This window comes from Culex pipiens, chromosome 1 (genome assembly GCF_016801865.2).
Source record: "Culex pipiens pallens isolate TS chromosome 1, TS_CPP_V2, whole genome shotgun sequence".
Classification (NCBI taxonomy): domain Eukaryota; kingdom Metazoa; phylum Arthropoda; class Insecta; order Diptera; family Culicidae; genus Culex; species Culex pipiens.
The window spans coordinates 25195963-25266683 of record NC_068937.1 but is presented as its reverse complement, the minus strand read 5'-3'; the positions used below and the strand labels follow the sequence as shown (position 1 = coordinate 25266683).

Genomic DNA, 70721 nt, shown 5'->3' with positions numbered 1-70721 from the left:
CGTGGTTTATGTGGCCCATAAGGACTTATATCAATTTCAACATACAACATTGAAAAGCATGGCAGAAAACTATGTTTAACATTTTTTTTATTTTGATGTGAATAAATTAAATCGACGTGTCGACATTTTGGATCAACCATATTATTTCAAAATGGATTTAAAAATTTATGTTGAACATATTGTTATGGTAAAAAAGTGCATGATGTCGATTCAAATCCCAATAAAAAATCGCTGACTTTTCCTAAACCATTCCAGATTACCAAACTTATTGTATCAATTTATTAAAAAAAAACATATTCATGGTAAAATTTTGTTTATGGTATTCAAATACTCATTTTGGAATATACATATTTATGATATTGGAAAGCTTTCAAGATTTGTTTTTAATCTGACAAAAAAATAAAGGAGAAAAAAAATGGAAACGAAATTTGAAAAGAATACCGTAATCTGGGGTGAATCGGGACTACAGTCTGAATAGGGACAGCAGTTTTTAGAGCACTTAAAGCTTTTAAATTTGGAAATGGATGTACACATTTTGTTGGCCTGAGTCTGTTCTAACCGAAACCAACCAGAAAAATCTAAATATTGTGCTCTAACATGGTTAAAACTGCTGTCCCAATTTGCCCCATGTGTCCCGATTGACCCCAGTTTACGGTACGTTTTTAAAAGATAAAAATTGGAAATAAACACCACATTTTGTTAGAATTTGATTAAACTTGAAATTTTTTTTTATTTAGTTTAACGATTGAGGATGGTGGGGCAGCGCGCTTGCCTTGCGGAACTATTCATGTTTCGCGCATCCATTTTTGAGTGATTGTTGTTTTTTGTACTTTAATTACGATTACATTAATTCTTTTGTGATTTTGAAAGCCCTTCCTTTATCATCATCAAAAGGCACGACTTCGGATATATTGTGCATTAATTTTTCGAATATTGTGTAAAATTTTCACGGTGAAAAAGTCATTTTTATAGAATTCGTTTATCAAAAGACACACGGACATTTTGGATCGTCGAAATAATAATGGAGCAAAATTTTCATTTATTTAACTGTGTGTGAGTGTTCTTGTGTGTTAACCAGAAAGACCTTCCAATAGCATCGTTGCTCGGAAGACTCGACGACGGGTCTATTTTGAAAGTCCTCCCCATAGCATCGATTTTTTGAAAAGAAAAGTGTTTTATGACAGTTGATTGAATCGCACCAATAAAATGTATGACAGATTTTTTGCAAGAAAAATAATATGAAAAGTAATTTTTTTAAGTTTTATCGATTTCAAGTTATACGCATATCAATTCAATTTCGAGAAGTGAATTTATGAATTTTTCGATTTTCAAAAAAGTACCAATGACTGATTATTTCTTAAAACATTTTTGTTTTTCAAAAACAAAATTTTCCTTTGCTTGCTAATTTTAATAATCTTCATTTGAGTAATTCTCTACGATTTCGCAAATCGACTTTTCTATGAGGTTAATTTTTTTATGTGCTTTTGTATCGCTATTCGTATGGAGTGAGTGATTGTGGTAATCGAATAATAGCATCATTGGTGCGCTGGAAGTGGGGACGCGAAGTCGTGATTATTCAGGTTAATTTTTTGGTGTGCTTTTGTGTCGCTATTCGTATGGAGTGAGTGATTGTGGTAATCGAATAATAGCATCATTGGTGAGCTGGAAGTGGGGACGCGAAGTCGTGATTATTCAGGTTAATTTTTTTTATGTGCTTTTGTGTCGCTATTCGTATGGAGTGAGTGATTGTGGTAATCTAATAATAGCATCATTGGTGCGCTGGAAGTGAGGACGCGAAGTCGTGTTTATTCAGGTTAATTTTTTTTTATGTGCCTTTGTGTCGCTATTCGTATGGAGTGAGTGATTGTGGTAATCGAACAATAGCATCATTGGTGCGCTGGAAGTGGGGACGCGAAGTCGTGATTATTCAGGTTAATTTTTTTATGTGCTTTTGTGTCGCTATTCGTATGGAGTGAGTGATTGTGGTAATCGAACAATAGCATCATTGGTGCGCTGGAAGTGAGGACGCGAAGTCGTGTTTATTCAGGTTAATTTTTTTTATGTGCTTTTGTGTCGCTATTCGTATGGAGTGAGTGATTGTGGTAATCGAACAATAGCATCATTGGTGCGCTGGAAGTGAGGACGCGAAGTCGTGTTTATTCAGGTTAATTTTTTTTTATGTGCTTTTGTGTCGCTATTCGTATGGAGTGAGTGATTGTGGTAATCGAATAATAGCATCATTGGTGCGCTGGAAGTGGGGACGCGAAGTCGTGATTATTCAGGTTAATTTTTTGGTGTGCTTTTGTGTCGCTATTCGTATGGAGTGAGTGATTGTGGTAATCGAATAATAGCATCATTGGTGCGCTGGAAGTGGGGACGCGAAGTCGTGATTATTCAGGTTAATTTTTTTTTATGTGCTTTTGTGTCGCTATTCGTATGGAGTGAGTGATTGTGGTAATCTAATAATAGCATCATTGGTGCGCTGGAAGTGAGGACGCGAAGTCGTGTTTATTCAGGTTAATTTTTTTTATGTGCTTTTGTGTCGCTATTCGTATGGAGTGAGTGATTGTGGTAATCGAACAATAGCATCATTGGTGCGCTGGAAGTGAGGACGCGAAGTCGTGTTTATTCAGGTGACTTTTTTTTTTTAGCTTTTGTGTCGCTATTCGTATGGAGTGAGTGATTGTGGTAATCGAATAATAGCATCATTGGTGCGCTGGAAGTGGGGACGCGAAGTCGTGATTATTCAGGTTAATTTTTTTATGTGCTTTTGTGTCGCTATTCGTATGGAGTGAGTGATTGTGGTAATCGAACAATAGCATCATTGGTGCGCTGGAAGTGAGGACGCGAAGTCGTGTTTATTCAGGTGACTTTTTTTGAGCTTTTGTGTCGCTATTCGTATGGAGTGAGTGATTGTGGTAATCGAATAATAGCATCATTGGTGCGCTGGAAGTGGGGACGCGAAGTCGTGATTATTCAGGTTAATTTTTTGGTGTGCTTTTGTGTCGCTATTCGTATGGAGTGAGTGATTGTGGTAATCGAATAATAGCATCATTGGTGCGCTGGAAGTGGGGACGCGAAGTCGTGATTATTCAGGTTAATTTTTTTTATGTGCTTTTGTGTCGCTATTCGTATGGAGTGAGTGATTGTGGTAATCTAATAATAGCATCATTGGTGCGCTGGAAGTGGGGACGCGAAGTCGTGATTATTCAGGTTAATTTTTTTTATGTGCTTTTGTGTCGCTATTCGTATGGAGTGAGTGATTGTGGTAATCGAATAATAGCATCATTGGTGCGCTGGAAGTGGGGACGCGAAGTCGTGATTATTCAGGTTAATTTTTTTTTATGTGCTTTTGTGTCGCTATTCGTATGGAGTGAGTGATTGTGGTAATCGAACAATAGCATCATTGGTGCGCTGGAAGTGAGGACGCGAAGTCGTGTTTATTCAGGTGACTTTTTTTTTGAGCTTTTGTGTCGCTATTCGTATGGAGTGAGTGATTGTGGTAATCGAATAATAGCATCATTGGTGCGCTGGAAGTGGGGACGCGAAGTCGTGATTATTCAGGTTAATTTTTTGGTGTGCTTTTGTGTCGCTATTCGTATGGAGTGAGTGATTGTGGTAATCGAATAATAGCATCATTGATGCGCTGGAAGTGAGGACGCGAAGTCGTGTTTATTCAGGTTAATTTTTTTTATGTGCTTTTGTGTCGCTATTCGTATGGAGTGAGTGATTGTGGTAATCGAATAATAGCATCATTGGTGCGCTGGAAGTGGGGACGCGAAGTCGTGATTATTCAGGTTAATTTTTTGGTGTGCTTTTGTGTCGCTATTCGTATGGAGTGAGTGATTGTGGTAATCGAATAATAGCATCATTGGTGCGCTGGAAGTGGGGACGCGAAGTCGTGATTATTCAGGTTAATTTTTTGGTGTGCTTTTGTGTCGCTATTCGTATGGAGTGAGTGATTGTGGTAATCGAATAATAGCATCATTGGTGCGCTGGAAGTGGGGACGCGAAGTCGTGATTATTCAGGTTAATTTTTTTTATGTGCTTTTGTGTCGCTATTCGTATGGAGTGAGTGATTGTGGTAATCGAATAATAGCATCATTGGTGCGCTGGAAGTGGGGACGCGAAGTCGTGATTATTCAGGTTAATTTTTTTTATGTGCTTTTGTGTCGCTATTCGTATGGGGTGAGTGATTGTGGTAATCGAATAATAGCATGACTTACTGAATAGTTTGTGTCTTGAGCGTAATTTTCGTTGAGTAATTGGTGTTTTTTGTGATTTTTTTTGTGATCTTAATTAATTGTTTTGTGATTTTCAAAGCCCTTCCTATATCATCGTTGATCGGAAGGCACGGCGTCGGGTAAATTGTGTATATTTTTTTCGAATAAGGTTTTATTTTTTATGGTGAAAAAGCCATTTCTATATAATGATCGAAAGACGCACTGACATTTTGGATTAATTAATAGTGGAGTGAAATAATTGTGTGTGAGTGACTTTGTTTGTTAACCAGAAAGACCTTCCCATAGCATCGTTGCTCGGAAGGCTCGCCGACGGGTTTGTTATGAAAGTCCTCCCCATAGCATCGTAGCTCGGGAGGCATCGAAAAGCCAATACCTTGTCCTACTAACCCAAAAAAAATAATAATCATGTGATGCTTGAAGGAGATGCTGTGGATTCAACGGTCTCAAGCGGTATCAACAAGTATATAGCGAAAAACTATGTGCTTGATGAGTCTGCAACTTCAACTATCGGACTAACATTCCTCCCTTTCGTTGAACTGCAGGCTTCTTGGGAGGGCGCCGGTATTGACTAATAAAGTAGGGATCTTCAGAGGTTAAACAGTGAACGGATGGTTGGCTCCCACTGATCATTTTTGATTCATTGTTTAACTTCAGCTGATCCGTCAATAACGGAGTAGCAGCTCATTGGCAGTCAACCATGCTCATGCTCATGCTCATGCTCATTTCGCAAATCGACTTTTCTATGTATTAGTGTACCGTCATCTGGGGCGAATTGGGAAAGCAGTTTTAGCAATGTTGCAGCCTAATATTTTGGTTTTGAAGTGGTTTCGTTTAGACCAGATTCAGAGCAACAAAATGTGTTCATTCATTCCCAAATTTGAAGCTTTTAAACATACTGTCCCTATTCAGATTCGCCCCAGTTGATGGAATGAATGTGAAGGTATGAAATTCTGTCTGATCGATTTGGTGTCTTCGGCAAAGTTGTAGATTTTGATTACGACTTTTATTAAAGAATAAGTAGGTATACACGGCATGAAAGAATCCCGATTTTTTATTTAACTTTTTATCACTAAAAATCAGTTTCCCAAAATAAGGCTGATACAAATTTTATTAAAAGTTTTTGTCCCTCCCCCCCTACAAAGTTGGCCTGAAAAATCAGGGGGCCAAAAAAATATTTTTTCAAAAAACTTCAATTTTTTTTTGGATAAATGGAATTTGTATTCCACGGCGTTTAAAATAATTTCTAGCATGTTTGGGTTGATTTAAACAAACATCTTTTGAACTTTTGAAAATCCCCGGCTAGAGCCGAGAGACAAAAACTTTGAAAAATATTTACATCGGCTCAAGTATTTTTAAATTTCAGCTGATTGCATTTTTTTTTTCAAGTATTTTGATTTTTCGATTTTTTTAAGCTTTAAGGAGACCTGAAAAGACATCCTCCAAAAATATGGTTGAAGAGATATGAATTTTTGAAAAAAATAATCGTTTGTTTTTTGAAAATATGGAGAACCTGGACAACAAATATTATAAAAAAACATTTTTCAAAGAAAGATCGAATTGGCAATCGAAAAGAACCTTATTTTTTTAAATTAATCGTTTTTAAGTAATGGCTTCTTTTAGGTATTCGTTTATGATTTCTATTTTTTTTTTGCTTTTCAAAAATACTTCTCGAAGGGAAAGTACCCCTGATAAAACATGTTTGAAAAGTTGAGAAAATTTCCTACACTTTTCTCTCTAGAAATTTTTAAATTAAGCAATTCGTTTCCTCACAAACAATTGAAATCGATGAAAATGTTTTTTTTAAGGTGTCACCTAATTCATTTTCAACTATTGGTCGGATTTCCACTGTTAAAAAGTTTGTGAAATCCTCACATGGCGAAAATTTGAAATTCGCTTCTGGAGACGGTGATTTTATGTAGAACCTTCATTAAATTTGAAACAACTTCCCCGAAGACACTATATTTTAGGATTGTTTTTCTAAAAAGTTATTAGCTTCCAAAATTGACCATTTTTTGCACAAGAAGGTCTACATCCGAGAAATGTTATAGGTACCTTATAAGAATTGGATAACTTTATTGTGCCCTGCACATGTCAATAACTAAAACAGTTGCTTTCCTCCATACATTGACAATTTTTTTCCGTACAAACTTCAAAGTGAGGGGTTCCCGTAGTCAGAATGAGTTCAAATTTGGAATTTAGCCTAGTGATGGGTCAATCTTTGATTACAGGGGTGTAGAACCGGGGGTACCCTTATTTGGACCACCCTAATGATTATCCTGGTTGCCTACGAATTGATAATCAGGAGTAGAATCTATTCAGCTACGACAGCCGTCCATTGCCGGCCGCTTCCATCTCCAGCCCCCATCAGGGACAAGAATTGGGTACTAAAGCCCTATGTCAATTTTTATGTACAACGATAAAAAACACGATTAAAAACCATTTCTGACAACTTTTTTTCATTTTAATGCAATTTTTTTTTTGACAATTCAACATTTTTTCGATGGATCAACTATGGTCCCCTTGGAACGAGCTGTCAAGTAGGAGCTTTTCTGTCAAGAAGGGCCGCGAGGTTAATTTCTCAAAATTGATTTAAAAATCCATTTTAAACTCTTTGTACTCGTACAAAGGGTCATTGTACTCAGAAAAATAAGGTTTATCGCTGCAAACAATAATATCAGCAATCTAAGCTTCATTTTAGGACCCAATTGGGGATTTGGGAGACGGGAATTGTTGATGTTCCACTTTTTCAATAGGCAATCAAACGTCAAAATTACCCCCCACTAGAGGGCGCTGAAACTTGGGGTGATGTTTTCATTATAACCTACAGCGAGTAAGTTGGTTTGAAATTTGAAATTGTTTTATTTCATCATAAAATCGACATTAATAGCAAATTATACCATTTTCAGGTAAGAAATGAATAGCTTAATTGATATAAACAAAAATATTTTTGTGATGGACGATTTAACCTGTTCATTATCTGATTCAAAATAAGGGAATGTTTTAATCAACCAAAACCTAACTAATCAATTGAGAATGTAGATTATTCAAGTGGACAAATATTTTTTAAAGTCACTTCTACCATAAAAGCAAAGCTCTGCTTGAAAAATGGTAATTGGAATGATTTTCAAAATTTGCAATCTAACCTCATTCTCGCGTTTTCAATCCGGATCTCAGAATTTTCAATGAAAAAGGCAACTTAGCAAAACAATCAAAAAGTCAATCGGTAGAACTTTTTATGTCTTACCTCCTGTTAAGTTTATTTTATTCCAAAAGATCAATTTTCTTTTTAAAAACCTTAAAATAGTTTTCACTCGCCTTTTCACTTATCGCGCAAAAACGTAAACGTAACCTTGCACCAAAGTTCTCCTACTCGAATGTAGGTGGCGAATCGAGTTTTTAGCTTTGGTTTTGGGGGCCTATAGGATAAGGGAAAATCTCCACTGTATCCTCAAGTAAGATTCACTGAACTGAACATATGAACTGAACAAATTTTCAATTTTTATATATTCTTAAGGTGAAGCCGTTGACCATTTTCGAAGAAGAAGAATTTTTGGTCTAAATCAAATGTGTTTCAAAATTTATGTAATGTTGTGGTACAATCATTGACGTCCTAGTTGGCAAACATTGATTAATGACTATTTCCATAACTTTAGTTTAGGGCACTATTCTAAACAACTTGTAGAAGGAAGTTTGTCAAAATATTGATAGAGACGCAAAATGTATACCTTTGAACGAAAAGTCAAGGCAGTGATGGAAGTCTTCACGTTAATACTGAGCAGGTGTCGGAGTCGGCTAGAGTTGGTAGGTCGGAGTCGGAGTCGGTTGCAGCTGAAACCCGGAGCCGGAGTCGACTAAATTCAGAAAGCCGGAGTTGGAGTCGTTTGAAATATAACCCAACTCCGCAGTCCACAGAATACAAAACGCGATTGGCAGAACCACTTAAAAAGTATGCCAATCGACAGTCATACCGTAGTTCTCTGAACTATTGGAATTAACAGAGTGAAACAATGTTTGTCAAAATGTAGACATAACCGGATGGCAAAATACAAGAAAATTTTGTCTTTCAGATTTAAATTCTGGACTTTCAGGTTAAGTCAATTCGCTATAATTAAATAAAACAAACTCGAAACTAATTTGAAGATCCATTTATTTGCTCCATAATAAATAGTTTTGTTTAGTTGTGTACGTAGCTAAGATAGTAAATGCATGTATGTAGTAGGTAATATTTATATACTTTCACATTAAAAAACGGATCCTAGACGTAATGAGCCAGGCTTCTCTGACATCACAAACGACTCGTCATACCACATACCATAGTGTGTAGGATGTTGTTATTCTAACTTGTTCGCAAAGTTACAGAGTTCAAACATTTACAGATTTGCGTTCTTCCTTCCTTTTTGCGTGTTTGTGAATTATAGAGTTTTTTAAGGGAATAATCAACCGGATGGTTTGTCTTTTTTGTTGCCTCAATAAAACACAAAAATACTTGGAGAAATGCGGAGTTTGCTAACGGTACAAAACAAACATTTCACAACACACACCTACAGTTAACAGAACAATAGTTGTCTTAAAACAGTCGCTTCTGCACGATGTAGAACACGCAAGCCAGAAAGAACGCAAACGCGAAAAAGAGCAGAATTTTGTCGGTGCATTCGCGCCGGCCGTACTTTTTCAGCAGCTTGCCGGACTGCGAGATAGTGCCGGCCGTGTTGAGCAGCTCGTCCCGCGTGCCCTCGACGGCCGTGCTGGACGTGATGAGCGTGTCGAGCGTGGCCGCACTCTTCTGGGTGGTTTCCGACAGCTGCTGCGATATCGACCGCATCCGGTCGGTGACGCTTTCCTGCTGCGAGAGCAGCGTCGAGCGGTTCGATTTGGTGGCGCCGCCGGAGGAGGTCGACGAGGAGCCACCGCCGGGATGTCGCTGGCGCAGTTCGCTGTCCGGGCTGAGCGCAAACAGTTCGTCCTTTTGCTGCTTTTCGATCTCGAGCATGGTTGATATGTTGGCCTTGCGGAATGCTTGAAGGGTTCTGGAAAATGGTGGAAGATGTGTAGAATGCTGAACATCCCACTGCCGAATGGCAGAATTCTAAGGCAGAAATAGTCGATTGACATTTGACATTTTCTGCCTCTTGAAATTCTTCCAATGAGGCAGCATAGTTTAACTATTGAAACAAAGCAATGTTTTACACTGAATGTTTTAAGAGCGCTTCCCAAACACAGACGTGAACTTCAAGTACCCAGAAACCATTATTTTAATCAGCTTTTCTTGCGTTTCCCAAACACTGACTTCAATTTCAAGTACTTAGCACTTAGAAGCAAATTTTGCGTGGCCAAATTACTTGGAAAACTGCTCCCGGTGCTGGTCCACCTCCTTGTACACGTTCGGATCGCCCTCGTCCCGGGCCCAGTCGTCAAGCCGTTCGATGCACTTCCTGAGCGCGGCCAGCTTCCCTCGGCCGGCCTCGTTTAGCGTGTCCAGTTCCGCAATGGATCCGCGGAACGCGAGAATGTCCTGCCAAAGCATCAAATCAAACAGGTTAGTGTGAATTTAGGCTGAAACACAAATCAGAACTGCTCAAACCTGTATGATGGCTTTGACGTGCAGATTGTTGTCGACAATGTCCTGCCGGATCGAGGACAGCGTGTACTTGTGGGACTCCATCACGGTATCACTGGCGCAAGTGTCCACACGGAAAAACACGGAAAATCCGACCGCTTTTCACATCGGCCTGCGGAAAGGGGTTGGCGAAGCGAAAAAATCTATTTTCCACCGTTGTGGCCGATACAATGACACATCACCGATTTTGTGGCTCTCTGTGTGTGAGGAGCTGCAGGTGTTTTTGTTTACGTTCTCGCGAAGGAACCTCGGCCAGCGTTTCTGTCACGAAAACGTCAAAACAAGGGGGGGCATTCGCGGCACTCGGGAGAGGTTTGAGTGGATATTGGGGTTTGGGAGAGTGAGTGTATGGTTGAGAGATTGTCATAGAGTAGAATTGAGGACAAAGTAAGATTTCCTCAAAGCATTTCATAAGAAAAACATAATCTAGAAATTAAAAGTGCAACATGGAGTTAAAATTTCAAGCTGCTGTGAAGTTTTCCATGACAGATATGAAAGTTTCACTCCATGTTATCGGCTCACATCTCTTTTATTTTAATTTCTCGATACAGTCCAGACGACGTCGTCAATCCAGACTTCGAATATCTGAATCCTCGATGTTTCGATTATCCGATGGTTTGTATGGGACATCGGATAATCAAATCACCAAAAAAACATATTTTTATTTTCTTTTACATTTTTAATTTGAGTTCTGTTCCCTATTAACTCAAATTTGAATCGTAGATTGCCTATTAAATTACCAAATGCATTTTCTCAATATTTCATCACCGCCATTTTAGGCGCCATCTTGGATGTAAAAAATCTAAATCACTTTAGAAAAGTTTAGGAGATGATTCGATTCGAATTTGATTATTCGAAGTGAATTTTTTTCAATGTCCGAAGAATCAAGTCTGTAGACAAACCATCTACTTTGACCTCTTTTAGATATACAGAGCGGATTCGTTTATTGAAAATGGCTTCTTAAATAAATAAACTCAAAAAATTGTACGCGACCTTTCTTCACAGAAATTATCATGGCAAATTTTTCGCCATCGGTTTCTTTCGGAAAATTTGGATTGTTGTTTTCCTATTTGGAAAAAAATTGTAGCGTCTTTCTTATAAACAAAGAAGCTATTTTGTCTTCTTGGTTTTTCCATACAAGTTTCTTTACAATTTTGGTGACTGTCCATGCAGGCCAAGGGTGCATGATACTGATGATACTCGTCGGTTGACACACCTAGGCGAGGAACATCCCGGAAGGAGCCCAACTACATCCGTAGTGCTGTTTGGACAAAACAGCATGGCTCTGGTTCCTCGCAAGTGTCCTATTTTCTTACCTCCACGTTGGCTTGGTTTAGTCATCATGATGACAAGGTGTAACCTAGCTGGTGGCCTGTGGAAACGACTCGTAAACCTTTGACCAGCGAGGGTCAGAGTAGAGACGGCTAGAAGAAAGGGGCGCGACAATGTGGGAAAGGGAAGTAATTTGTGATTGTAGACGGTATTGTTTTGATTCACAGTATGATGAGTCAACTGCTTTGGATGTACCTGAGCATCGCAGAACGGGGTTTCTCTTCTTTCCATTTCAGCTAACAGCTATCTTTTGTTTATTTTGTTTCACTGGTTTTCTACAACGGCTTCTGTTTACTATCCTCCACTTGATTTCGATTTTACTTATTAAATTCTCTTATTTCTCAACGCTTTTCCACTCTATTTTACCAATTGATGCTGCTGTAACAAACTGTCTGCTTTCCCTTAATTTGGCAGCGATGTTAATTTTGTTTATCATGTGCCTTTTCTTTATTTATCTATTTGAATAATTTCTCATCTTCCCTGTAAATTGCCCTCAATACAATCTAAGCTTGTTCGTTACCTCTATTTATTACCTATTGTTAATTTCTTTATCTACTTCATAAATTACTATCTTTCTTTTACTATTGATTCTTTACATAGTATTGTTTTGAAACTTCACCTTTTTCTTAAGCAAGTGAGGTTCGAGCCCTTACTCAATGTATGGAATGATTAAAGGATTAACACAAATATTACTATTGTACTTTTGAAAAACTTTTCTAAAATGCTTAGGACCAAAATATTGTAACAAAACACCGCGACAAAAGAAATAGCGAGATAAACACGACTCAACAATAGGGAAGATTTCAGGAGAAAACAATACACAGTAAATAACAATTAGTTTCTGAATTCAAACTAAAAATAAAACAGTTTTTGCTTTAATGAAAGTTGATAGGCACACTATAGATGGTTAGGCGCTTATACTTACATCAAACCCTATGTAATGTACCACTCCCGGCCGAGTTAAAATGCGTAACCGGAAAAGAAGGTGTGCATGCCTGGCACGAACACTCAAAGCGTGTTCTAGCGTGTTGCTCGTACTGACTCAGAGCAAGGGTAAGATGTAGGTGTAAGGGCAGTGCGTGTTCTTACACTGAAAATTGCGAATTGCGAATTGCGAAAATGAAGAGTACAAATAAATTACATACGGAATGGTTTGTTATCATACTGACCGGGGTAGAGAATTAAGTGTTCAAAGTACCTAAAGAAGAATTTTTCATAACATTTTGAAAAGTTTAAATAGTTAGTTAACTATAACTAAGAAAATGTTGATGAAAGGCTTTATTTAAAACTTCTCAAAGTGTCATGATTTTATCAATGAACATGATTTTGAATCGGAAAACGGAATGCATTTTCGGATTCTTTGGACAATTTTCCACTAGGAGATGGTAAAAAAAGTTTGTAAATAATAAATTATATGTGTTTTTAAAACACATTTCAATAAAATCTCCAAATTTAAAGGCAATTTCAGTTGAACAAATTTCATGTAAAATGTGAAAACTTGTGATTCGTGCTTTGAATTAAGTATAAAATGCAATATAAATCGATAATTTTGTAGACAAAACTAATTTTCACGAATTTAAGGAAAAATTCCAACATTTTAACAATTTTACCTGAAATTTATATGTATTTTGTTAAAAAGAACATAAACTTAGTTAACTAAATATAAACATTGATTTTCTTTCTTTAAAACTGTATCAGCAACCTTAGTGATGGTACATTTGACGTAAAAATAAAGTTTGAACACCTCAAATCTGATTTTAACAAGAAAAACTACGACTATCAAAGTCACCCCGGAATTTAAACTAAGAATTTTTAACGTAACTATTTTTCCAATTACTATTGAAAAAACTTTTTTTTTTAGATAGTGCATGGACTTTGTGTGGCATACCCCAGTACATGTTTTAAAAATAATAATCTTGAGAAAAACCATAACAGTTGGAAAATATTCCAAAAACAAATTGAAATCCTATCAGTCACCCCGGTTTACAGTATCTGAAATCTGGAGTTCTGGAGTTTTTTTTCTGAAAAGGTCCAATAAACCAAATATTTAGTTTTTGCTTTTTGCGTATTTTTTAATACCCCTGACTCAAGGCGGTTTCAAAAACACCCAAAAAGCAAAGACTGGATATTTGGTTTATTGGACCTTTTAAAAAAAAAACGTTACTTAATCCACCTTTAGGTGGTTGGTGCCTTCCTCTCATTTATAGTGATTCCAAGAGGTCCTAATAAAAATAAGTGATGAGTAAAAAACAGACTACCTACTAGGGTGGGTACGGATTTTGAAAAGTTCTCAGATCAAGTTCTGGTGTGGTTCCCCTTGTAGGGCATACCCATAGGGACTCACACGCCAAATTTCAGCTCATTTGGTTGAAAACTGGCTTGTCTCAAGCGGGTTCAAGTTTACATGGAAATTACTATGGGAAATTTTTAATTTGCGTTCATTCGCTCCTACAGCCCTGGGGAAACCATGTAGAAACTTCTAGGATGGCCAGAAATGAGCGGAATCGTCTGGAGAACAACTTTCCCTAAGAGACCAGGTCGATTCGTTCAACCCCCATCGAGCTCAACGGCAATACATCCGGGGTTTTCGGAACCAACGATTTTCCCCAGAAAAGCAACAAATTTTCCTTAGCATGCTATGAATGCTTGATGAACACCGCGACGCCACATGTCAAACAGCTACCACGTGGACTCACATTTCCGATAAAAAATTACTTTTTATTACTTTTTGAACTATAGAATTATCATTTATGGTGATCCTGATACTATTTAGCTGTATTCTGAACCTCCAAATAAGAAAAAAACTGTTATGGTGCAAATTTTACAATCACGTGGTAGCTGTTTGACATGTGGCGTCGCGGTGTTCATCAAGCATTCATAGCATGCTAAGGAAAATTTGATGCTTTTCTGGGGAAAATCGTTGGTTCCGAAAACCCCGGATGTATTGCCGTTGAGCTCGATGGGGGTTGAATGAATCGACCTGGTCTCTTAGGGAAAGTTGTTCTCCAGACGATTCCGCTGTCTTCTGGCCATCCTAGAAGTTTCTACATGGTTTCCCCAGGGCTGTAGGAGCGAATGAACGCAAATTCAAAATTTCCCATAGTAATTTCCATGTAAACTTGAACCCGCTTGAGACAAGCCAGTTTTCAACCATATGAGCTGAAATTTGGCGTGAGAGTCCCTATAGGTATGCCCTACAAGGGGAAACACACCAGAACTTGATCTAAGAACTTTTCAAAATCCGTACCCACCCTACTACCTACAGACTTTTTGTCAAGATTATACAGATACGGCCTTTGAGGAAAATGGCATCCCTCTACACGGCTTTTTCTTGGCATCAGACCCGACCAGTTGAGGTTATGTGAATTCAGACCATTTTTTAAACTGCTTGTAATTTAAGATAGGTAAGTCAGATCTTGAAAATTCTTACTCCATCTAAAAGGTTTTCTCATATGCTTTCTAATAATATATAATGTTAAAAAAACTGTTTCATATTAAATTAAAATTATGGTAAAAAGGGTGGTTTTTTCATGAAAAAACCACCCTTTTTACCATAATTTTAATTTAATATGAAACAGTTTTTTTAACATAACTTTTTAAATACATGTTCAAACTGCATGAATTTAAATAGCAACTTAGGGGATGTTAAGACGGATCGATTAAAACCATTCCGGCCAAAATCGGTTGAGCCTGTGACGAGATATTCCAGTGATATTGATTTGGTACACATGTCTACATACAGCCAAACACACAGACATTTGCTCAGCTGGTGATTCTGAGTCGATATGTACAAATGAAGGTAGGTCTAGGAGGTCTTATTAAAAAGTTCATTTTCCGAGTGATTTTATAGCCTTTCCTCAGTAAGGTGAGGAAGGCAAAACTCCAGATTTTCACCTTTTCAAAAAAAAAAAACTCCAGATATCATTCTCAAAATAATTTCTGCCTATTTTTTTCAAAAAAAAGTGAGAAAATATCGGAATATTTTGTTTACTTTGAACATCGAACAATAAATTAATCAGAAATCTTCAAAGTACTAAATGAATTTATCAATAAAGTTTTTAAAAATTCATCCAGTTCCTTCTAGTTTCAATAGATGGGAACTATCGGTCCAAATTTTATTGATAAAAAATGTAACCTTTATATAATTTCCGATTTTTATCGCACCGAAAAAATATTTAACAATCTTCTTATTAGGAATAGGGTTAAATAACCCCGATTGATCACAGACAACCACCCTGCGTTCAATTCACCACACCTAAACGAACAATTTAAGACACTTAACAAATCCCAGTTTGATATCCATGCAAAACGAGCAAATTGACTTTAATATAAGAATATTATCCATATATCTTTCTCTCACCACTAAGCGACTCGGCATCGCGTGAAAGTAAACGGCCTTGCTCTTTTTGGCTTAGTATTACGGTCTCAAGCGTGAGAGAGAGAATGAGAAAGAGAGTATTTCCTTGTAGGTTTTCTGAGAGATTGCAAATTTTGACTAATTCACTTGTTTCTTTTAGAATACTTTCCTGAACCAAATCAAAAAAGTTGAAATTTATACAAAAATAACATGTTTTTTTTTTTTCATTTTTTTAAATAGACAATTGAATCGTATTATGATTGCGAAATATTGAAAAAGCAATTTCGTTATCAAATCATAGTACACACAGGCTTCTCAGTTGTTTAAAAATCATATTTTTTTCGTTTATTTTTAAATTTCAAATAGGGGAAATAAACCCATTTTAAGCCTAATAAGCGGTCTTGTTTGAATGATGCTGGATAATCTGGAGTTTTCCTTGAAATTCAGTAAAACCAAGTACACCAACGAGTAGAGCAACTTTTTGTGAACATTTCTGTTTATTTTCACTTTTATTGAAAGTTATGCTATTCCTTTTACAAGCATTTTAAAAAAATATTTCAAAAACGTATTCTAATCAGTCGTGTGCATTGGGCCACGCCCATTTTTCTATTTTCAGCTTAGTTCTTTTTTTCTTCCAACGCTCGTTTGGGTCTGCTTCGTGCTGCCAAAATTGATGAAATTTTGAGCGAACACTCACGAAAAGTAGCATTTATAGGGAAAGTTTCCTGGCAACACCACAAGCGCTGCTGGTGGTGTTGGTGGCCACCTTTTGTTCTTTATTTGCCTTCGCTTCGCTTCGATGGTGCTTGCTAATTATTCACATTTTTCGGGATTATTTTTCAAGTGAGTGACTAAGTAATGGTGAAAGGAACATGTTGCCGGTAGATGGAAGCAATTTTATATTTTAAGCGCTTTAAAATCGTTAGCGCAAGTGAAATGATATTGATGGCGACTTTCGTTAAGCAGTCAACCTCTGATCTTGCGTGTGGATGTGTGTGCCACCGAAATGATGAGAAATGGTCTCGCAAAATAGAAATTATGATCAAAAGTGCATTAAATTTGATCTTTTTGGCCAGTGAGTGGCATACATTTGCGTGCTTACTCGAGGCGGTGCTGTTGCTGGTAAGTTTACAGCCTAAATAGTATTTTTGGAGCTTTAATCGAGCATCAAACTCTCCATATGACGAAGATAGGTGTTTGATTAGAAAGGGTATATTTCCCCTATTAGTTATTTATCTATAGTGCAATACTAAATCCACCCAGAAGAAGTAAGAAAATTCGCAAGAGATTTCTCTCAAAACGAGTAAGGAGGAGAGAGAGCACGTGGCACTTGCGCGCACTCACTCACGGAGAGAGTGCCGTCGACGAGTGGCGCGTCACGCGCCTGTTTGTGCCACTCACGAGAGGATTTTGACAGAGTTGGGAATCGCTGTGAGTAGTTCACTTGTCGCTTTTCTTATTTCAAAATGGCAAAAATGTTGCACAGTTGTTTCTCCAACAACTAACTAACTCCGTAGTAACAGTTCAATAGGGCGAATCTGCATTTGTAAATAAGCAGTCTATCCCTTTTTCTCAAGTGACAGTTCACGTCAAGTAAGAGGGGGATAGACTGCTTGTTTACAAACGCAGATTCTGAACTGTTACTATGGAACTAAAAAGGATTAGAAAATGGTTAGTGCAACTTCAGTGAAACAAATTTGCTCTAAAAATGTATTAAAGATATGAAAGTTGCACAGTTGTTACCACGATCGTTTTCTAAATGTTGCTGCAACTTTTGTGAAACCTTTATAAGTTAGTTGAACAACAGTTTCAACCAAACTTTACCGAGATGTCATTCCCAACTCTTCCTCGAAGCTCTCTAATCGAGAGCTTAGTATACTAGTCACTTCTTGGTGTGTATTGCATATACAGTAGTGTAAGAGACAATCGAGTGAATACTCCACTCGAAACGTGGATACTTAGCCGTCACAACCGCTCGGGAGTCGAACAGTGTCGGACGTGTTTTCTGCTGAGCTCTCTCTTTATTTCCATACTGGTTGAGGCAGTCGCAAGAGTGTTCCTGTTGGTGGCCAACAATTCGCCAAAGTGAGAGTGAGTGCAAGTTTTTTAGAAATGTGTTGTTGGTATACATAACAACAGCAAGTGACTAGATGGTGAAGTCTGGAACTAAAACAGGGAATACAGCTAGTTTGCAGTGATTTTATTTGCAAATTACGTCTAATCAGGGAAGTTGTAGTCATACTCAGTTCATTGCGGGAATTTATGGAACTCTTCAAACAAGTCGGGACAGGCTAGCTAGCTGAACGCAATCTCGATGACTTCAAGTGCACTGTGAGCTGCAAATCCCTTCTCCCTCAGTGTTTGTTTAGTTTTCAAAGTTGGCACCGAATGGACAAGGAATTGAATTTCTGTTTGTTTTCGTCGAGTCTGTAGTCTCTCTCGCATGATATTGACGTAGAAATTACGTGAAGATGATGCGGTGGAAGTTGCCAATTGCGCGTGTGTCACCACTTGTTTGCTGATAAGATTTTGAAAGGCTTCCACCGAAAACACTCGGCACAATCTTGAGATATGCAAAAACCTAATTATATTTTTTTCAAAAAATTTCAAACTGCTCTTTGAACAACTTGTTTCTTGACTTGTTCACTGAACATGTTTCGAAATTCTTGAAAAAAAAATCAAAAAAGGATATAATTTAGCTCCAGAAGATTAAACAAGTGCCCAAGTGTTAAGGTCAACCTCTCCCTGCAGATCTTCCTAAAGCCCAGTTGTACGAGCATCTACGCGCAAGGAACCACCCGACAATGACGGAGACCGTGTACATTGGAGGTGTTGAGGGGTGAGTTACAATTACCTACAATTAAGTCACGATTCAAATTTTCAACCTGTGGAATTCTGGCGCGTGGTAAAGGTCTCCGCGTTGCAGACACAGTCAATATAAGCCATGCATTATTCTTCTGGTTTGGCTTTCGGGCGATCGGTCGAAAATGTTGGCGTTCTTGAAACTGGTCCACGGGTGGAGCAAACTTGTTTGAGAGTTGCCGACGCCGTCGTTGGCGTCGCAAACTATGTTGTTCGACATTTCTTGTTTCTTGGCTCGGGTTGATCATTTGCTTATGGCAATCACGAAAACGATGGTTGGATCGATCTCTCCAATATCTCGGAAGTGAAACAGTGGATTATGATGCTGCAATGGTGGTGTAATGAAATGCAGGCAGGTTTTGGATCAAGTGCAATGTTGTGTGAATGAAGATGTTGTTTTTTTTCCTTAGTTGGCAATCGTTCGATTTTTTTTCCATTTTTTAGAGAAACTTTCTAAGCTTCCTTTAAACACAAAAAATGTTTTATTTGAAATGGTCACATAACAATTGGAAATCCCATAGCTAATTAGACCTTTTCTAAAAAAATTAAACTCTAGATTTTATGTTATCTGTTACATTTTGTTATTGTTTGTATTGCTATTGTTTTATCACATTTTCAAACTTGTAAGTTCTTTACTGCCCATATTGAAAAAATAGCTTTGCAGTCCAGACTCGAATATTTGAAATCCACGCAAAAAAATCAGTTCGAATAATCGAATCACAACATTTTTTTTCTTATTTTGTGTCGATGAGCTCAAACATGCTTTGGAATATGCTATTCATGATTGAGTTTTTTTTTTTTTTTGTAACGGGCAATCAACCATTAACCATATTACTTATTTGGGTTAGCTAAACTCAAAATTGATATTAAAAACTAGAAAAAAAATTAAAAAATCCTCGATAGGTTTATTTTTAAAGTTCTAGTCAGAAAAAGCCCATAGGCTGCTGGGAATTTGTTTGCATCAGATTTACTATCTTTTTCTAGCAAAAGATTTTCGTCAGGTGACTTCTAGCTGTTTTTTTCGACTGATCGCCCGATATGTCAGCCAACATATTTCGCAGGGCTGGGACAGCTCGAGCTCGATCATTGTTTGCATTCGGACACTGTGACGAGAAGTTCGTCACTTTTGGGTTAAATTGTATTTTTTTCACTAGGCCTAGAAAGCTAAGCTAGAAAGCCTTATTGTTTTGCTAGACTTGACCTTTGAAGAAATAATTTGGTTGAATTTGAGCGAAACTTCCGTTAATCTTTAAAAATCTCAACAATAGTTGCAAGCTCGGTTGCAAGATATTGTCGGTTGATTATAAATGTTAGAATGTTGGAAATGATCCTTGAATCACCTTTGGTAGACTCATTCCAGTAACCAGTTATACGTTGAACATATGCTTACAATAGATAATTTTAAAATCATCTGTTAGAATCGGTGTTTTTAGAACTCTGGAGTTTTTTTTTTAAATTTTCAGTTTTTGCTTTTTGGGTGTTTTTGAAACCGCCTTGAAATTTGGTTTATTGGACCTTTACAAAAAAAACTGTGGTCATCTTGATAATTGATCAAGAATGGTCGCGAATCGATTTGTTAAAAAATAATTTTATAAATCTGTTTGAATCCATTTTGTTTAAAAGTCAAAAAGAAAATTTCACATGCGTTTTGGATATCATAAGATTACCATTAAGGGCCGAATGGGTAGTATTTAGAAAAACTCATTTTTCGAAATTTAAATGCTTTTCAAGGTTATATCTCAGCAATCAAATGAGGATCAACAGTGTCTAAAAAAGAAAATTGTAAAGAATTTTTTAGCTTTTCAAATACGATTTTTCGTGGATGGGCAATGTCTAAATAAAAAAATGCATAAATTATTTCTGTGTACCTATTTTTTCGAATAGTGACAATCATAACCTACAAATTTGCTGTAGACACTAAACTAAATTCATTAGAAAATGTATTCTAAAGAATCAAGAGTCAAAATGCAGGTTTTCAAATATTAATCGATTTCGATTTACTAGTTTTGTTGTTTTTGTGTCTGTTGCTGTTCTAACTTTTATAAAATGGCTAACAAAACTGGCCCAATTAACCCTAGATAACGATATAAAACACAAATAATGTAAAATGGGTTGTTTGAACTGAAGGAAAAAGTTTCTTCCAATTAAAAAAACAGTGCTCCATAGCGAAATTGCTATTTCTGTCCACGCATTCCAGAAATGATTTTTGGGAAAGCAAAAATGTACATTTCTAAATAATGTCCTACACAAAATCCGCACTTTTTCCAAGAGTTTATCTCGATTAGAAATTCGTCATGTATTTACATGCCCCTTTTTGTATGACCAATCCGAAAAATGTTTAGAGACTTGTATAGAAAAGCATGTGAACCATAAAATCTTCTTTTGGCATTCCTTATGTTTGACCACAAACAAAAATATTAAAAATTGGTTTGAAAAATATTACGTTGAACTGCATGTCACATTTTGTGACTTGTATGAGTTTAATCTAAGAGATTGCTCAAAGAATAATACCCTCGAAAATTATTCAAGTTTAAGGGCCAATACGCACCTCCCAAGAAAAGGGATCAAGAAATGGCCTTACGAACAGCAGAACAAAGGAGAGTGACCGATTTCTTGGGGCTTTTCTTCACCCTCTCTGGTTTGCGTTCGATGCCGCTGCTGCCCATTTGAAATTTTCCTTAACCGGTTCCTAACCAAGTGCGTATAAAAGTTTTGCTAACCATGCAAACCATTTAAAATAATTATGGCTGATTAGTAAAAATAAAAGCCATCATGGAAAAATATGCTTTCAAAAAATTGCATTCTCTGGCCTGAATTTTCAAAAACATATTTATTTAATTAATGAAGAGAAAATTATCCTGAAGATCATACGAAAATTATAGGCTATCTTAGAAAATTTTGAAAGGGTAAGACGAGAATCGATTGCAAAATTACTTATTTTAAACACACTGTTAAAACGTTACTAAATCCACCTTAAGGTGGTTGATGCCTTCCTCACATTAATATACTTTTGATATAGTTGTCAGATTTTCAATATTTTATACTCATTGTTAAGGTCTTTTGAGCACGCATCCAACGATGGTTTGCATGATTGATTTGGACAACGTTTTAATCAAAATATACGAGATCCGGACTCGAAAAAGTGTGTAAATAACACTTAAGTGCTTATAAGTTTTGATACGGTTGTCAGATCTTTAATGTTTTGGGTTCGTTGGAAAGGTATTTTGGTTAACTTTATAAAAATGTGTAACATGACGAATTTTCTTACAAAAAAACACTCTTTTTACAATCTTCTGAACTTTAGCCAAATCGTTTTTTTAGCATAACTTTTGAAGTACTTAACTAAACTTTATAATTTTTAAAAGCGGCTTATGGGACCCCAAGACGGATCGAATGAGCCCAAAACGGACAAAATCGGTTCAGCCAGTGCCGAGATAATCGAGTGACAATTTTTTCATCAACATCCCACCACACAGACAGACAGACATTTGCTCAGATTTTGATCCTGAGTATATATGTATACGTGAAGGTGGGTCTAAGTGGTCTTATTAAATAGTTCATTTTTCAAGTGATTTTATAGCCTTTCCTCAGTAAAGTGAGGAAGGCAAAACAGTTTATTTTCATGTAATTGTAAATGTTAATGTAACTGTCAATAAATGCACAGTTGTCCCAATTTTTTAGTTGATCAGTCCGAAATATTTCTTTTTATAATAAAGTTTCAATATTTTTTTTTTATTTTTTTCAGTGGATTCAGAAATAAAATTTCGAGATCGTCAAGAAAAATCACCCCACGAGAATCAAACAATCGCAAATATGAACCATTGGACGTCATTTTAACTGATGGTACTAGTGGGACAAGTATTCGTTTATGATTATAGTTTGAAAAACAATTCAACGCGTTTTACAAATATATGTTTTTGTGGGCAGTAAAATGATAAAAAAAAACATTCTACAAAAATTCAAACTAGGTATCAAGAAAGTTTCGTTGACTTACAATGAGTCATACAAAAACAAAGTGCTGACATTCAGTTGATCCAATTTCAACTGGTTCGTGCTTTGCTTACACTTTGAGGAACACCGATAGGGTTCACAATAAATAGAATAAAACCATAAAAGGGCGTCAAGCACATCTAAAACCATCGACGTCACCGGTTAAAAACGGTTTGGCTTTGTAACGTTTTGCTGTAACACGAAACAACACACTTGAGTATCGCGTAGATAAGGCTGTAAACACCTGTAAAAGCTGGTAATTGGTGGTGGTAATGGCGTTTGCAAGTGCAAAATCCAATAAAAGCTTATCAGAGCGGGTTTGGATTTACTCTCTTGATAACAACTGCTTTTATGCAATTGGGGAAAAATACTTTTTATGGGTAGAATAAGCGACCATCTTATCTAATCATGTTTGAAATTTTTCCATTGTTAAAACAACTTTCTATCGAAAAAAACAACACAGAGAAAATGACAACATTTTTCAACAATAGGTCTAATAAACCACTTTTTTACCTTTTGGGTGATTTTGAAACTGAAACATATAGTAGAAAGTATTCAAAATCACCCAAAAAGCAAACAAAAATAGTTTTTGTACCTTTAAAAAAAATGCCGATAGGCCAAAAATAGAAATGTGATAAAAATAGAAATAGAATTACCAAAAAAACAAAAAAAAATCCAGCAACTTCTTCACTTTCATGACATTTCCACAGAACGAACGCCGGGTGTCCGTTCCACTTGACTGACTTGCCCAATTTATTGTCGGCCAGGTGGTGACTTTCGCGATCGCAAATCCAATTTTGCCGGCCAATTTTCCACTCAAACAGTATTGACTGCAACACACTTATTTGTGTGCATGGAGTAACCGTTACATTTCGTGTCCAAAAGTGTTTTTTTTTCGCAGGTGCACTTTTTTGCATAACCCATTTGAAGAGTGCATTCGCGGTGATGCACGGTGAAAAATGTTTGAGAATTTTAGGAAAAAATGTGCAGATGAAATGTTAAATCATGAAAATTCAAAATTACAAAGTTGAAGCAAGAATTCTAATTTTCGGCCAGAAGTTCATTTCTATGCAGTTTTAAATAGTGTTTCTAGTCGTTTTACTCACACCTCCTTACCAATGTTAAATCAACGGCTCTAATCGTTGCGATTTTACAAGAAGTTGTCGACGCAAGGTTGGGGGCCGGTCTGCCTCTCACTCTTGTACGACTATTTGTGTGAGTGTATGGGCTTCTTCTTGGGCTGAATCGCTATCGTTTTGATTGTTCTCGCGATTTTACTTCTTTGCTCTAGAATTAAACTGAAAGTGAATCGACTGGAATGAGGAAGTGATTGTTCTTTTTTTGCCAGAGTTGATTTTTGATTACCTTTTCTGCGACTTTTCAAATAAGGAGTATATATTGAGGATTTGGCAACACTGTTTTATGTCATGAGTACTTTCACTTTCAGGTTATCGATCTTCGCTATCTTAATATTTATTGATTCGTCGATGGAGAACTGCATGATTCCTTGCTCTTCTATTCTCTCTATCGCGAAAAAGCCCTTTCTCAATGGTAGCTTGGATTTCATTTTCTCCAATTGAGGTTTTGCAGCGCGACTGTGTTTCAAATGTAGGTGGCGGCAAAATAAGGTTACTTGACTAAAATCGTATGCATTTCTGCCGGATTGATGGACAAAATCGATTATTTCTCATGATTCCCTGCATCAATCTTAATGAAACTGGTTGCAAAAGACGAGAATTTTTTTTTCTTGCTTTAAAATAATGAACATCAATTTTTGGGCGCACACAAATTTAATGTGGGATAGGAGAAAAGGAAGGTGGGAATGGGATAATATGGATATATCATTTGATCAATAGAATATTATATAAAATAAGGGAATAAAATCATCTATCAAATAATGATAGATAAAATGGATGGATCTCACCAAGTCAAGATTCAACAGCTCCAGCAGGGTTTGGACTTATCATCAAATGCCACTTGAATCGTAATTCTTCTAAGACTTCTGGACTTGAACAGGACTACAGTAAAGAAGCGGGCAGCAACAATCAAGGTTTCAGTTCTTCCAGCAGCAATCCTGGTACAGCTCGACCGGCAGCAAAGGCATAATACGCCGTAAGTTGGTACTTCTCACCACACGATGCATTTAGTCAGCTACTGCTGGCCGGATTGGTAGATTGGAACAGGAGCATGATGACTACTTCATAAAGTGCTCCAGCTGTTGCTGATCCTGCCTTCCTATTCGTGTAATCGTCACCCCCATGAAGAGCATCAAGCCAACGAGATGTTGAATTCTGGGTTTTGATATTCCACTGACACTACCGCAACCGCTACCACCATTAAAATTGTACAGGAACTCCGGTTTAAAAATTGAAATCGCACACAAATTTGTGAACTATTTCTTTAAAAAACTTGTTTTGGAACACGAAAAAAATAGTTTCCTCGTTTATATCAATGAAATAACCAGTTATGTAGTTGATAACAGATGTGTTAACGTATATTCAACCATTTTTATTGATTTTTGACAGACTTTCTTGCCAAATAGTCGAAATTACTATCTTTTTCTAAATATACAGTTTTCTCATAGAAAAATTAAACAAATATTGGAAAGTTGTAAACCAAAAAGTTGGACATAATTTTTCTTATCCGAATCCGTCATAAGTTTTATAAAAATTGTTGATTTTGAAGGTGAAAACACATTTTTTCAAAAAATCATAGGTTTATGCTATTTGTTCATAGGTGGCGACATGTGTCTTTTAGCTTTGCTGCAAATTCTCTATTATGCATTCCGTTTGTCAATATATTCTCTTTCTCGTGGCTTGCTTAGATACACTGAGCAAAACTTACACAGCTCAACGAAGTGTTCTACACATGATCTGGCCCTGCTGTACAGAGCACTCAAATATCAATCGCAAAACACTTGAAATTTCGGTGATTGGCCATGAAATAATGTCAATAGCCAAACACTTGAATTTTAAATGGTGTTGAAAAATAAAAGTACGTACAAGCGATTTACAGGTTCTCGCTTGCTAGTCGTGCACGCTACCACTGCGCCGGCTGGCCAGTTGAAGACGGGTGAGTTTTTTGCGCTATTGGTTCTTGCCTCGCTTCTAGCCTTCGATGAACACGCGCAAAAATCAATCAGTGAAACACATTAAATTCATGTGGATAATCACATTGACTATGAATAGTGCCTGTTTTGTGTAGATCTTAAGATCATTATCAAGTGTTTTACTCATCACTTTGAATAGTTCAAGACGGTGGGACAAATTCATGAGCAAAACAATTGAAAATCTTGAGCCACCCGAATGAAAATAACATGTTAAAAAATACCAAAAAGTCAACCGCCCAAACACTCGCATTTGATAGTGGTTTGGATTGATGTAGAAACACAAACCAATTAGATCTACGATGTGACTTTATTCAATCATTCAAGTGTTTGGGCACTTGAATAAAAAGTGTGGCATATTTTCAGTGTATTTTTCTTTGCACAACGGATCTTTGAGTTTGACATTCGTTTGTTTTTGTTTGGTGAGCGTTCTATAAACTGATTTTTCTCTTTTCGATGACCTTTCAAAATTGATAGAAGTAAGACACTAGCTTTATTTGCCGAGCAGCCCTCCAAATGCTAATTACTTTCACTACCAAGGCTTCCCTCTCTCCTTGAGACAGTCAACGCTAGCTTTCTCTGTGTCTGTCTAGACAAATGTGGGCTGATTGTTTATTCAAAGATTAGCATGTCATCAGCCGTCACATCAGCAGATGTTCGTTATCACGCTCAACCCAAAGACAAATGAGTGGCAATATTTCAAAAGCTGGAAAGCCTTTTCTACTATATGAACTTGAACCTTAAGCTGGATGCCATCGCAAGTCAATCTACTTGTCGGAAAAATTTCTCGGTAGCGCACTTTGGCACGTGCTTTGGTGGGTGGTGCATTTTCCAACCAATAAATAATCGACTGACTATATGGAGAACCTTTACTGGCTAGTAGATGTACTAGCCAAGTTAGTACACACAACATGCGATACACAGTAATCCAACACAACTAACACGCTGAGTCTAGTCTGAAAGTACAAGTCATTCGACGACCGAAAGATCGTTATTTCGTTTTTGCGTTGCAGAAATTGGCCGCAATTGCTGTTTATTAGTGCTGTTTGTGTTATCAACTCCTTCAAAGTGAGCTTAGACACCGATGACATAGACTATTGGACAAGAAACTACAATATAAAATTGGCGTTGAAAATTTAACGGTTGTTTTGAAAATATGTCAACACTACACGCTTACTGGAAACAACTCAAATTTGGTTTAAATTCATATTACCTTTTGCAATTACGAAATTTCAAGTCTGAAAAGTCTGTGTCAAAACAACAAAAACGCCATGTGGTCATCAATAACCCAGTTTTGAAGAGCTTTCAGTTCCGGCTTCTTCCCCATTATGCCGAGGTTTGTCCTTGGCCACCGGGGTTAAACTTTCTTCTAATCTGGTTCAAGTGCGGTTCCTGGCTTTTGCACTTGAAATGACGCATCGTCGTCGGCGTACTCCAGATAGATAACGCCGATCGGCTGTCGATCTGGTGTGGTCGTGACAGTGAAAAACGGCCGTTATCTCGCCTTCGGACCGTGTTTAGCATCTGTTTGGCAGTAAACTTTGAAAGCTGGTGATAGCTACGGGCATAGTTTGACGTAATTGAAATTGGACATAATCAAACGCGGTGTTATCGGCGCTAATAGGTTTTGCGATTATTAGTTTGCCTAAATCATTCTTATCGTGTGTACTTTCTACATCGTAAAATTTGCTGGATTGGTACTTGTTATTGTTTGATGGGCTAAAAGGGTGGTTATAGATAGCAACTGTAGAATAATAATGTGGCTTTTGATATCGACGAAAATTTTTAAATTCATTCCTGTTATCAATTTTAACTACCCGAGCAGACGGAAATAACATGGGAATAACATTTTTTGATATTTGAAAAAAAACTAGGCCAATAACATTTTATGTTATTTATAACAAGATTTTTTATTCGTCGTTTTGATTTTTTGTTATTGGATTGTTATTGAAATAACAGACTAAAAACATTTTTAGTTATTCTTCAAACAAATCTTTGTTATTATTTTTTTGTTTCTTTAACAACTAATCCGATCATCCCAATAACAGTTGGAGGTATTCTTCCATAACAAAAAATGTTATTCCAAAGTTGTTTTGGCTTTCATCCAATATCAGACCAATAACAAATTTTGTTATGATAAAATAAACTGTTATTAAACTCTTATGCAAAAATTGATTTTTCAAGAAGATTCCATAACACTTTCTGTTATTTCAACAGTATTTGTTACACAGCAAAAAAAGTTGAATTTTGGAATGTTGAAAATTTGGTAGGTTGAATATTACCTCTTTTTTTGTGTAATCTTACTTAAAAAATGTGTAAAAATGTGCACTTGATGAATATTCATCAAAAACTGATGAAAATTCATCATTTTCAGGGATAAAATTAATCATTTATTTTGCCACAAAATCTGTCACCATTTCCTGATGAATATTACCATCATTTTTTTCTGTGTATTTCAATGGTATGAATTTTGTGATTACCGTCTGCCCGGGTGGGCCAATGCATTTTTTCAAGTTTATGTATTCAAAATTCACACAACAAAAACTAAATGCGTCCTTATTATTGTTACAAAATTTAATTTTCGCTGAAAAATAAATAGTTTGTAACCTACAGTACTGTGAGCTTTGTTTAAAAAAAAAATAAAAAAAATAAAAAAAAATAAAAAAAAATAAAAAAAACAAAAAAAAAATAAAAAAAAATAAAAAAAAAATAAAAAAAACAAAAAAAAAATAAAAAAAAATAAAAAAAAAATAAAAAAATAAATAAAAAAAAACTGGGTGCTCGGAAACAGTCTCGAAGCTCATCAAAAAGCAGACAAACGTCATAAAACAATAACAAACCGAATAATCGAGGGGTGAGCGGATGAGCTCTGGAAACCAATTTATAACATTTAAAACAAATTATAGAAATTATAGAAAAATATTATGCATGGGTGGTCCCTTCGTAATATAGCGTCCAATTTCCCGGTGTTTAAAATTTCCCGGGAAACGGGAAATTTTTAACCAATCTCCCGGGAAATCCCGGGAATTGCCGGGAAATTTTAAATTTATTGAAAATTGTTCTGATCTAGTCGCTGATTAATATTTTGCAACAAAATTGTATAGTAAAGCGACTTAAATGGTTTAAATATGCGTGAAGATCAATTAATAACTTGACTGCATGTAAAAAATCATACAATTCAAATAAAGGCATATTTTTTTAATTTTAAAAACTCAAATCGTACAAGAAATCTAAAAATGCTCTCAGGTATTTTTTGTTGAGAAATATTTTTTATCAGTGAGCAGGGAAGGAATAATCGCAAAAAAAAAATTTCGCTTGGGAGCTATCTTCACCCGTGAAAGAGAGAGGAGGCAAATCACGCAACAGAAAATTGCTCCCGAACTTCTCCAAGAAAATCAATCTGTTGATGATTTTTTGTGAATTTCCTTGCCAGCACAACTTAAAATTCTTTATTTCGCTTTGTTTACACACATTGCCCATCTACAAAATGTGACAGGTCATATTTCGACATTTAACGTTACACTTGCAAGTGTAGTAGTGAAAAAGATGTTCCGCCGAATAATCAAGGTGCTGATTTTTTTAAGATTCCTTTTACCGATCTTTCGTGCGCGAGAGAGTAGAGCCAGTAAAGTCTGTTTAATAATGATTTGAAATAAAGTAACATAAACAAAATCTCTGGCATCAGCAGTGCCTGTTTATATGGCCCTGTCAACCTTTCAAATAAAAGACCACATGAACCTCGTGACGAAAAAATCATAATGAAAAAGACGCCATGTACATTTGCCGACGAAAAGCGAATCATAACAAAGCAGGGTGAAATAGACGTTGGTGATTTCAAAAGGAGTTATGTTTTTTTTTTTTTCATAAAATTATTTTTATTAGGTCCTTTTCGGTACTGGGACCTGGTTAGGACCGAGTCGGCTTTTGTAATTACATTTGACTTAATAATTACAGAGGATCTTGTGAGGAGTTATGTTTTTTTTTCTTAAATATAATGACGGAAATAGTGTTTTAACCTTCGGGAAGTCGCGTGTTTTCGCCTTTCTTACAAGTGCCCTTACAAACTGTGTACAAAGTACACGTACGCGACCTCCGGTGGGTTAATGAATATGGATGATCAAGTATCAATAAGGCAACGTTTTTCATCGTTTGTTATCATCACAACATCTTCTTTTGCTTTTATTTTAAAATGGGAATTGAAAAATGATGCTCAACATTCAAATTCGTTTTTCTCAAAACGCACGATTTGTACATGATGCTTTTTGAAATGTTGGCGTCGAATTCTTTTACTTTATATTGCATAATTTCTTGAATACCATCAGTGGGGGTGACATTGGGTCTGGGGGTTGTGATTGGGTCAAAGTATTTTTTACGGATTTTACTATTTCTCAGGTACTTCTCAATGAAACTGAATTCTGTTAAAAGGGTTGTGCAAGGGACACCTTAAGATGACTTTGCTGAAAAAATTTCGTTCCTAGAAAAAATCCTGTCATTTTGGCAGCTGTCTAAGATTGAGGTGCGTTTTTAGCCAAAAATGACCTCTCGAAAAATCAACTTTTTAAAATTTTTGTTGGAATTGATCAAAAAGTATCCAAATGTTTGAACATCTCTACTTCAAACATTTTAGCATGTCAATACGATTCCATCGAACAAGAAACACTGTTGGATGACTTGTTTTTACCATATCTTTGTATTTGAGCATCATTTTAGTTTCATTTGACCCAATGTCACCCCCTCTAAGGGGTGAGATTGGGTCAATTTTCAAACTATTGGCATTAAAGGTAGTGTTCATCAATGAGAAAATGTTAGTAAACTTTCTAAGAACAATTCTATAATAAAAGATTTTCGATGATATTTAAATTGTTTTTGTTAATTAGAAATTACGAGAGGTGTATCGTTATTTGACCCATAGTCACCCCCAATAACGGTACCAAGTATTGAACGAACTGAAGTAATTCTTCTTGCACAAACCTATTTGAAATATTTAATGAAACCAATTCACGGCGTGTTTTTTAGAACAAACTTTTCAGGAAAAAATAGTCATCGCTACTTTCAAATGTGTCTTATAAGAAATTTTCTCAGCTTTCCAATGCTTCTAAGAGCGAAATGTTTCATCGGGAAATTTCTGAGATATCTCTATTTTAAGTTTTTTGGTTTTAAATTTCTTTATTATTTATTGGAAACTTAATACTAACAGTTCAGAAAACTTATCAAATGATGTGTTTCATTGGTCATTTAATCATCAAAATGTGCAAAAAAGACAAGAAACAACTTTGTAGAAGGTTGCAATCCAACTGAACATTTTTAAAATGAAGTTTTAACCGATTTTTTGAATATATGGATTTTTTTCAGAAGTTAAAATCATAAAACAATGTTAAAAATATATATTTTTTAGATTATTACATATTTTTTTGTGTACAAATATCACGTGTCTGCTCTGATTTAGCTTGTTCAACCAAAACTTTGGCAGGTTTGTAATTGTTAATAATATTATTGAATTTTAATGAATAAATTTGATATTTTCTTAAGCAAACATTAACCAGGAACAGAAATACAAATATGATTTAAAATCGAAAATGTACTCCATATTACTGTTGCAAGCTTCAAAAGTCATATTTTCATGAGGATAAAATAAATATAAAGTTTTATGAAATGTTTACTGTTGAAAATGCACTTAAAAGTAGCAATTAAACTTAAGTCTTCCAATTCAGAATGCTGGAAACACCGTCACAAACTTTTTTTTGTTTGAACAATATTATTTATTATTTTAACAAAAAAAAAGTCTTTCCAAACTATTTGAACAAAAATCAAGAAATAAAACATTTTTAAAAAAAAATGAAAGTCTTATAAACCTCTAAAATATTGCTAATTCCTTGATCATCTATATATATAAAAAACAAGCCTTACCCGAAAAACTTCGTCTTTTCCTTTTTTTCGTTTGTTGACGTTTCTGGCTTGTTTGCTAAGTCAGCCTCCTTTGATCAAAATTTGATTTTACGTGACTTTTCCCATACAATCTGCAGATTTTCCGGAATCGGTTCCAGAGTGGCCAAAGTTGTCACTTTTTAGCGTAAGAACCTTCCTTGGACTTATACGAACCCAACGCAACAAAGAGCACCTCGATCCGACGCTCCGTATTGAACTGATTCGCGTTCGAACAAAACCATCGAAATTTTTTATATATATAGATAGATTACGACGGTTTTGTTCGAACGCGTATCAGTTGATAACGGAAAGTCGGATCGGAGCGCTCTTTGCTGCGTTAGGTTCGTATAACCCCAAGGAAGGTTCTTACGCCAAAAAGTTACAACTTTGGCAACTCTGGAACCGATTCCGGAAGATCTGCCGATTGTATGGGAAAAGCTGCGTAAAATCAAATTTTGATCACAGGAGGCTAAAAACGTCAAGAAGTGAAAAAATGACAAGACGAAGTTTGTCGGGGTTAGCTTGTTTAATATATAAAAAAAAACGAAAACAATCATTTCATACTAAAAAAGTATTTCTCCTAAAGCTTGCAACAGTAGTTTGCAGTTCAATTTCGAGTATTAAACATGTTTGAATCCATGCAACTGATTAATGTTTGATTAAGGAAATATGTTATTTATTTATAAAGATCTTGTAATACCCTATCAATCTCAAATTTGTAAAAATTTCGGTTGTATCAGCTAATTCCAAGCTGAATCAGAGCAGACCGGTGTTATTTGTACACAACAATTATGTAATAATCTATTTGTTCTTGTAATAATAATTTATGAATGGGGTTTTATGATTTTAATTTCTGAATAAATCCCACATATTCAAAAATTCGGTTAAAACTTCATTTTCAAAATGTTTAGCGGTTTGTAATTTTCTACAAAGTTGTTTCTTGTATTATTTTGCACATTTTGATGAGTAAATGACACATGAAACACATCATTTGACAAGTTTCCTGGAATGTTATTTAATAGTTTCCAATAAATGATTAAGGATTTTAAAACAAAAAACTTAAAATATAGATATCTCAGAAATTACCCGATGAAACATTTCGCTCTTAGAAGCATTGGAAAGCTGAGAAAATTTCCTGTAAGATACTTTTGAGAGTAGCGATGACTATTTTTTCTCCTTAAGGTTGCCCAGAAAACACGCCGTGAATTCAATTTCCATCTCATGGTATACAAAACGTAAAAAAAACGGTTTAAATTATTCTTTATTCTTTTAAAAGCCCTAAATTGGAAAAAGCTTGTTTTCATTAAGCTAGATCTATTTCCAGATGCTTCAAAAATTAATATCATCAGAAATATATCTTGATATAAAATTTTCTGTCCATCTCAATTCTATATGCACTGAACAATAAATTATATTGAACAAAATTATGTTAAGTTTCTTCACTTATAATTTTTTTAGAGCATTTTCAAAAAAAATGTTCCAAGAAGTTGAGAAAATATATACTTTCGCTTGAATTTCGGGAATACCGGGGAATTTATTTTCCCGGGACGGGAAATTGGACACTCTTTTTTTTTTCGTGAAATTGTTTATTTAGGTCCCCTTAGCTGTAAGTAAACTGGTTCGGACCGGGTTTTAGTTGTAATTTACATTTTAACTTAAGGCTATAGTAAATTAACAGTTTAATCAAAAGAGATAATGGCATTAAGCGCCTTATTCTCCCTGAGCATCTTGCCGAGTTCTTTGAAGAAGGGGATCAGAGGTTCCAGCAGGGTTCTTGTTGATCCGCTCACTACCGACAACACCGCTTCCAACAAAAGCGAAAACGGAATTCGGTTGTCTTTACCATAGTTCTTCTGAGGCACGACTGCTGCTGGGTTGGTTGGATCTTTTGGCGATGTTTTTATTGAGCTCACTCCCGGGAACGCTTTGTTGAACTTGTCCGAACCTGGCTGTGGAAGGGTGCTGCTCCGAGATTTGTCACTGTGGCTCGTTTTCTTTGTTTTTCTCTTCCTTTTGGATGTACCGCCTTTGGTGTTGACTATCAGCTCATCTTCAGTTTCGTCCTCAGATGAACCATCCTCTTCCTCAGAAAGGACGGAAAAGGGGTTCTCGCTGCCGGAACTGGTCGTGACCGTCTTCACCATATCTGCGAATGAGCGCTTCGACCGCCTCTGCAGTTCGCGTTTCAACTTGTCCTCGCGCGCCTTGTATTTGGGACAAGAACGAACTTCGTGAGGTTGTCCTCCACAGAGCAGGCACTTCTCCAACTCTTTCTGGCACTGCTCGTCCGGATGTTTCTCGCCGCATTTGCCACAGACCGTCTTGTTGCTGCAGAATGCCTTAGTATGTCCCAGCTTTTTGCAGTTAGAGCAACTCATAACGCGCGGGCGGTACATGCGCACCGGAAGACGGAGCATGTTGTCCACCACCAGGTAGTCCGGTAGAGCTGTCCCCGCAAACGTCACTCGGTACGAGCTCGACGGGACGAAGCGTTTGGACGCGCCCTCGCCTTCGGACGTACCCATCTGTCGAACCTCGATGACTGGGATTGTTGGTAAGTTCCTCCTCTTGAAGTGGCCAACCGCCTTCAACACCTGCTGCTCTGTCAGTCCATTTTCGCTCACTACGCCGTCGATCTCCACGGAACGCGCCGGAATCCAGACCCGGTATTCAATACAGAAACGCGGATCGCAGACGATTGCGTTGGCTTCCTTCGGGTTGTTGACAGTAGCGCGGAGCTTGTTCTGGTGGAGTTTGGTGACATCCGTCACCCCGGGGTAGTGCTTCCACAATTCCTCTGAAATCCGCATTGTTTGCAGTGGCTTGTGCTTCGGCCGAAAGAAAACCTGCCACCTCTCTCCGGGAGCGTCCTGGTACTTACGAACGCGCAGGGTTGGTGAATCCGGTTCTGAGGAATTCTCCACCTTCTTCTCCGTCGCCGGCTGCTTCTCCGCCTGAAACCCGTCCGGTTTCTTCCACACACTTTCATTCGTGATTGTGTTCCAATAGAACGGCTTCCCCTCCTTGGTCTTTTGGAGCGTCCAACCACTTTCCGCTTCCGCGGCCGCCGCCATGGCCGTCAGCGAAGGTAAACAACTCCGTCAAAAACAGAAAAAAACGCGCTAAAACTCGAAAGACGACCGCTCACTGCAAGAGCTGACGAGAGAGTCCGAAATTGGACACTCTACTTCGTAATGTTTCATATAGACAAAATAACAACCAGAATTTGATAACTGGCTTTCATTCACAGCCCAGTTATCGAAAAAGTACAGTACTTTTTATGAAGTTGTGTCTCAAACTAAGATTTCATATCCAAGAATTGTCTTTTCCATATTGTTTTCATAATTCACTATTAGGTATATCTCACAACTTGATATCACACCACCTTTTCTCCGAGGTCAACAAATTGAGCCATATCATTCAACTCTCACTCAAAAAAATAACCTAATCCACGATTCCATTTCGTTCAATTACGGTTAATTGAATAATGTGTCGACCGTTGCCACACAACTATTGTGTGTCTTGGGGGCTTCGCGTTTTGAATTCGACCTGACTGATGAAATTCTCCAAGATTTCCGGGTTTTATCATCTCCCTCCGCTTCCTCTTCTTCTTCTTCCAGTGGCGCAACACACTCCAAGCTGGTGATCTGCGACCGCGACGGAAATGTAGTCGCATCGGCCAAGGGCCCCGGCACCAACCACTGGATGGTCGGCATTCCCGAGGTGGCCAAACGGATCGACACGATGACGCGGGACGCCAAGGCACAAGCGCTGATTCCGGAGACGCACCGGCTGAGCGCGATGGGCCTCTGCCTGAGTGGGGCCGAACAGGACGCCACCAACCGGGAGCTGGAGAACTACCTGAAGACGCACTACCCGGACGTAGCGGAACGGTACATGGTGGGCAGCGATACGGTGGGCAGCATCGCGACGGCCTCGAACGTGGGTGGGATGGTCATCATATCGGGAACCGGCTCGAACACACTGCTCCGGAATCCGGACGGCAGCACCTACGGGTGTGGCGGCTGGGGACACATGATTGGCGACGAGGGAGGAGGTGAGATTATAGTTTTTTTTCTTTTTTCATTTAAACTACACTCAAACCCCGATGGTTTGACACCAATTGTTGACAAACGAATGGGGTCACTTTTTAGTTTGACACCCCTTTTATAACGGAGTTCACACACACTACCAATCGTTTGTTTTGATAGTGTGTGTGAGCGCCGTGTAAAAGGTGACAGTTCGTCCAACCAACGAGGTACAAACTAAAAAGTGTCAAACGAAAAGTGACCAACCACCGGGGGTTTAGTGTATACGTTTAAAATTGTTGATATAATTTCTCTGAGACGACAATACAAATTTATGAAGAATAGCTTTTTAAAAAAATAAATTTACATTGATAACACTCAGGAATGGAATAATCGCATAAAGTACCATTTTCGCTTGCGAATTTTCTTCACCCGCAAAAGAGAGAGGAGGTGAAACACGCAAAAGAAAATCGCTCCCGAACTTCTTGAATAAATCAATCAGTTGAAGATTTTTAGTGAATTTCTTTGTTAGCGCCACTTAAAATATTTTTTTCGTTTTGTTTACACACATAACCAATCTACAAAAGTGACAGGTCATTTTTCGACACCTGCAAGTGTAGTAGTAGTAGTGAAATAGATGTTCCGCCGAATAATCAAGGTGATGATTTTTTGATGTTCTTTCTACCGATCTTTCGTGCGCGAGAGAGTAGAATAATATCCAATGAGTGTCTTTTTTGCCTGATGAGCATCAAATTTGCTATCTCTATCTAGCAAAAGTGTTTTGTCAAGCGACTTCAAGCTGTGTTTTTTTACTGACCGCCCGATACGTCAGCCAACATATTTCGCCGGGATGTGACAGCTCGATCTCGATCTTTGTTTGCATCTGAATACTGCCACGAGGAGTTGTTCATTTTTGGGTTAAATTATATTTTTTTTTTTTCACTGGGCCTTTTTAGCGCCTTTGGCGATTGTTCACGCTCCATATAATTTTTTTTAATGGACCATTTTCCACGAATGAACCCAATGGACCCCGGGCCGCCAGCGCGTACCACGGCACGTACCTCGGCTCGTAACGAGTGAAGCACCTTGGCTCATATACCGGGTTCATGCCATGGGTGAGTGCCAGACACAAAACCGACGTGGCGAACCGAGAGTGTCGTGGTGCGCTGGTACGATGAACCAAAATACCCTCGGTTCGTGTGAGTCAGGTACGGGTGTAAACCGAACAAAGCAGGCGCAAAGCAAACCCGAGGTACAAGTGAACCGCGTGTACCGCACGGTGCAGGGAAGCTTGATTTTTTCAAGTTTTTAGACTTTTTTGGAGTTTTTGAAATTTTTTGAAGACAAGCTTCAAACGTATATCGAGATTTTCTCGATCGTCAGTCGTAATTTCTCGATGGTAGTTAAGATTTTTTTTTTGATTTTTAAGATTCCTTTGAATTTTAAATTTATTGAATTTTTTGATTTTTATTTTTTTTTAAGTTTGTAGAATTTTCTGGAGTTTTTGATTTTTTGAAACCATTTCAGTCGAAAGTTTCATAAATTTCAAATATTTCAAAAGTTCAAAAAAAATATAAATTTCAAAAACCTTATTTAATTTTTTTATGTTTATTTTTTTAAAAAATTTTAGTTTTTTTTAAATGTTTTTATTTATTTAAACTTTTAGATTTTTTTTCAATTTCATAACATTTTAGATTTTTTTTATTTTTTGAAATTTTGTGATTTTATAATTTTTTATTTTTTTTAAGTTTTTGAAATTTCAGAATTTTTTAAATTTTTTGAATATTCTGAATTTTTTCAATCCTGGAATTTTTTATTTTTTTTATTTATTTGAATTTTTTCTAAATTCTTTTAATTTTTTTAGTTTTCTTGAGTTTTTAAAATTTTTTGGATTTTTTTAAATTTTTTGATTTTTTTGAAAACAAGCTTCAAACGCATATCGAGATTTTCTCGATCGTCAAATTACGATCGAAAAATTACGATTGAAAAATCTCGATCGTGAATCGAGAAATTTCTATCGAAATATTACCACAGACAAACAGACGTGACTCTCCATACAAATTATTTTTGAAATCCATCGTCCTTCATCAAACCACCAAATCACGGCGACGCCAGCGCTACCTGGTGAGCTGATGCCGAAGCGCAGCTCAAACATACCAATACAAATCCATTACTGTCATGTGTCATGTCAGTGTATGCGTGAGACAATCAAGCCTTAACGATTGTAAACATCAACAGCTGATCGAAATAATTTTGTTGTTGCTGATCGTCAGTACTCGATGCAAAATATGCAAATCAACGTCGGCGGCCGAAGATGACGGTGGATCAGTTCCGTTTCCAATGGCAGAACCTCATGAGACAAATCATGCGCAGCACCAGCAACGATGCACCACAAACGCAATGACAGAGACCAACGCACTGGTTCTCCCCGTTGCTTCCAAGTTCGGTCGAAGAATCATCCTCCACCGAAACCTCGAACCATCACCATCATCAACAAGCTCCTTCTGGTCACGAAAATACCAGTAGTGGCCGCTGAAATAGAAAAATCCAATTCAAATCTACCTGAATTGACAACCTCCCCCCACCCCCGGGGGGCGTGTGGAAACATCTGCGGGGAACGTGTCCACGGCGCAGTTAAGTTGAATGAGACAAGTAGCGGGCGCCTCAGCAGCAGCCTCGATATCGACATGCAGTTGAGTAGGCCGACCGGGTAAATAGTGGGTCAAAAGGTATGTCCTCGCTAGTCAGCTGCTCATCTGACCCTGGCCGAGACTGCCCCAATCTTGTCCCGCAAAGCATGGATTGTGAATCATCGTTAGAATTCCCGAATTCCATCTTTTTTTTTATTTGTTTTCATTTGCTGTTTCACACGTGCTCACGCTCAACTTAGAAAAACAAAAACACACACACTAAGAAAAGGCGGGCGAACTGTCAATGACAGCAGCGCCATCAGCGCCGGGTGAGTGGATGCCGAAACAAAATTGAATTTCAAATGGCCGTTTTTGGAGGACGATGTTTCGGCACTCGAGTGTCCCGTCTGTTTGTCTGTGATATTACGGTCGGATGCCATAATCACCACGTGAGTTTTTAACGGGAATTTTGAAAAAATGCCATTTTTATTTTACTAAAATGGCATTGAAAAGACAGAAACTAATTGTTATAAGCAAAAATTTTCAAACAATTATTACTTATGAGATGATGGTATTGATTTTGGCGCCATTTTTTTTAAACATGATTTTTGAGAAAAATTTGTTCAAAAATTCAGGCAAAAAAACATTTTTCCAACTTTGACATGCTGCCAATGAAAAATGACGAATTCCTGGATCAATATGAATACAGAACATTATTGGTGGGACTCTTAACTATGGTTTGTGGTGAGGCAAATTGAATGCATTTTTCTATGTTATAGAACAAAATACGATATTTTATATGAAAACAGGTTATTTTTCAGTAAATTGCAAATCGCAAGTTCTAAACGATTTTTGGGAATTTTTCGTTGTATAGAAACATGGTCTCTGAGGCAAAAACCTGTCGAAATTCAGATGAACCCGCCACATCGCCTTTTTTGGGACACACTACCCAACATGCTTCTTTTCATTGGCCAGGCCTACTGCGTTAATTTCACCGCAGAGACAATTCGTTGATTCGATCAATCTAGTTTGACTAAAACCTAATTCACTTCCCCCCTCCCTCATTCCAGCCTGGTGGATCTCGAAGAAAGCCATCAAGACCGTGTTCGACCACCAGGACAACTTTGCGCGCAGCAAGCTGTGCGTGGAGCGCGTCTGGGAGCTGATCCAGGCCCACTTTGGCATCAAAACGCGGCTCGACCTGCTCGACCACTGCTACGCCAAGTTCTGCAAGCCGACGTACTCGGGCCTGTGCTCGAAGCTGGCCAAATGCGCGCTGGAGGAGAACGAACCGCTGTGCCGGAAGTTCTTCGAGGAGGCGGGCCAGATGTTGGCCCGGTCGGTTTGTGCGCTGTCGCCGCGGATCAGCCCGGCGCTGATTAGCCAGTGCGGCGAGGTGGACATTGTGTGCGTCGGGTCGGTTTGGCTGAGCTGGGAGCTGCTGGAGCCGGGCTTTACGCGGGAGCTGGAGAACGCCAAGTTCAAGTACGATCTGAAGCTGCTGAAGCTGACGAACACGATGGCGCTGGGGGCGGCCTATTTGGCGGCGGACACGTTTGACTTGGAGCTGCCGAGGGATTACTCGAAGAACTATGAGGTGTTTTACGGGCATCGAGCGGTGCTGAACGGGAATGGAGCGAATGGAAGTGCCAACGGAGGATCGAACGGAACGGCTAAAACCAACGGAGCGACGAACGGGTCCAGCAATGGAAGCTCGAACGGAACCAACGGCACGTCCACAAACGGAACCAATGGAAAATGAATGATCTGTTCGTTTTCTGCTCTCATTTTGCTGGCAAAGCCACCTTCTCCTCCCATAATCATACCAAGTGTGTACGCTGAGAACTGAGATTTTTATATCAATAGGCACCAATTTTTATTGTTAGATGTTTTACTAAAAGAAAAAAAAACAGAAAAAACAAGCACAAAAAAAAAATCACAAGTATTGATGTAAAAATTTATTCTAGAGGCAGTTTTCGTGCGATCGCGTGTGTGTTTCGTGTCTGTTGCGTTGTAAAACTATACAAACCGTAAATGTATTTACAGGATGGTAAAAAATAAATTAAATAAATGTAAATGTCTGTGAAAGTATTCGTTCGATTTTCATTTCTTTTTCCTTAAATTGCATCCGCGTCCTCCGGCGTGACCTTCACCGTCATGCGATCCACGCCCCGGTAGATGGTGATGTTCAGTTCGCGCTCCTTTGCCGACAGCAGTTCGTACACGTCGCCGGAGTTCTTGACCTCGTGCCCGTTGATGCTGGTGATGATGTCGCCTGGGTAGAGGCCGCCGCTGGAAGTTTCGAAGGATGGGAAATAAATTATTGGTTTTCTCATAATTTTAGTGGATTTGTTAAAAAATTATCTGAGCAATTTTCAGAGATTTTTCGATTTTTTCGGTATTTTTAAATCCAGCTGAAACTTTTTTGGTGCCTTCAGTATGCCCAAAGAAGCCATTTTACATCATTAGTTTGTCCATATAATTTTCCATACAAAGGCAGCTGTCATACAAAAATTATATAGGAAAATTCAAAAATCTGTATCTTTTGAATGAATTTTTTGATCGATTTGATGTCTTCAGCAAAGTTGTAGGTATGGCTAAAGACTACACTGAAAAAAAAGATACACGGTTAAAAAAAATTGGTGATTTTTTATTTCACTTTTTGTCACTTAAACTTGATTTGCAAAAAAAAAACACTATTTTTTTATTTTCATCAAATGCCAACTTCTAGAAAGGGGCAAAAAATGTTTGACCGACTTATGATTTTTTAAATCAATACTGATTAAAAAAAAAACGAAATATTGGTCGCAAAAAATTGTCAACTTCATTTTTCGATGTAAAATCGAATTTGCAATCAAAAAGTACTTCTGTGAAATTTTGATAAAGTGCACAGTTTTCAAGTTATAGCCATTTTTGGGTAACATTTTTAAAAATAGTCGCAGTTATACATTTTTTTAAATAAGTGCCCATGTTTGCACCATTGAAAAATATATTTTTGAAAAGCTGAGAAAATTCTCCATATTTTGCTTTTTTGAACTTTGTTGATAAGACCTTTACTGCCGTTCTTCGCATAATTGGCCCATGTCATTTTTGGACGATTTTGACTTTTTAACATTTTTATGTTTAGTTTGTCGTATAACTTAAGAAAAACACATAATATCTGGTACGTTGTTCGGAAACTCATTGAAAACAACATCAAGTCTGTTTGTCCCATCGTCAAACTTTTACGCATAATTGTCAAACCAAGTATTTTCTCATACGGAATCAATAGTTTTATGAAGCATTATGTCGTTTTTACCTGTTTTTTAGCAAGAGTATCATAAAAAAGAGTGATAAACTGCTAACTGGGGCGATTAGGGACACACAGGGCGGATAGGAACCCACGAGACAATTATGCGTTCAATCGCGTTTTTCCTCAGTTGCACTTTTTCGAACATGGGACAATTATGCGTAGAACGGCAGTTTAGTTACTGAGATATTGCCATGCAAAGATTTGAAAACAGGAAAATTTATGTTTTCTAAGTCTCACCCAAACAACCCACCATTTTCTATTCATGAATTTGTCGATCTATTCGAAAACAATATTTTCAATTATTTTAAATCAAGACAACATTTCAAAATGGCGTAATATTTAATGTTCATTCATTTAATTGACAATTGCCCCATAAGGCCGAATCACAAAATTCTGCGTTTTTTTCTTAAATGCCTAAAAATTAAAGGAAGGATCTAGTTTGTGCTCTGAATGATTAAAACAGAGGGACAAAAACACAACAATAATTATTTAGTTTAGTGTAAAAAAAAGAACATCAAAATTCAAAAATTTTAAAATCGTACAAAATGCAAAAAAAAAATTGTAAAATTCGAAATTTAAATTTTTGAAATTCAGAATAAAATATTCAATGATTAGAAAAAATAATTCAAAACTTACAAAAATAAAATTTCAAGCTAAAAACTTTAAAAATTAAATTAAAAACATGAAATTTTTAAAATTCTAAAATTTGATAAAAAATTAAATTTCCAAAAATTGAAAAGTCCCCAATATGAAAATTCTAAGAAATTGGGATTTGAAGTTTTTCAATATAGTTCGTAGTCAATTATCCGAAGTCCTAGCTGAAATTTCACTCCGGATAATCGAATAACGCAATTTATACTTTTCTTAAAATTTGGGTCTCCAACCTACAATATGATTCCAACAATGTTCCAAAGATATAAGATTTTCTGTTATCTAAGATAACGTCAAAAATTGCGCACTTGTGAATTTTTGGTTTTTTTTTTATTTTAAAATGAAAGATAAATCTTTTTACTATTTTTATCTATATATATAAATTATTTATAAATATATGAAAGAATTTTAGAATTAAATAATCAAAGAACCTAAGATTAAATTACTAAACGAAAAAAAAATAATAACCTTTTAAATTTTCAAACTAAAAAAAAATGTATCATCAATTTTTAGTTTTAACATTTTCAATTTTTGAATATTTCAATATTTTTATGGGTAGGAAAACCAAACAAGTATGACTACAGAAATTGTTAAGATTTTTTCATAGCAAATTAAGTATTGTTGGCAATAAATCAAGCAACTAGTGATTCTTTTCAAAGATTTTTAATTTTGTACCACTTTTAATATCGATATGAGACTCTGTCCATGCATTGTCTGATGTCTGATCGAGTTGGTGTCTTCTGCAAAGTTGTAGGCACTGATTAGGGTTGTTTAAAAAAATATTGATAAGCGGAAAAAACAATCCCATTTTTTATGTTTTTCATGAAAATTAAAGTTTTTTTGATAACGTTGAAAATATGGTCTTAAAAAATTCAAAATCAATGTTTGGATGCAAAATCCGATTTGAAAAGCAAATAACACTTAAATATTGTTTTTAAAAAAGTTCACCTTTTTCAAGTCTAGCCAAAATGAATAATACAAATTAAAAACAAAGAAAATGGTCAGGAATCACACTAAACTTGTTAGAGAAGTGTTCAAAGTACTCAAGAAGTAGTTTACAAGCAAACTTTAAAAAGTTCCAAAAGTTAGTTAACTATAGTTATGAAAACATTGTAACTAAGATGTTTTAAAATACTCTCAATGTGTTGTTTTTCTTAGTGCAAATGAGTTCGAATCGATAAACGCACTGCATTATCGGATTCTTTGGACAACAAAAGCTAGAATAAGTATCTAGGTTAAAAGTTTTAAAAGTGTTATTGAAACAGAAATCAAAAATATCTGCATATTAATAGGCATTTTCATTAGAACAATTTTCTATGTTAATTTGATTTTTTTGTCATTCCACAAAATTTAGTTTGACGGTAAAAAAATTATCAAAAAAAAACAATTTCTAATGAATTTTGATCAAACATTTTGAACAAACGTTCAATTCACTTAACCTCCAATTTATATAAATGTAATGAAAATTTAATAAACATAGTTAAAAAACATTAAAATGTATTTTTTTTTTCAAATTAAACATTAAAATAAACCTTACTAATGATCAACTTGACGTTATTTATTAAATTTTCTCACTTTTAGAGTGAAATTTGGTAGGAAACACGATGACTATCAAAGTCATCCCAGTTTTTAAAATAATAATTTTCAACAAAACTATTTTAAAAGCACTATTAATTGTGGTTGTGAACAAGCAGTATTCTTTGATCATATTATATGTACCCTCACTGGGGCGAATCGGGACAGCTGGTTTAGCCTTGTTGCGGATAGGACCGATGTAAAACAACAACAAAAACGTGTTTCGTTTTCCAAATTTAAAGCTGCTCTAAAAACGGCTGCACTATTCAGACTGTAGTCCCGATTCACCACAGTTGACGTTATTGATAATAGAATTATCAGAAATGAAATAATACTCACACATGCGCCGGCGATCCCTGTATCACCTTCCACACCAGAATCCCGTTCCTCACGCTATCCGGCACGTTGTGACTCCGCTGCCTCAGCTCACGCAAAATCTCCGCCGTCAACGTCAGCATCGTAATTCCCATGTACCTCCTTACCGGTATCTTCTCGGTGCTAAATCCCTTCGCCTTCCTCCGATCGGCCCCCTTCAGCAAAAACTCCCTCGCGTGATCAATTGGGATCGCAAAGCTAATTCCGGGCGTCACCTTCATGCTGTTGATTCCGATGGCCTCTCCGTCCAGGTTGACCAGCGGACCTCCGGAATTTCCAAACGTGATCGCCGCGTCGGTTTGGATGTAGTTGATGTCCTTGCCGCGCAGTCCGAGCTCCTGCGAGGCTCGTTGCGTGGAACTTACGACTCCGGCGGTCACCGTATTGTTCAGCGCGAGAGGACTCCCCAGGGCGACCACCCACTCTCCCGAGCGTAGGTCCGAAGATTTGCCGAGCTTCATGACGGGGAGGCTTTTGCACTTGATGCGTACGGTGGCGAGATCCGAGTTGGGGTCGACGTCCTCGACGGTTCCGGGGAAGGTTCGCCCATCGAGCAGCTTGACCGTCACCATCGCGTTCGGTTTGCTGATGACGACGTGGGCGTTGGTCAGGATGAGGCCGTCCTCCTCGACGATGAACCCGGACCCGTTGGAGATCGTAACCGGTTGGCCGGAGAAGAAGTCGTAGTGGCGGGTGTCTTTGATTTCGATGTAGACCACAGCGGGAGCCGACACGTCTACGACGTCCGCTATGAAATTGTGCATCGCTCGGCGCCCTTTGAGGTCCTTGAAGGTGGTCGCGGCGGATACGCTGGGGAAGAGCGAGAACTTGCGGCGATCTTGACGGTCATGATCTTCTTCGGCTGTACGTAGAAAGAGGCCACTGATCAAACCGGACAGGGCAGCTGTACCGAGCAAAGAACCGGTGGTGCTGTGTTGCCGTTGACGATGGTCCTGACCTTGTCCTCTTCGGTTCCAGCTGATGTAACTCGCACTTGCGCTTGTTTTGATGCTTCTGTCAGCTACTGCAAATCGGTTGATAGTTCTGGCTGGACGGAGATTAATTACGGCACGGCTTATCGCTTGCATTGCACTTGCACTTGATCCGATTTTACGGCCGCCGGATTACAAAACAGAGAAGAATGTTTTGAACGATGCTTGTTTACAACTCTACTGAGTTGGCCGGTCGCAGCTATCCACGTCACCCACCGGCACTCACTTTCACTTCTGTCTCCAAAAAAGGTCGCAACTCACAGGGTGCTGAGATGGTTGTTTCTTTTTAAGTTCAATTCATATCATTTTATTAATAAATAAATAATTTCAGATTTTGTTTTATTTTGGAAAGGTCCAATATACAAAATTTTCATTTTATTTTGAGTGTTTTTGAATACCCCTAACTCAAGGCGGTTTCAAAAAGATCCTAAAAGCAAAAAACCTAAAATTTTTACAGTTTGTTGATTCAACAATCCAATACAATTTGCAATTTATCACTTTTTCAACAAATTATTTTGCAAAACTTTTTTTTGAAACTTGCTGGTTCACTTCCCAATAAGCTATTTATTACTCGATTTCAGTTGAAAACGCACTTTAGAAGCAGTAATGGAACGTCACACTGCTAATATACCAACATCAGGCGCCCGATGGGTAACATGATAACATCACAGAGTTACCTACTCTGTGGCAACATGCTGTTCCCCTACTGAAAAACAACGATTTCAAACGAAAATTGATTTCAAAAGACGCCATTGTCTTTTGCAAGCAGAACATAACCAAACTTTTTGGCACCCTCAGCAAACGTCAAATCAATACAAATTGCTGCCGGATCTTTTTTCCGGATCTCTCCCGGAAAAGACCCGGCAGCAATTTTGTATGGTTTGAAGTTTGCGGAGTGTACCAAAAAAATGTAAACAAATCTTTTCGTCAATCTGTTATTGAGTTGCTTGAGTTACCGTTAGCAACTGTCAAATTGCAATCAGCTGTTTTGAGTTCCCTCTCTCGCTCACGAACCACTACTCTACACCCTTACCAAAAATCATGATTTTTTGAGTTCCAAATCCCACTTTTCATACAATTTTTTGAGTTCAGGTACTACAACCATAAAAATGGTTATATGGGTTGAACTGAAAAATTCGTATGAAAAGTGGGATTTGGAACTCAAAAAATCATGATTTTTGGCAAGGGTGTAGACTCTAGAGTACTTGCTCTCAACCTATCTACAAGGGGTTCCCCATACAGATAAGTAATAAAAAGTACCTACGCGATGAATAACGTAATCAAAACAAACCCGAGCAGTCACGAGCCGTCCCCACAAAACAGGACCGAACATGACCAGATCTTTAAACACTGGTTTTAGAGGGCCCGCGCATCCCAGTAACCGTTTGTAATCGCGGCAACGACACGGCGTCAACAATGTCAAAGGTGGACTGCATTTCGCAGCGGGTTAAATTCAGCGAAATTAGCTCGATTCTGGAAAAGGTCAAAGCTGCCTCCGGCGCCAAGCGGGACGAGCTGCTGCGGAGATACTTTGCTTCGTTTGAGCAGTTCCGGCGCGAGTTTCAACGGGAAAATCCTGGCCAAGCGGTAAGTTGGTGGGAAAGGTTAATTTAAGTTAAAGCCTGATTTACAATGGCAAATCGTAGAATGTTGCGTCTGTCACTTTTGTCCCTGTTTACTTTGTTACTTAGATGTCAGGGAGAGGGATCGCAGCAACCGATGGTCGATACTCGACTGACATCTGAATCAAGTTGATGATTGTTTTCGCAAGAGTTTGCGTAAGTTTGATTCTAAAGTTTTTTTTTCAAAGGGCTATTGCTTTTTATACTCTAGGATAGTAGGTGAGGCAGAAGTCCATTGGAAACAAATTTCTTGAACTCCCTACAAGATCACCATTTGGCTTTGTTAGCTAGTTTGCCGCAAACAAGTTTGCGAGGTTTGCAAACTGTCAAACACAAAAAAGGGCGAGTTTGTTTGCCATAGTCTAATACCTCCTTTAATGTCTCCACGAAAGTTACATGATCTCCAAGTATTTTGAACAACATGGCAAACAAACAAACAAACAAACTCGCACATTTTGACAGTTCCCGTACCGGGAAGATGAATTGGCAGTTTATTAGTAATTTAGTATTTCAGTATGTAGTATTTTTGTAATTCAGCATTTTAGTACAGTAAGGCGCGTTAGTTCAAATAGCTAATTGGAACGACTGAATGCTGTCAAAATCACAACGACGCAGTTTTGACGTTTGAGTGCTTTATTTTCGCTCTGTATTTTCAAATTTTGGTTTTGTTTATTTGCAGTATTTTAGTATTATGGAATTGTACTATTGTAGTATGTAGTTAAGTTTTTAATATACTAGTATTTTAGATTTAATTATTTTAGTATTTTAGAATTTTATTATTTTAGTATTTAAGTTTTTTACTACAGTCGACTATCTTGTTGTCAACATCCAAGGGACCGTCGAGGAAGAGAATCATCAGTTTACAGAACAATGCAAAATGAAGACTAGATTGAAAATATTTTTTTCTTGATACCCAGCTATGGGAGAGAATCATGGCAACGTCCATCAAATAAAAACAAACTAATGTCAAACACCCTTCAAAGCTTCGTTTCGCCAAGAAAAATGTCTATGCAAGCCATGAGAAAGTGAAATTATTGACAACCCGAAGAGATTTTTAAAGCAAACAGAATCCAAGGGACCGTCGAGGAAGAGATCCTTCAAGCAAGGGAAAATATCGAGGAATGAAGATAATTGATGTATGCAGATTGAAGGGACTGAAGAATTCATCGATAGTTAGAGTATTATTGATATCGAGAAGATCGACAGCCAGAGAGTCGACTGTATTTAAGATTTCTATAAGTTTACTATTTCAGTATTTAAGAATTTTATTATTTTAGTATAATTTTGTTTTTTTTATATTAAAGTACTTTATATTTTTGCATTTAAAAATTATATTATTTTTTTATTAGAGTTTTTTACTATTCAAGTATTTGTGAATTTTATTATTTTAGTAAAGTGGTTCTCCTCGACTTCAAAAATCGACTTATCTAAGTGATTTTTTATTTGAATAAAACATTGCACGGCATGGCATTGCCTATGTCATGTCAAATCAAGTCGTTTTGAATCATTAGTTGTTCCATAAAACTCTCCATACAATTTTGGGGGCTGGTCATACATAAAGGGTGTGTAAATGCATAAAGTTCTGTATCTTGAGAATGTTTTTTTTTTCTGATCGAGTTGGTGTCTTCGGCATAGATTTGTAATTTGTTGCTTTATTGGATACGATAACTTGTAGTGTGTACTTTTCGTTAAGTCAAGGAAGGATATAAGTTATGACTTATGATTAGAACTTTTGAGAAAAAATAGTACACGAGAAAAATAATCCCATTTTTATTCAACTTTCGATGATTAAAAGTTAAATTCCCAAAATATGTATTTTTTTATTTTTGATTTATTTTTCAAGACATCTTTGGTACAAAATCTAGTTTAGAGGAAATGGTTTTTTTTAATGTGTTTTTTGCAAGGTTTTTTGGGAAATATCAAAAATCTGGACAAAAAAATATTAAAAACCATTTTTTTATGGCAAAATTAAATTTGCTAAGTTAAGATAAGTTCTTTACAATTTTTGATAAAATTTACCTCTTTACGTAATAGTTACTATTAGGTTACTTTTTATTTTTTTTTGGTTTTTGGAGTTTAAAAAAATATTTGCATCTTCCTAAAATTTCCTATCGTTTTCTCTCTGAATCTTTAAAAATTAGGCAATTTGTTTCTGAAATACAGCCTTAACGAAGATTCTAATCGATGAAAATAAATTTCTCCAAGTGTCACCTAATTAGCCTCAACTGGAATCTCGAAAACTGTTGGTCTGATTTTCAATTTTAAAAATTGAAACTTCTGCAAAATTTCTGGTCTCTTCAATAGAAAAATAAAAAATATAATTTAGTCTAAAATATGAAATAAGAAAAATTATCCATTTTTAAAGAACTTTTCAATAGTATTGATTATAATTTTTTTTTTAAAGATCAGAAAACTTCACAAAAGTTTCAATTGTAAACATTGAAAATCGGATGTCTGAGACTTCAGTTGAAAATTACAGATTTTTTTTTAAATGCCGTGCTTTTAAGAAGTATTTTGCAAAAAAAAAACGTTACTTAATCCACCCTTAGGTGGTTGGTGCCTTCCTCTCATGCAAAGGGTAATGCTATCCAAAATAGACACGCTCGTGGGAAGGTCTTTAAATTACCTATCCAAAGATAGGTCGCATGATATATTTGGAATACGTTTTCATCTAAATATCTGAGAACTAGCCTCCAAAAAGTGTATAAATAACTCTTAAGTGCTTATAACTTTTGATAGGGTTGTCAGATCTTCAATGTTTTGGACGCGTTGGAAAGGTCTTTTGATTATCTGTTCAACGACGGGTTGCATGATAGATCCGGACAACGTTTTCATCGTGATATCTGAGATCCGGCTTCCAAAAAGTGCATAAATAACACTTAATTGCTAATAACTTTAGATAGGGTTGTCAGATCTTCAATGAAGGTCGCGTTGGAAAGGTCTTTTAAATACCTTTCTAAAAATGTATAACATGCTGGGGTTTCTTACAAAAACCACCCTTTTTACAATCTTCCGGACTTTAATCAAAATCGTTTTTTTAGCATAACTTTTGAAGTACTTTACTAAACTTCATAATTTTCAATAGGGACTTATGGGACCCCAAGACGAATCGAATGAGACCAAAACGGTCCAAATCGGTTAAGCCAGTGCTGAGATAATCGAGTGCATATTTTTTGTTGCACAGACCCACATCCCAACACACACACACACACAGACATTTGCTCAGAATTCGATTCTGAGTCGATAGGTATACATGAAGGTGGGTCTAGGAGGTCTAATTGAGAAGTTCAGTTTCGAGTGATTTTATAGCCTTTCCTCAGTAAGGTGAGGAAGGCAAAAAACAGAAATACTCAGAAGTGGCTTAAGACTGTCTGCAGCGCGAAGTTTTATAATTGTTTCAAATTGCGAGCAGTTTTAAATTTCTAGAACTGGCGGAAATGAAACTAGAACACGATGCTCGCAACGCGCTGATCTAAATGTTGTTTCAAAAAATGCTTTTAATTGTGTGCGTATGATTATCAACACAGCATCATAGTGTGTGTGTAAGAAAACGTGGATATCTCTATATATCTGATTTTTTTGAAACTGAGTTCTATTCCAGTTCCAAATCGTCTCACGTTTGAAACAAACTCGTCGAGCAGTTTTATTTCGGTTTCAAAATACTGCTCAAAAAATAAAACTGCAACTCCGGGTTGCGGGTGGTCTGTTTCAGTTCTATTTGAAAAATGAAACAGCTAGAACAAAGTAGAGCCGCGTTGCAAATAGTCTAAGAACGGTACATCTTATAAAAAAAATGTAGGGTTTCGATTGAAAATTCAATTTTGCTTAAAAAATGCTTTTAATATTTTTTTTGTCCACTTTTTAATTATTTCCAAAATAAAACACTTTTAAAAAAATCATATCTTCTACCAGATTTTGCAACACGTATGAAGAAATCAAAAATAAAAAAATATACAACTTTTAGTGAAGTTAAATGAAAACAATCTAAAAATTGTTTTTCCGTGTAACTTTTTTCCACAAAATCCAAATCATAACCTACAACTTTGCCGAAAACTCCAAATCGATAAGGGATTACGTTTTCAATTTACAGAATTTCATACACGCACGTTCAAAATTACTGAGTTTTCGTCAAAACCAAACCTACACAGAAAAAAAGTTGAATTCTAGGGTTTTTTGAAAAAGTCCTATAAACAAAATTTTAATTTTTTGCTTTTTGGGTGTTTTTAGAACCAAGGCGGAGGGTATTCAAAAACACCCAAAAAGCAAAAAGTGAAAATTTTGTTTATAGGACCTTTTCAAAAAAAACTCTAGAATTTTGGAATGTTGAAAATTTGGTAGGTTGAATATTACCTCTTTATTTGAGTAATATTGCATAAAAAATGTGTAAACCTGATGAATATTCATCAAATCTGATGAAAATTCATCATTTTCTGGGGTAAAAATCATAATTTTTTGACACAAAATCTGCCACCATTTCCTGATGAATATTACCATCATTTTTTTCTGTGTACTCAGAAATTAGTAAAGAGGTCATCTGTCAAATTTGAGAGAATTTCACAGTTTTCGTTGAATTGTGAGTGAAATTCACTCAAATCTGACAGATGGCCCTTTTAATCGAAAAACTAGCTAGCCTAAACAAAACTCTAGCTAGAGCAACGAAAACAAATGTTAAACTAGCCATAGGACTAGGGTGATGCAAACAAATCCCCTTTTTTCCAGCGTTCCAGCATCTTCCCGGTGCTGCGTCTCCTCCTGCCGGGCGCGGACCGCGAGCGGGACTCGTACGGCGTGCGGGTTAAATCGCTACGGGACCTGTACATCAAGGTGCTCGGCATCAGCGAGTCCAGTACGGAGGCGCGCAAGCTGTCCGGCTATGACGAGGAGACGGGGGGTGGCGGCGCTTCGTCGTCGGAGGACTTTGCCGATCGGGTGTTCCGGCTGATGCAGGGCCGGTGTCCGCCGGAGGGCAGTTTGACGGTGTGGGAGGTTAACGAGCGGTTGGACGCGATTGGGGGGCATTATGTGAATGGGGAGAGGAGACGGATTGGGGAGGAGTTGGAGCGGTTGGTTGGGGGGATGAGTCAGGTTGACCAGAAGTGGTTGATACGGATATTGCTGAAGAATTTGAGGCTTGGGATGAGTCTGGGGAAGATTTTGGGGGTTTATCATGCGAAGGCGGGTCAGTTGTACGATAGGTTTAGTAATTTGAGTAAGGTTTGCGAGGTGGTTGAGAGTGGCGAGGGGTGGGAGGAGTTGGGCGAGGGTGGTGGGAGTGTGGAGTTGTTTCATCCGGTAAAGCCGATGCTTTGTCAGCGGGTGGATTTGAAGCTGGTGGACGGGATGCTGAAGCGGGACGAGTATTGGCTGGAGACTAAGATGGACGGGGAGCGGTTCCAGATCCACAAGGACGGAGTGGTGTTTAAGTACTTTTCCCGGAACAGTTACGAGTACAGTCACGTGTTTGGTGAGAACCGGAACCAGGTTGGGTCGACGTTGACCCCTTTTTTGGCGGATTTGTTGGCTTCGAATGTGCAGAGCGTGATTCTGGACGGGGAGATGATGGTCTTTGACAAGGTTGCTTTGATCTACCGGGATAAGAGTGAAAACACAGATGTGAAGGCTGTCAAGTCGGACAATCCGACGTTGAGACCTTGCTTCTGCGTTTACGACGTGCTGTTTCTGAACGGAAAGAGCATGATTGCTGTTCCGTACGCGGAACGTATCCGTCTTCTGGGAACGTTGGTGAAGCCCAAGGTCGGCGTTTTGACGACCTGCAAGCGGGTCAAATTGGAGAGTAGCGAACACCTGGTGGAACTCCTGAACCAAGCTATCGACACCCACCAGGAAGGAGTGGTCATCAAGAAGCAGGACTCGACCTACTCTCCGAACGAACGCAACGCCGGATGGTACAAGATCAAGCCGGACTACATCGACAACCTGGTATCGGACTTTGACCTGCTGATCATGGGCGGCTTCTACAACGCGAAGCGAAGCTTCATCAACACGTTTCTCGTCGGAGTTCTGGACAAGTCCACAGAAGACACCTTTCTGGCCGTCACCAAGGTCGGCATCGGCCTCTCCGTGGACCAGTGGCGAACCCTGAACACCTCGCTGCGACCCCACTGGCGCGAGGTCACCTTCCGCCGGGAAGGTCGCTCCAAGACCTCCGAGGAACCGCCGGGACTTCGCTGGGGCCAAACCGCTCCGGACGTGTGGATCCCTCCGAACCACTCCATCGTACTCCAGCTGAAAGGTTCCGAACTGGTCCGCAGCTCGTCCTTCGCGACCTCCTACACGATCCGCTTCCCTCGGATAACCGCGATCCGCAGCGACAAGGACTTCAAGGACGTCTGCACCGGCGAGGAGTTTGCCCGACTCTGCTCCGCCAACACGACCGTGGCCAAGCTGGCCAAACGGCACGTCACGGCGGCGGACCTGCTCCCCCCATCCGGCTCAACCTCCCGCAAGCGAAAGCAAATCTCCCCCCTAAAATCGCGACGACGATCCGAACCGGAACAAGACGCCCCTCCCCCCCTCGACGACATCTGCTCCGGGCTGGACTTTTGCGTGCTCAGCACCGCCAAAGGCGCCCCCTCAATCCGCGAACTCGAGACAACCATCCGCCGCCACGGCGGTCGTACCGTCAAGAATCCGGGCCCCAAAACGTACGCCGTGATCGCCGGCGAGCGCACCTTCCTCGTGTCCCGCGTCATCGAAACGCGCCGCCACAACGTGGCCACCGTAGAGTGGGTGCTCCGCACCCTGGGCGGCCCCCAACCCCGCACCAACCTTCCCGAGTTTACCCCGAACGACCTGCTGGCGGCGACGGACGAGCTGCGCGAGCAACTGGCGGAACGATTCGACCGGTTCGGGGACTCGTTGACGGCACCAATAGCCAATCCGGACGAGATGCGTGCCCTGCTGAAGCAGATGACGGTGGCGGAGAGTTTGAGTGCGCGCGAGTTACGAAACGGGCAGCGGGAGATTTTGGGCGTGGGGTCGTCGCTTCGGATGTTCCGGGGGCTTGTGGCGAGACTGTACGAGGGCAATCTGAAGGGGGAGGACGGCGACGTGGCGCGGTACAGGGCCCGGTTTGGGATGTTGAAGTTTGTGAGGAATGGTGGCAGGTGGGTGGGCGAGGAAGAGGAGGACGCTGGAGGGACGCACGTGTTTGTGGTGGAGAATGAAGGGTTGGATAGGGAGCGGTTGAGGGAGTGGGTTGATGGTCGGGGGTTTGGGAAGGGCAAAGTGGTGCGGTTAGAGTGGATACAGGCGAGTTTAGGTGGGAAACGGTTGTGTGAAGAACAATTGTATAGTATTATTTGAATGTATTGAGTGGTATTCTTTGTTAGTTTACAAATAAATTGTTTGTTAATTACTTTAAAATTAAGGTTTCCATTTATTTCAAAAGAAATTGAACTTAAAATATGGCTATATTTCAGAACATGTTAAGTTTTGATATTCTTGATTTCAGATCTATAAATAAATTGGAGCATTTGGCACGGTATGTCCACGCCTCCTTCCTCTATGATGATTCTATGAAATTGTGTACTTGTTAAATCTAAGTACGGAGCTCGGACCCAGTCTCAAAATATTCCAGCAGAGCTGATTCTGTCAGAACCCGGCTAGAACAGTGGAACACTTTTGCTAGAATGTTGTAAGAAGTTCCAGCTCTGTGAGGACTCTGCTAGAATCCTGCTTGAACGTCGTGACTGGGAAGGCTTTTTGCCTTCCTCACCTAACTGAGGAAAGGCTATAAAATCACTCGAAAAACGAAATTCTCATTTCGACCTCCTAGACCCACCTTCATGTATACATATCGACTCAGAATCAAATTCTGAGCAAATGTCTGTGGATGCTGATCAAAAAAATTTGCACTGGATTATCTCGGCACTGGCTGAACCGATTTGGATCGTTTTGGCCTCATTCGATTCGTTTTGGGGTCCCATAAGTCGCTATTGAAAATTATAAAGTTTAGTTAAGTACTTCAAAAGTTTTGCTAAAAAAACGATTTTAGCAAAAATCCGGAAGATTGTAAAAAGGGTGGTTTTTGTAAGAAACCCAGTCATGCTATACATTTTTAAAAAGGTATTCAAAAGATCTTTCCAACGATTTCAAAAGATTGAAGATCTGACGACCCTATCAAAAGTTATGAGCACTTAAGTGTTATTTATACACTTTTTGGAGGAAGGATCTCATATATTTCGATGAAAACGTTGTCCGGATCTATCATACGACTTGTCGATGGATAGGTAATCGAAAGACCTTTCCAACGAGTTCAAAAGATTGCAGATCTGACAAACCTATTAAAAGTTATCAGCACTTAAGTGTTATTTATGAACTTTTTAGAGGCTGGATCTCAGATATTTTGACAAAAACGTTGTCCGGATCTATCATACGACTTGTCGTTGGATAGGTAATTAAAAGACCTTTTCAACAAGTTCAAAAGATTGAAGATCTGACAACCCTATCAAAAGTTATAAGCACATAAGTGCCCTGAATTATTAGATCTGACTACCCAATCTGATGGTATGAATAATGAATCAAGTTGATTGAACACTGAAAGGTCTATTTTGGATAGCATTACCCTCTAAATGTGAGGAAGGCACCAACCACCTATGTTTGGATTAAGTAACGTTTAGACGAAAATTTACTAACACATTCACATCTCTGAGTGCCACAGAAGTTGGTCTGTTTGCATCAGTATCTGCTTTTTCTTTCTCGGAAAAGCTGGTTTTTCATGCGACTTTGAGCTGATTTTTAGGGTCTACCGATGACAGTCAATATACATTCAAACCCCATTGGTTTGACACCAACTGTTGTCAAACGAACGGGGTCACTTTTTAGTTTGACACCCCTTTTACACGGAGTTTACACACACTACCAAACGTTTGTTTTGATAGTGTGCGTGAGCGCCGTGTAAAAAGTGACAGTTCGTCACTTTTTAGTTTGACTTTGACCAACCAACGGGGTACAAACTAAAAAAGTGTCTAACGAAAAAGTTACCAACCACCGGGGGTTGAGTGTACTTTGCAGGGACAGTGACAGCTCGAGCTCGATCTTTGTTTGCCTCAGGGCACTGTGACGAGGAGTTCGTTACTTTTGAGTTAAATTATAGTTTTTTCAACGCGCCCAAAATTTATTTTTTCGAAGTTTTGAATTTTGGATTTTTTTTAATTTTTTTAACTCTTAATATTTTTTTCAAATGTCGGGTTTAATTTTTGTAATTTTTGAATTTAACAATTTTAGATTTTTTTTCATTTTTGATTTTTAAATTGCATTTTGGGTATTGCAATGTTGGAATTCTGCATTTAAAAAAAAAAAATGATTATGTATAATTTTTGGAATGTTTAAATTTTTTACCTTTGAAAAATTGAGTTTTTTGAATTTTGGAATGCTAGAACTTTGGATTTTTTTATAATTTTTGTTTTTTTTTTTTTATTTCAAATGAATTTGGAATTTCCGAATTTTAGAATTTTTCAACTTAAAAACAAATTGAGTTATTTGAATGTTGGAGTGTATGAATTTTGATTTTTTTAAATTTATTTATAAGGCTGGTACAAATTTTATAAATAGTTTTTGTATTGGCATTCTGCAAAAACATTTTAAATTATTGAATTGAAAAATCAAAGTTGAATTTTAGAATTTTTTAGTTCCAATTTTTTTTTTAATTTTAGATTTTTTAAATTTTATTATTTTTTAATTTAAAATTTTGGAATTTTTGTCCTTGAAAAGCTTTGAGATTTTGAATTTTGGAATGCTAGAATTTAGATTTTGAATCTATGAACTTTTGAATTTCGGATTTTTTTTAATGTCAAATGAATTTCGATATTTCGAATTCAAGAGTTTTTTTTACCTAAAACAAATTTAGTTATTTTGGATTTTGGAGTGTTTGAATTTTTTACTTTATTTTTGTTTTTTTTTACAAATGAATTTTAAAAATTTATTATTTTTTTTTAGTTTCGATTTTTAAAGTTTTGAACCAAAAAAAAAAATATTTTTTAGTTTCTTGGAAATTTGGAATACTAGAATTAAGAAATTTATGTATTTTAAATTTTTTAAATTGAATTTTTGAGTTTTCAGATTTTTTTCTTTTAAATTAATTTGGAATTTCCGAATTTTAGAGTTTTTTTCTAAAACAAATTTAGTGATTTTGAAATTTAGAGATTTAGATTTTTAAAATTTCTTTGTTCGGTAATTCGGTAATTTCGGAATACACCCTTCCGGCAGCAGCTGAAGATTCATGCAGTCCCACGTCGCATGTTCGGGTGTAGACCTACGGAAGACCTTGCCGCGAGGATAGGTGAGTAAGACTATACGAGCCACCTACGGCATAATTCCTCGGGCTCCCCAGGTCAACCATAAGCTACCCCAGGTTCTCCGTGCAGGACACATTGGGGGTAGAAAGCGGATAGAATAAGCAAAAGAGCAAAGCAGGCCGCGAGGCATACTTTTAAAGTGGTTTGTATCTGCAAAGGAATTTGTATTAACAAAAGGATCAAACATAAAAAGGCGATACTAATTAATACTTCCCTGCGACCTTGGAGGTCTCTCGGTAGGACATATAGCCGTGGACACCATGCTTGGTAGCAATCCTCGTCAATCGGTGTGGTATTGATCACAGCTGGTGTTTATTTGTCCTCAACGTCTGTTGTATCCTGCGGCTGCGTAGCAAGTCAGATGCTCGCTCATTCAGTTTGAAACGAAAAGAACAAAAGAGAACACAAGAAAACATTATATTCTGATAGTGAGTTTCAACTCAGCTGTAAAGTGTAATATCATATTAAATATAAATAATTATAATATTATTTCACTTCATGATTCTTTATAGACACTTTATTTATTTTGCTTTCACTATCACTTTCACAATTTTTCGGGTCGTCTAATTTTCGTCGTGTTCCCGTACTTGAAGAATTCCGCATAACTAATCATTGCTGGTTAGAAGTTTCATGTCGAACATGTTACAAACTAACACAACAGTGACACAGAAACAGAACTTCACAAGCACGGGAATTTGCACACGACCTCCCAGTGAATTAATACCGAGCTTTAACTATTTTCATACTTCTATTACCTAAAATGTCCAAAGCAGCTCAGTAAAACTCACTGGGAGCGTTCCACAATTTAGCCCCATCCGGGGGGAGCTTATCCCTTTGTACCCTCGTGTTTGTTTCCTTTGAACAGTAGTCTAGGTAGTCCAACAATGTTCAGCACAAGTTTGAATCGAAAGAAATTCCTTCAACAGCTGAACGGATCAAACTGTTGCTTCCCTTGCTGAACTAACTATTCTCCTGTTACTAAGGAAACAAAAGGATAAAACATCATGATTTGATGTTCTAACACAGTGGTTCTCAACCTTTTTTGATCCATTCCCCCCTTCCATTCAATTTTTAATTATTTGGTATTAATTGATAAATAATCATATTTTGACCTTAAAAAAAATCTCTTGCAAAAATTCAAGAACAGCTCATGATCAAAACAATCCCAAAACTCGAGGAAATTCTCTTTTATATATTTTCAAGCGCTGCTAATGTTAAAGAATGTAAAAACTTAAATGGGTTCAGTATCAAAACATGTTGTTCAGCTCTTTTGGAAAACAAGAAGAAAAATATTCAAGAGCCACACATGTTTCAATATAGAAATTTAGAGAAGAAACCCTATTTTTCAATGAAATGCTCATGTTTGAGAATGAAAAAACTCATAAAAATTAATATCTTCAAAAAAGAACTCGTAATGTTCAAAGAAATGCAAAATAATCGAAAAAATGTATCCTAAATGGAAGAACATATTTTTCCCAATTTTTTTGATGCACAATTTGACGGAATCTCTCATTTCTCCGATAAACATTCATAAATTTCAAGTTAATTTCAAAGTCTTTTTTGAAAAAGAAACTGAAGGAAAAAAAGCAATTTTAATTTATCAAAAAAGTATACTTTCAATTATTTGCAGTTAATTCTAAAATTATTGAATCCATTAAAGTTTCAAAGAAAGCGCATGAGAAAGATTTTATTTTTTAGCAAATACGGTTGATTATGTAGGATTTCAATTGCTTCCTCATTCCCCCCCAAGAATGGCCAAATTCCCCCCCAGGGGGGAATTCCTCACCGGTTGAGAAACACTGTTCTAACAGGTACGTTCAACTAGCCAGCTGCGAGACCCATCAGCCCGGCCGGGAACCAGTCCATATCTGTCGAGTACAGCATACGGTGTGGTTCACAAAATATCAAATACAGCAAACACAACACTAAGGCTATACATATGGACTGGCGGGATGGAAGCACGTGGACACCTCCCCCCATGGTTTTATTTTATATGTTTTTGATCTTAAATGGATTCTTCAATTACGAATGTCTGATTTTAAATTTTTGAAATATCTCATTTTTTTGGAGTTATTTTTTTTTTAGAATTGTGTGATTTTAAAGCTCGAATTTTTATATTATTTTTTTAAATTATCGCGCTTGAAATTGTGATTAAAAAAATATTTTTAATTCTTATTTTTGAAATATTGGAATTCTGCAATATTAGTTAGCTTTTATATTGTTTTATATTGTGGATTTAGCTGGTAGCTGGATTTTCTGGCATCTTGGCACAGTTGGTGTGAAAAAGTTCAATTTATAGAAAAATTGTGGATTATAATTTTAATTTTTAATCACTTCTCCGACATCAGGAATAATTGTTTGAACATGCTCGCATTTTTTTTATTTACCTAGTCGGAAAATTATAATTTTTCTTGAAAAGAGTTTTATTTTTAACCCATTATTTTGGCTTGATGCCGCCATCATGCGACCGCGTGCTCCGTTTGTTTGTCAACAAGGCTGCAGCTGGATGGTGAGACGAAGTGAGGGGGGGAGAGGTTTTGACATTTTCATGCCCGCATCTGACCCGCCGCCTATTTCGTCGGTCAAGTTAGGAACTGATCGTGCAATAACTGTGATTCAAAAAAGTAATTTAATTTTTTGAATTTAAAAATTATATTTTTTTTAATTAAGATTTTTTACTTTTATATTTTTTGTATGAGAATGCCAGAATTTTGAAATTTTTGAATTTCAGATTTTTTTTATGAATTTGTAAATTCCGAATGTTAGAGTACATTTTGCCCCCTTTTTTCGGGGCAATTTTGAATTTCTGATTTTCTTAAAAAAATAATTTTTGAGTTTCTGATTTTCCATTTTTTAAACTTTGTTTTTTTTTTTTAATTTCTGTATTTTATTTTTTGTGATTTTTAAATTTTAAGAATTGTGTGCCGGAATTTAAATTATTGCGCTTAAAGTTACTGATTTTTTTATTCTTGATATTTTTTTTATTTTTGAGTTTTGAAGTGCAATGTCAAATTTTTATTCTTTTTTCCATTTAAAATTATGAAGTTAGGTTGAATAAAATTGAATTTACGAGCCATGCATTAAACAACTGCACTGTTGTTTTGCAATCATTAGTTTCCAAAATATCTAAGTAGGGGCAGGGGGGGCAGAATGGCCCATGGGGGCAGAATGGGCCACCCTTGGTTTTGGGCTTTAGAATGGATATAGACCAACTGTAAGGCAAGGGTTTTATAAAGGACGTCAAATAGCAGCACCATACCGAAAACGACGTTTGAATTCATTGTATTTTTTTTAATTATGAGCAAAAATGTAAATTTATTGAAAAACCACGCAAATGTTGTTTAATTTGAGGTTTTTAAATAAGCTTTCTGAAAAGTTGGATTGTTTGAAAAAGTTTGTTCAATGCTTATAACGTTACTAGATGTTACTACCAAGGTATACAAACAACAACGGAACCTTGAAATCATTTAGAGGCTTGGTGGTGGAAGTGTTAAATTAAAATCCACTTGGGGGCAGAATGGACCACCCTTTTTCTGCCTTATGAAAACAATCAAAAGTTACGAAATTTGAGCTAAATGGATTATTTCACTCCTGGTAGCTTCACAAATCACGTTTATTGCAACATAAGTTGATTTTATAGTAGTTTTGATGCTTATTTGTATAAATAATGTCTTATTACAACATATTAACACTATTTTCAAAAATGTTTGTTTTGGTAAGTGACTATTTTTATAAAAGTAGTCTAACTTCATGGAAACTATGTTAGAAAGGTCCCTTAAGTCATTCATTATCTCCCTTCAACGTTTTATTAGACAAAATGGTTTGTTTTCTAAGGTGGCCCATTCTGCCCCGCAGGGTGGTCCATTCTGCCCCGCACCCTGGAAAAGTAGTCGAAAAAACTTTTTTTTTAAAGTGCATCAAAAATAGTTTTAATCGAAAAATTTTCATCAACCCAGTATACAACATTGAAGGGAACATCCCAAAGCATAAGCCTACTACACTGAATTCATAAATTTGTATGTTTTTCTATGGTTTTTGGCACATTTTACTTAGGCGGGCCATTCTGCCCCCCCCTGCCCCTATCGACGAAAATTTTATTTATTGCGAAAAAAACAGTTTTTACAGTGCTGTGCATTGGAATTTCATAAAAATTCAAAATATTTTTAATCCAGCCCAAACATGTTAAATATGATCAATGCAGAAATATGAACTTTAGATTTTTTTTTTCATTTTCTTTAAAATTTTGAAGTTTTATGAAAAAATATTTTTTGCCTCTTGATTTTTCGGACAAATTTTATTTTTTTATGTTTTTGTTTTGTTTTTTTGTTTTAATTTTTGAATTTTTGAACTACGAATTTATTATTTTTAAATTTTTAAATGTTTTGTTGTGAATATTGAATTTTGGAATTGTGTGATTTTGTTTAAAGCTCGGAATTAGAAAAAAATATATCGCCTTTGACATTTCTTTTTTTATTAATTTTAATAATTATATTTTTAGTTTTAAAATACTGGCATTCTGCAATATTTCTTTTATAATTGAATTAAAAAAAATGTCAAGTCGTTGTACTTTAGAATTTTTAAATTCCATTTTTTTTTAATTTAAGGTTTATTTAATTTAATAATATTTTCAATTATAAATTTTTGAATTTTTAAAATTTTTGAATTTTTACATTTTTGAATTTGAATTTAATCTATGAATTTTTGAATTTGTTTTTTTAGTTTTTGTTTGTTTATTTTAATTTTTGATTTTGTTTTTTTTTTAGTTCTTGTTTGTTGATTGTAAATTAATTTTTAAATTTATTGCTTTTAAATTTTAGATTTTTAAATTTTTGACCTCAAAATTTTTAATTTGTTAAATTCTTGGAAATTTTGAATGCTTGAATTAAGAAAATTTTGTATTTTTAGCTTTTTAAATTGAATTTTTGAGTTTCTGATTTTTTTTCTTTGAAATGAATTTGGGATTTCCGAATTTTGCTATTTTTTAAATCTAAAACAAATTTAGTGACCTTGAAATTTTTTGAATTTCAGATTTTTGCGCACATGACATTTCTGATTTTTTTTCAATTTTTAATTGTTTCATTGTTTGAAATGTTGATATTCAGCAATGTAATTTTTTTCTACTGAATTTTAAAATTTTCAAGTTTATACTTTGTGATGTTTTTTGAATTTTATTTTTTTATTATTTAATTAATATTATTTAATGATAAATGTGTGAATTAAGAAATTTTGGAATAAAAAAAAATAGATTTTGAATTTTGGAATGCCAGATTTTTGAAAATAATGCATTTTAAAATTTATAAATTTTTTAGATTCTGATTTTTTTTTTTCATTTTAAATGTACTCTCTTAATTTAAGAGTTTTTACCTAAAAAAAAATTAGCTATTTTGACTTTTGGAGTGTTTGGATTTTTTAAATTTTTGATTATTTATTACAAATCAAGAGTTTTTTTTAGAATAGGTCCTATAAACATATGAAAGACAATAGTTTAAAGGACCATTTTTTAAAAAAACTCTAATTTTTTTTTCAATTTTAAAATTTTAGTTTTAGAATTTCTTGGAAATTTGGAATGCTTGAATAAGTAATTTTTGAATTTAAAAAAAAATAGTGCCAGAATTTAGATTTTTTTCATTTTTTCAATTTCTGATTTTTTCATTTCAAATAAATTTAGATTATTTTTAATCAAGATTGTTCGGATTTAGAAATTTCTGAATTTTTGAAATATTCTATTCTTAAATTAATGAATTTGAAAAATTTTAAATGTTTAAATTGATGTGCTTGAAAATTTGGAAATTTTAGATTTTTCAAATTTAAGCATTTTATATTTAAAAAATTTTATTCCCTGATTTAATTTTTTTTTCAAATTTTTGACTTTCAATTCCGACCAGAAAAAAAGATATTTCTAATGACTTTTCCGTCTAGTTTATTTCATTCTGAGTAAAAAAATCTAAATTGGGCCGTTTTGATTTTCGGCATTTCAAAATTCTGCGTTCTTTCTAGGAGCAGTAGGAGAATTACAATTTTTTAAGAATGATTTTTCAACGTGCGGCAAAATCAGTAGTTTAGTGGCAAATAATTTTGGAATAGTCAAAACTTATCAAAAAGGTGCAGTGGCAATGTTACATGTATAACCAAAATGACGAAGAACGGGCCAAGAAATTATATTGCTCCAGTTTTTCAACCCAACATTTAAAACATGGGCCAGGTTAAGACCGTGCGCCTTCAAATAATATAAATTTTGCAGAGGCCGCAAATAATATTACAAAATCCGATGCTAACGATCTATTTAAATGGCTTTCGAAGAAATGTTTAATGAAACCGCGACAAGTTATCAATTAATAGAGTAATCAATTTTTCGTCTTGCAATTATTCCTACGCGCTCTCTTCGACCTGTTGGCCAGCTATCGTCGTCTGACCGCGGCACCTCGAGTTATGAAAGTACATACTTTTTGTATTATTTTTATAATATATGAAGTGTAATTTATTGCAGTCACGCCGTGTTTTTCAAACCTGCCTCGAGCATTGCACTTTCAAAGTGCCCATTTCGCGCAGCACAATTTGTTACTTAACCTCGCTAAATCCCCTATAAAGTGTGCTAGTTGTTTTTTTTTTTAGTTTATATATTAAGGTTGCGACTTTTCGTATATAATTAATAATATTGAGTAGAAATATATTTACCACCTAGCGGATCGCCTGGGACATGTGCAGCGGAGTCAGCATCAGCTCGAGCTGGGCGTCCTTGAAGTTGGCTCCGCGCAGGTTGGCCTCCTGCAGGTCACTTCCGGACAGATTGCAGCGCTGAAAGCGGACCAATTGGTATGGTTTTGTGGTCAACGGAAGAAACGAGGATCGTTTTACCTCCAAATCTGCCCCAGCCAGCACGGCCGCCCTCAGGTTGCAATTCATCAGATTGGCATTCCTAAGGTTGGCTACCCGCAGATTCACTCCGGCCATGTTACTGAGGGATAAAACGTTACTTTGACGGAATCGAGATTTTTGAGTAATTCTCACCTATTCTCCAAGCAAGCTCCCTTCAAATTCACGCCCTCCAGATTACTCCGCACTCCGGTCGGGTCCTCAAAGTTACAGCCCTGCAGGTTGGCGCCCTCCATGTTCGCGCACAGTCCTTTCACGGACAGCAGCTGCGCCCCCTCCAAATTGGCAAAACTCAAATCCGCCCGCTCCAGACAGCAATAGTTAAGGTTCGCCAGCGAAAGATTACACCGCGTAAGACACGCGTACTTGAAGTTGATGTGGCGCAGGTCCAGCTTGCGCAAATCAGCCCCCGCCAGGTTCACCCCCTGGAACCTTAGCTCCGTCATCTGGGAAGTCTTGATCAACGCACTAATCACGTCCCTCCTCGTCAACGGCAGATCCTCCGCTGGCTGCTGCTGCCGGACCAACTCCTCAAGCTGCGGAATCAGCCCCTCAATCCCGAAAAACTTGGCCTCCTCCAGAATCCCTTCCGGACTAAGGTGCCCGTCGAATATCAACTGCCCGTGCCGTAGATAATTCAGAATCGGCTCGAAATACTGCGACGAACGGTCAATCAGGTAAGCCCCCTCGGCATCCTTATCACTCGGGCACATCGCGTCCTCCTGGGCAAACATCCGAGCCAACATACTGCCCGGTTCCTTGTTCAGCAGGGTGCTCAGGGTCGTCGTGAAGACCTTCCCGCCGACGTTCAAGCTAACCCACTTGTACGGAGTAGGAATCCGCGGAGCGGGCGGGCCACTGCCACTCGCGGACACATCCTTCGACGGACTGCCCGGTGTTGGCTTGGATGACGAGCTGCTGCTGTAACCGGAAGTGGACGGTGGACAGTCGGACGTGGACACTTTCTTACTCATCACACACACAGTTTTGGAAGTGAGCTGAAGCTAACGCTATTTGGCTCAATTACACTTAAAATTGTTACAAAATAGCACCACTATCGATGAGCAATGAAACCTTAAATTTTAACTTTCAATTTCACAATCTATTTAAAACAATTTTCTGGAAAAACTGTCGCGAAAAATTCGTGCAACTTTTTGCTTACTTTTGTTGTTTTTTTCTCTGCTGATGACTGACAGCGTTTTGTTGTTGTGTGAAGAGTTTGGTAGCGCACAAACGTCAGACACGATTGGTAGCACGCCCCGTCCACGGATGGTGCAATATTTTTGTATGCTTTAAAAAATGTTATATTATTTATTGTTTATTTCACGATAAAATCTAGAGTTTGTTTTGAAAAAGTCCTTTACACTATTGTGTTCTTGGTTTCATATGTTTATAGGGAATTATTAAAACTTTAGATTTGGATTTTGACTTCAGATTTGGATTTAGGGATAATACGCACCTGCCAAGAAAAGGAGTCAAGAAACAGCAGAACAAAGGAGAGGGACGATTTCTTGGGGCTTTTCTTTACCCTCTCTGGCTTGCTTTCGCTGTTGCTGCTGCCCATTTGAAATTTTTCTTGACCGGTTCCTTCCGAAGTGCGAGAGAGTGAAGAAAAGCCCCAAGAAATCGTTCCCTCTCCTTTGTTCTGCTGTTCGTAAAGCCATTTCTTGACCCCTTTTCTTGGCAGTCTTCTTGACCTCTTTTCTTGGAAGGTGCGTGTTGGCCCTTAGGAGGAAGGCACCAATCACTGAGATGGTTTATGTTGGTATCTAGCCAAGTAACCAAACAGCACTAAAACAAGTCAGATTGCAGCACTAGAAGCGCTTTACCAGCTGTGGGTTACAGCCACGGTTACAGCTAAGTTGTTGTGATATCTGGACTGCGCTTTTACAGCTAATAAGCAACCGATTTTGGACTTTATATTTCTGATTTCAAGCTGGCCTCTACTGTTGTTGATCCAACCCTGCACAAAACGTCAAAAAATTGGGAAAAGCAAAAATGTTGCTCTCTCCTTCTTTTTCATCTCCCTCTTTCGATCTATTTTCGTTTTGTACACAACTGCATTACCGATGAAACTGAACCACTGGCACAGACAACAGACGTAGCGGCTAGAACAAAATAATTTGAAAATCGTGTGTAAAAACATGGCTGCCGCATCCTGCTAATCTACTAGCGCCATCTGTTAGCCTATTGCCACTCTCTAAAGCAGCCATGATGGTTTTCTGAGAAGGTGTGTTTGAAAATGCATCACCCAAAAATGTTTAAAAAATATATTATTTCAATTTTTCGAAAAAAAACATTAAAAGGTAAAGATTATGTTTTTATGCTATAGTAAATCTACTTTAATTATTAATTAACACGATTTACGAGCACATGGAAGTTTTTTTTCATTTAATTATCAATATTAAAAAAAAGTCTAATCTGATGCTTTTTTAAACACAGCAACCAAGGCCGCGCTTGAGGCTGTCAAATTCTTGCTGGTTGTGTTTAAAAACAAAACCAACAGAGGTGAGCGAAAATAAGGAGGAGACCCGGTGGAATTGGGAGGATGGGCAAGCGTTTCTTGGAGGATAAAAGATCCGGAACCAGAAACGAAACAATCCGGAACTGTCGAAGAAGGAAAAACAGCAAGGTATTGTAGTGTTTTTTTGGTCGCATTTTCTTTTTAATTTTTAATTTTCAGAAACCGTTCAAAATACATCCGTTCGTTCTATGCTCAAACACCAGACTGATCTCGTTCAACACGAACGCTTACAACCCGATTTCTCTTTTCTCTCACACACGCTCGCTAGTTTCTGCTGTCATCTCACTCATTTTCTCTTTTTATGGCGTTCTGATCAAATTAACCCTCGCTTTACCATTTATTTATTTTATTGTTTAAAAGATGATTATTCATTTCACATATTTTATTTTATTATTATTTATATTTGCCCTATCCATTCCCTACAGGTATGACACGGTTAAGTCTGGATGTCATCGGCGCCGTCAGCAAGAGCTATTATCACGGCCAACCCCGTAAACGTTTTGGCCCCAAACGACCGCATTCCGAAGATTATCTCCGGAATCGACAAACCAGCTACCACGAGCATTTCAACGCTCACCTCCAAGGCATCAACCTCTTCAACGCCCTCGAAACCCACCTCACCTTCAAGTGCCGCCACTTCCGGCGAACCCTCGTCGCCATACCAAAGGCCTGAATCTTGAATGTTCTCCCCGGCGCGTCAGATTCCCCCACCGGATTTCTAGTGCAAGCGATTCTCAAACACCAGAACCAGAACAAACGATTACAAACGTTGAAAACCAACAAAATGAAAGTAGGCGGAAAGCGATATTTTGACAGCGGGCAATGTGTCAGGGCAAAGCGACTGCAGCGCCACAAACGGATTGCCACAACTAAAAAATCTGTAGCAATGATTTACACAAGGGAAGAATCGAGCCCAAACGTCTGTTGTCTGTGGAAAAAGGGTTTTATGCCGTGATTGAGGAGAGAGCAGACATAGCTCAACTTCAATCGAAGTGCTTTTGTCCCTCCCAAAATAAAGAAATAATAATAATAATAAATAAATGATTCACACGGGGAATCCCAAAGTTAGCAATAGCCATTTGTCACCATTGTGGCCGAGAAAAGCCTACCTGCAATAATCTAGCCTTTAGAAGTGATCATTTAGTTTTCCACAAAGAAAAGGTGCTCGCAAACACCAACAAAATACAGGTTTTGAACGAAGAAGACCCAGCCATTAATATTCTTCTCAAAGAATAAAAACATCAGAAGCATAAAACTACGATGAATCTCAGCCATCGACTGACAGCGGTTTTCTCCGCTGGTTTGTTTTGGTCGTACTGGTTGAAGAAATGAGCGAGCAAGAGATGTTTTTATTTTCGTTTATTTCGTAAAATGGGGGAAAATGCAGCAGTGTTACTAGGAGCAGCGTTAAAACTGCTGCATATCAGCACGCAGAAAAATATTTTGTAGAATCAGCCTGTACGAGGTTTGATTCAACAAAATTTTTGTTGAATATAATCAACGCCGATTTTGCGTTGTAACAAACCTTGATTTTCTCAATTCTACAAAAATCTTTTGTTGTTTTGAAAAAGTTGCTTTGACGTTTAGCGTTGATTCAACAAAAATCTGGATTTTCGAATCAACAAAACGTTTTGTTGATTCAAATAAGCCTTATTTTTCTGCGTGAGCTAATACTACAGCAGTTGTTTTAAAACTCATTTGTTTGCATCCTAGCTGTTTTATGGCTGATTAGCTGTAGAATGCTGACAAACAGCACATTTATGATTTCTTCTAGTGCTAGATGGTTACTTGGGCTTCGAAGAAGCTGACTGCCTGCGAGACCAAGGTCCTCTTCGATGCGAACGGATGCCGAATTCTGCAGAACAACGCCCAAGTAACCAAACAGCACTAAAACAAGTCAGTGTTCAGCACTACAAGCGCTTTACCAGCTGCGGATTATTGCTAACAAGTTTAGACATCTGCACTAAAAGCGCTTTTACAGCTGATTTGCGATCGGTTTTGGACTTTATATTTCTGATTTCCAGCTAGCCTCTACTGTTGTTGATCCAACCCTGCACAAAACGTCAAAAAGAAAATTGAGAGAAGCAAAAATGTGGCTCTCTCGGCTCTCTCTATTTCCCCTCCCCCTCTTCTGATCTATTTTTGGTTTGTTTACTACCACGTTACCGACTCAGCTGTCCGTGTGGGGAAGAGCCGATTTTTTTGCGTCAAAGGTAGATGTTGGAGATGTGATGCCTTGATGCTTGAGTTTGCCGCCGATGTGTTGAATTTTCTGCGCCTTTATCCATTCGCCCAATTTGGAGTTGGCTTACCGCAGCTGTTTTTAAACCTACCAATGCTTGTACCACAGACAAACAGACGGGACACTCGAGTTCGGAACCATCGTCCTTCAATAACCGAGCCAAAACGGTTATTTCAAATGCAATTTAGCTTCGGCATCCACTCACCCGGCGCTGATGGCGCTGCTGTCGTGACAGCTCGCCCGTCTTTCCTCAGTGTGTGTAATGTGTTTTTGTTGTTGTAAAGTTGAGTGTGAGCACGTGGTAGCAAATGAAAACAAAACAAAATATGATGGAATTCAGGAATTCTAACGGTGATCCACAATCCAGGCTTTGCGGGACAAGATTGGGGCAGTTTCGACCAGGGTCAGATAAGCGGCTGACTAGCGAGGACATACTCTTTGCCCCACTATTAACCCGGTAGGCCTGCCGCTGCCGAGGCTACTGATGAGGAGTCCGCTACTGCGGAGGAAGCCAGATTCTGTGGTGAAGTCATCTCCTTCGGAGCAACCTGATTATCCTTCATGGATTGCTGCTCAGATTGCTGCTGCTGGTCGTCCTTTTGGCGATGTTGCGTCGATCGTGAGCGCCACTCAATCTTCATCCACAGTTGTTCTGTTTCGATGTACCTAAGAGTTTGCGGCAGCATTTTTTTGGAATCTTTGCGACTTTTTTCATCTCATTAGCCACTTTTTGCTGTTTAACGCAACTTAACGGCGCCGTGGACACGTTTCCCGCTGATGTTTCGAAACGAAACGCGGATGTTTTTGGGAGCAACGGGGAGGACCAGTGGTTTGGTCTGTCGTTGCGGTTGTGGTGCGTCGTTGCTGATGCTGCCGCATGGTTTGGCCGTCATCTTCGGCCGTCGGTGTTATTGTTTATTTTTATTTGATCGAGTACTGACGATAAGCAACAACAACATTATTTAAATCAGCTGTTGATGTTTACAATCGTTAAGGCTTGATTGTCTCACGCATACACTGACATGACACATGACAGTAATGGGTTTGTATTGGTATGTTTGGGCTGCGCTTCGGCATAAGCTCACCAGGCAGCGCTGGCGTCGCCGTGATTTGGTGGTTTGATGAAGGACGATGAATTTCAAAAATTATTTGTATGGAGAGTCACGTCTGTTTGTCTGTGCTTGTACTTTGCATGATACCTAAAATAACTCTGTGGTATATGCTCCGTCAGACTCTGCTGGGGCAGGTTCCTCCTTTATGACCAGTACCCCAGTACCCACGGCGAATTCTAAAGATGCTTTAGGCACCGAAGACGCCCGAAACATGTCAACCTTTAGGCCAACCTACATTTTTCAAAAGAAGCGATTCTCTTTCATAATAATCGCAACATTAGTCCTCATTTTGTTTATTCAGCTCTTAAGAAAAATTTCGACAAGGACTGAAAAAATCGACAGCACCTGCTAAAGCATGAAATCACGGTGAATCTCAGCCACCAACTGACAGCGGAAATTTTCTCCGCAGGTTTGTGATGGTTGTTCTAGTTGAAGGGATGAGCGAGAAAGAAATGTGTTTATTTTCGTTTGCTTCATTCTCTCTCTTTCACACCTCTACTGTGTTGCCAGTTAATGGGAAAAAAATCCAGCAGTGTTGCTAGGAGCAGCATTAATTCAGCTGCATTTCAGCAAAGCCTAAAGCAATTGTTTTAGAGCTGATTTGTTATGAGCTTAGCTGTTTTATGACTAACTAGCTGGTGAATGCTGATGAACAGCTAATTTATGATTTATATTAATGCTGGATGGTTACTTGGGCGTGTATGACTCTGTGCACAAGTACTGGAAGCCCCGCCCCGCGGATTCCTGTTTGTTCTTGAGATTGTTCGATGGATCGCAGAACAGACGGTTCTGGCTGGACCAAATCGCGTACAACCATACGATTACTGTGAGGTTCGGTCAAGCAGACGCCAAGCCTTGGCGTATTCCGATGGATCGAGGTCGCGATCAGTGCGTCCACTCTGGGACGCAACGTAAGTAATCCGAGCCAGACGGGCTGGAACCAAGCTAAGTGGACGCTGCAGTATCCGAAGGCCATGGAAGATTTGAAGCCCAGAGGTCCAGGACAGCGTCAATAGGACCAAGCCGAAAACGTGGCGCTGTTGAAGGAGCTGC

General features: G+C 37.6%; 5 protein-coding genes across 8 annotated transcripts; 2 read left to right on the top strand and 3 right to left on the bottom strand.

Annotated features, from left to right (window-relative positions):
- Nucleotides 1-8374: 8374 nt before the first annotated feature.
- On the bottom strand, nt 8375-10121 carry LOC120429019 (vesicle transport protein SEC20-like). Its single transcript, XM_039594160.2, has 3 exons — nt 9826-10121; nt 9584-9756; nt 8375-9271 (listed from the first exon to the last, which is right to left on the bottom strand). The coding sequence occupies exons 1-3, from the start codon at nt 9904-9906 to the stop codon at nt 8812-8814; spliced, it is 714 nt and encodes a 237-aa protein (XP_039450094.1). The 5' UTR covers nt 9907-10121; the 3' UTR covers nt 8375-8811.
- Nucleotides 10122-17503: 7382 nt separating this feature from the next.
- On the top strand, nt 17504-40182 carry LOC120429015 (N-acetyl-D-glucosamine kinase). 2 transcript variants are annotated; one of them, XM_039594152.2, is made up of 4 exons: nt 17504-17641; nt 18302-18389; nt 35054-35490; nt 39162-40182. In XM_039594152.2, the coding sequence occupies exons 2-4, from the start codon at nt 18355-18357 to the stop codon at nt 39851-39853; spliced, it is 1164 nt and encodes a 387-aa protein (XP_039450086.1). In that variant the 5' UTR covers nt 17504-17641; nt 18302-18354; the 3' UTR covers nt 39854-40182. The 2 variants fall into 2 exon arrangements, with proteins under 2 accessions (XP_039450086.1, XP_039450087.1); XM_039594153.2 differs by lacking the exon at nt 17504-17641 and having other exon boundaries at nt 17898-18389.
- Nucleotides 40035-45236, bottom strand: LOC128092479 (serine protease HTRA2, mitochondrial). 2 transcript variants are annotated; one of them, XM_052706370.1, is made up of 3 exons: nt 44943-45236; nt 43949-44846; nt 40035-40383 (listed from the first exon to the last, which is right to left on the bottom strand). In XM_052706370.1, exons 1-3 carry the CDS (start codon nt 45070-45072, stop codon nt 40209-40211), a joined length of 1203 nt encoding a protein of 400 aa, XP_052562330.1. In that variant the 5' UTR covers nt 45073-45236; the 3' UTR covers nt 40035-40208. The 2 variants fall into 2 exon arrangements, with proteins under 2 accessions (XP_052562330.1, XP_052562329.1); XM_052706369.1 differs by having other exon boundaries at nt 43949-45233.
- Nucleotides 40244-64957, bottom strand: LOC120429016 (BTB/POZ domain-containing protein KCTD9). 2 transcript variants are annotated; one of them, XM_039594156.2, is made up of 4 exons: nt 63926-64957; nt 63773-63872; nt 63593-63712; nt 40244-40383 (listed from the first exon to the last, which is right to left on the bottom strand). In XM_039594156.2, the coding sequence occupies exons 1-3, from the start codon at nt 64762-64764 to the stop codon at nt 63596-63598; spliced, it is 1056 nt and encodes a 351-aa protein (XP_039450090.1). In that variant the 5' UTR covers nt 64765-64957; the 3' UTR covers nt 40244-40383; nt 63593-63595. The 2 variants fall into 2 exon arrangements, with proteins under 2 accessions (XP_039450090.1, XP_039450089.1); XM_039594155.2 differs by lacking the exon at nt 40244-40383 and having other exon boundaries at nt 63253-63712; nt 63926-64956.
- LOC120429018 (DNA ligase 4-like) lies at nt 46260-53976 on the top strand. The gene is made up of 2 exons (XM_039594159.2): nt 46260-46563; nt 51318-53976. Exons 1-2 carry the CDS (start codon nt 46393-46395, stop codon nt 53922-53924), a joined length of 2778 nt encoding a protein of 925 aa, XP_039450093.2. The 5' UTR covers nt 46260-46392; the 3' UTR covers nt 53925-53976.
- Nucleotides 64958-70721: the final 5764 nt, after the last annotated feature.

Bases quoted from the DNA above. Each gene is read 5' to 3' on its own strand.
- LOC120429018 (XM_039594159.2), top strand. From the start codon at position 46,393: ATGTCAAAGGTGGACTGCATTTCGCAGCGGGTTAAATTCAGCGAAATT. The intron at 46,564-51,317 runs GTAAGTTGGTGG...CCTTTTTTCCAG, and splicing joins GGGAAAATCCTGGCCAAGCG to CGTTCCAGCATCTTCCCGGT.
- LOC128092479 (XM_052706369.1), bottom strand. From the start codon at position 45,072: ATGCAAGCGATAAGCCGTGCCGTAATTAATCTCCGTCCAGCCAGAACT. The intron at 40,384-43,948 runs GTGAGTATTATT...CGAAACTTCCAG, and splicing joins CAGGGATCGCCGGCGCATGT to CGGCGGCCTCTACCCAGGCG.
- LOC120429016 (XM_039594156.2), bottom strand. From the start codon at position 64,764: ATGAGTAAGAAAGTGTCCACGTCCGACTGTCCACCGTCCACTTCCGGT. The intron at 63,873-63,925 runs GTGAGAATTACT...TTTATCCCTCAG, and splicing joins GGAGCTTGCTTGGAGAATAG to TAACATGGCCGGAGTGAATC. The intron at 63,713-63,772 runs GTAAAACGATCC...GTCCGCTTTCAG, and splicing joins TGGCTGGGGCAGATTTGGAG to CGCTGCAATCTGTCCGGAAG.
- LOC120429015 (XM_039594152.2), top strand. From the start codon at position 18,355: ATGACGGAGACCGTGTACATTGGAGGTGTTGAGGG. The intron at 18,390-35,053 runs GTGAGTTACAAT...TTCTTCTTCCAG, and splicing joins TACATTGGAGGTGTTGAGGG to TGGCGCAACACACTCCAAGC. The intron at 35,491-39,161 runs GTGAGATTATAG...CCCTCATTCCAG, and splicing joins GATTGGCGACGAGGGAGGAG to CCTGGTGGATCTCGAAGAAA.
- LOC120429019 (XM_039594160.2), bottom strand. From the start codon at position 9,906: ATGGAGTCCCACAAGTACACGCTGTCCTCGATCCGGCAGGACATTGTC. The intron at 9,757-9,825 runs GTTTGAGCAGTT...ATGCTTTGGCAG, and splicing joins ACGTCAAAGCCATCATACAG to GACATTCTCGCGTTCCGCGG. The intron at 9,272-9,583 runs GTAATTTGGCCA...ACCATTTTCCAG, and splicing joins CACCGGGAGCAGTTTTCCAA to AACCCTTCAAGCATTCCGCA.